At 53.6% G+C, this 67,486-nt stretch overlaps 6 protein-coding genes and 1 long non-coding RNA gene across 8 annotated transcripts; 4 read left to right on the top strand and 3 right to left on the bottom strand.

The window, feature by feature from the left end:
- Positions 1-1,618: 1,618 nt before the first annotated feature.
- LOC102564506 (vitelline membrane outer layer protein 1 homolog) lies at positions 1,619-2,757 on the bottom strand. Its single transcript, XM_006266909.2, has 3 exons — positions 2,572-2,757; positions 2,206-2,321; positions 1,619-1,925 (listed from the first exon to the last, which is right to left on the bottom strand). The coding sequence occupies exons 1-3, from the start codon at positions 2,755-2,757 to the stop codon at positions 1,619-1,621; spliced, it is 609 nt and encodes a 202-aa protein (XP_006266971.1).
- A 15,389-nt stretch (positions 2,758-18,146) lies between these two features.
- NUDT8 (nudix hydrolase 8) lies at positions 18,147-21,462 on the top strand. Of its 2 annotated transcripts, XM_059722399.1 has the most exons (5): positions 18,174-18,191; positions 18,341-18,612; positions 18,761-18,893; positions 19,191-19,268; positions 20,567-21,462. In XM_059722399.1, the coding sequence occupies exons 2-5, from the start codon at positions 18,347-18,349 to the stop codon at positions 20,786-20,788; spliced, it is 699 nt and encodes a 232-aa protein (XP_059578382.1). In that variant the 5' UTR covers positions 18,174-18,191; positions 18,341-18,346; the 3' UTR covers positions 20,789-21,462. The 2 variants fall into 2 exon arrangements, with proteins under 2 accessions (XP_019349688.2, XP_059578382.1); XM_019494143.2 differs by having other exon boundaries at positions 18,147-18,612.
- A 5,213-nt stretch (positions 21,463-26,675) lies between these two features.
- On the bottom strand, positions 26,676-30,085 carry NDUFV1 (NADH:ubiquinone oxidoreductase core subunit V1). Its single transcript, XM_006276885.4, has 10 exons — positions 29,951-30,085; positions 29,789-29,871; positions 29,533-29,703; positions 28,863-29,046; positions 28,565-28,754; positions 27,946-28,158; positions 27,602-27,768; positions 27,441-27,522; positions 27,209-27,354; positions 26,676-27,026 (listed from the first exon to the last, which is right to left on the bottom strand). The coding sequence occupies exons 1-10, from the start codon at positions 30,029-30,031 to the stop codon at positions 26,946-26,948; spliced, it is 1,398 nt and encodes a 465-aa protein (XP_006276947.3). The 5' UTR covers positions 30,032-30,085; the 3' UTR covers positions 26,676-26,945.
- A 1,971-nt stretch (positions 30,086-32,056) lies between these two features.
- On the bottom strand, positions 32,057-35,417 carry GSTP1 (glutathione S-transferase pi 1). Its single transcript, XM_006276880.4, has 7 exons — positions 35,355-35,417; positions 35,120-35,158; positions 33,742-33,848; positions 33,221-33,308; positions 32,844-32,947; positions 32,432-32,539; positions 32,057-32,291 (listed from the first exon to the last, which is right to left on the bottom strand). Coding segments are annotated over exons 1-7 (636 nt in total). The 5' UTR covers positions 35,356-35,417; the 3' UTR covers positions 32,057-32,102.
- LOC109284765 (uncharacterized) lies at positions 33,842-47,080 on the top strand. The gene is made up of 3 exons (XR_002092337.2): positions 33,842-33,951; positions 35,589-35,875; positions 45,455-47,080. It is a non-coding gene; the product is annotated as an uncharacterized LOC109284765 (long non-coding RNA).
- A 3,966-nt stretch (positions 47,081-51,046) lies between these two features.
- LOC102561586 (calcium-binding protein 2) lies at positions 51,047-56,684 on the top strand. The gene is made up of 6 exons (XM_006276881.3): positions 51,047-51,169; positions 53,469-53,499; positions 53,876-54,010; positions 54,403-54,512; positions 55,151-55,298; positions 55,508-56,684. The coding sequence occupies exons 1-6, from the start codon at positions 51,128-51,130 to the stop codon at positions 55,531-55,533; spliced, it is 492 nt and encodes a 163-aa protein (XP_006276943.1). The 5' UTR covers positions 51,047-51,127; the 3' UTR covers positions 55,534-56,684.
- A 4,437-nt stretch (positions 56,685-61,121) lies between these two features.
- CDK2AP2 (cyclin dependent kinase 2 associated protein 2) lies at positions 61,122-66,523 on the top strand. The gene is made up of 4 exons (XM_019494142.2): positions 61,122-61,613; positions 65,128-65,228; positions 65,344-65,476; positions 66,132-66,523. The coding sequence occupies exons 1-4, from the start codon at positions 61,499-61,501 to the stop codon at positions 66,197-66,199; spliced, it is 417 nt and encodes a 138-aa protein (XP_019349687.1). The 5' UTR covers positions 61,122-61,498; the 3' UTR covers positions 66,200-66,523.
- Positions 66,524-67,486: the final 963 nt, after the last annotated feature.

Below are 67,486 nucleotides of genomic sequence, written 5' to 3'. Positions count from 1 at the left end.
TCTTTGGCATCTTTTCTAGACTTAAATGCAATGTATGGAGGCTGAAGTAAAATTTGAGCTGAATTGGCTGGCACTGCCTGCAGGAGTTGCCCCAGTGCAGCCCCTCAGCAGCTGCTCAGAGATCACAGACAGAGGCTATGTCCCTGCTGCAGAGAAAGGCAACTTCCCCCCTCCCCCCACCCTTCATCCCATGTCTGTACCAATCTGATCAGGGGAAAATTCATTCCTGACCTTAACGCAGCATCAGTTTGATCCTGACCTGGAGAGGCAAGACCGTAGCCAGGACCCTCCAGAGCTGAGTCTCACATTCTCAACCAGCGGCTCACCAAACTATTCTTGAATACCTCTGATGCCTAGAAAATGGTATTTAGGGGTTTACTTTTGGGAATTGGCTTGTAGGTAAAGTAGATATGCATTAGAACAATAGTCCAGGGCAATAGCGCAGGTTAATTGATTTCTAAAAACCTGTTTCTGAAAGTTCCCTCAAGGCCCACTTTGCCTGACAGGCAAGCAGCAAGCAGACACACAGGCTGGGAAATTAAAGATGTGTTCCATTGCAATTGCACTGGAAATACTTCCGGTCCACTTCTGGTTCTGCCGGGAAGTGCGCAAGGTAATTACCATGCTCCAGAAGACTTGATTTTTTACAGCGTGTCAGAGCAGCTTCCCTGCACATGTATAGGAGTCCTATGGGATTCCCTGATTGAAGGAGGGCCTACCACCCCAGGAAGACATGACCTTTGGCGCCACACCTTTCCCTTGTCCCAGGTTTCTTTATTCCAAGACACTGGTTTGCCTGATCATCCACTGCTCCCAGTGGATCTTGGAAGGCAGCTACAGTGCATTTTAACAAGATTACATTTTTTCAGGATTCCCAATTCATTCAGGACCCCAGAGCTCTGTAAAGGGCGTTCTTTACCCAGTCCTTCCCCTCCCCTGGATTTTGCCACTCTAGGTGCTCACTGTTTTGGAACACTTTATTTTTTCCAGCTCTGTTCCACAGCACAGCCACCCCATCTAGTTTGCTGCCCCCTCAAGATTCAAAAGCTGTTCCACTCCAGTGCAGTCTGCTATGCAGGGGCTTTATTGGAAGCTCAAACCAGAGAGAAATGAAGCTTCCTCAGGGGTGTTGCTAGTAGAGAAGGATATACATAGTGATCTAACAGGCAGATCTGTGTTAGGAGTTTGGGGATGATTCTGGGAGGTGAGACCAGATTTTGGGGAATAGTCAATGAAGTTCCCAGAGATACCCTATCCCATGGTGAGTGATCAAGGAATAGCTGGATCCTTGGGTGGGGATCATTAGGGATATATGTGAGGTGGAATCCATAGGATTAGGGCTCTGGGGACAGACTGGACGTCTAGAAGGAGGGTAGGTGCTCTGTGAAAGTAGATCTAGAGGTTGGGGGTTCTGCAAGTGAGGACTTTGGAGGGCCCCCTAGCATCTGTGGGTGAATACTCTGGAGTTCAGGGCTCTCAACATGTGGACCCTATGGAAAGCTCCATGCTAGCCGATCTAGAATTAGGGTCTCTTGGGCTGGGGCTCTGGAGACAGACCAGAGCTCTGTAGGACAGATCTGGGTATAGGTGTCTGAGGTTGGGAGCTGAAAGTGGTGCTTCAGTGGTTGCAGCAGAAGAAGCGTACATCATTGAGGGCTGTGTCATCTTTTCCCATTCCCCGGGGGGCCTCCTGCCGTGTTTGGATGCCACATATACCTTTAGTGCATGACTGACTCCAGACACCCCACTCCCCCCAGTCTGGCCCTGGTGGCTCTAGGGTCTCCCCACCAGAGCAGGTAAAACGGGCATTGGTGGCTGCCAAGTTATCATGAAGAAAGCCATGTTGTGGGGGCTGGACCCTCAGTGAAAAGCGCACCAGGTAGCCATAATGGGGACACCACTTGGGCTGAGACCAGATACCCCACCTGCAGAAAGAAAGAAAGAAAGAAAGAAAGAAAGAAAGAAAGAAAGAAAGAAAGAAAGAAAGTGAGTCATGGAGATCAATGCTCAGGGCCTGTCAAGTGAAGGGGTGGGGGGTGGGCAACGGAGGTCTAGATGCTAGCCAGAAGGGGTAGATGTGCCCTTCAGGGATTCTGTGGTGCCCAGGGAGGATAGAGAAATGAAGTGCAGAGCCCTGAGGAAGCAGGGGGTTGGGGCTATCACACAGAGAGAATGGGATGGAGGTAGCAGAGTGGGGTCACTCACTTGCCACTCTGGGACTCCACTGTGTACATGCTGTCCTGGGCTTTTCCCTGGAAGCAGTGCAGTCGGATCCCATTCAGTGCTGTGTCATCCCTGTGGGACCCCTGGGGTGGCTCTACCTGGGAAGGGGTAACAACAAAGTAGAGGGAAGGAAATGAAACTGAATTCCATTTGCAGTCCAGGGGAAAGAGACCTCAGTACCCAGGATGGGTACAGATTTCCTTTAGGAAGGGAGAAAAATGTCCCATTCATTCAAAATGACATCAGAGCAGAAAGCTGTTCTCCAAAGAGGGGAGAACAGGGCTCGAGTGTCCAGGACAGTGCAGGACACTTGCCCATAAGGAATGGAGCCCAGGCATTCAGACTTACCTTAAAGCTGACTCCATTGGCATAAAACCCCTCTGGACACATCTCAGGCCAGGCCCAGTCACCCCAGCGTCCCCCATTGGACACGTCAATTAGGGAAATGTAGGGCCTAGCACCTTCCAGCAGCAGCCCTGCCCTTGCATCCACAGAGAGCAGAACCAGGAGCACTATGCCTAAGTAGTCAGCCATTGCTAACCTTTCTAATGCTGGCCCTGCAGTGCTTTTATATCTCCAAGAAGCCCAAACCCCCTTATCATGAGCATGGAGATCCTGTTTCATAGGGACAGGAGCATTGGCAGAGGGGATATGGCAGGTGGTGGCCTCCCAGCCTGGCTCTGGTTACCCTCCCAGCAAATCTATTGGCACCATTCAGCTAGTTGCCTGAGAAAGGATTAGCACTATAAAGAGAATGCCGAGAACCTGAGACTAATCTTCTCAACAGCAAGGAGAACGGGAACTGGAAAAACCAGGTGCAGGGAACTCTATGCACCACTAATCCTTCTTGCCTGTGGCTGGGCAAATCTCTGTGCCACCACCTCACACCTCATCACATTGTGGGGGTGAGTGCTCCAATATGCACATTTGTGAGGGCCTGTCAGGCTGCATGCGGCAGCGCGGGTATGGTGGGTCAGTGTGCCAGTGCTGCATAAAGGTCAAGGCCTTGCAGGCACAGTGGGTCACTGTCACCGACCACAACCGCTGGTTGGGGACTGCCCGCAAGTCCATGCCCTTTATGCAGCAGCTAGATGACATCCTCGCATCCTGGGACCCTGGCCTGAGCTATGCCATCTATTCAAGCATGGGTGGCCTACCCAAGCTTCCACTGCAGCCTGGCACCCACGGTGATGCATCACTGCTTGAGAGCCTCAGTCCACCAGGAGCCTGTCCTGCCACAGTCCCTGTCCCCAGCCTCATCAAGCAGCTCTGGGAGCCCCACTAGCCCACTAGCCCCACTAGCTCCAGGTGTGTAGCCCCACACAGGAGGTCAAGCTGGCCATGGCACTGCCAGCCCTTAGCAGCTCCAGCTCCTCCCTGGAGGTGGCCTCTGCCCAGGCAGCTCGATGCTGTGCTCCAGGACACCACTGGGAGCCATCCTTGCCACCAGTGAGGACTGACTCCAGTCTCTGGGCACTCCTGCCACGTCCACCTGGTAAATTCTGTACTGGGGGTGGAAGGGAAGCAAGGGGAGGAGGGCCCTCCCCACCTCTGCCCTTGCCCCTGGCCTTGTGCCCCGTCCCTGACCAGCCCAACCATGCTCCCCTGGTCCCAGGCCCCCCCTACTTCCCCCTTCCCCAACACCACACAGGGAGGTGGAAGAGAGTACAACACTTTATTGAGCAGTCTGTGCCCCTGCAGCTAGGCGAGCACAGGCCTCTCACATGTGGAGGAATGCGTCCATGCCAGCAGTGATGTCCTCGGTTGTGGGGAGCAGGGACGTGTAGCGCAGCCACAGGCAGCCCTCCAGGCAGTGACAGAGGTTGCAGGGCAGAGCAAACTTGCCCTCCACACTGTTGAAGCTCAGGGTCCCATGCCACATTCACAGGTGAACCTGAGGCACCATGGCAATCAGCAGCAGGGCATAGTGGGTTGGACACCCCTCCGTCCATGTAAACAGCTCCTCGTGTTGTGCCCGGGATACTCTTAGCAGGGGCATGCTTGAGTGCAGACCTGGTGCAGTGGGAGGCTGGCCCCTGGGTACCTTCCTGGAGAGGACCCCCTGGAAGGAGGGTGGAGGTGCCAACAGCTCTGTTCCCCAGTTGGCTGGGAGCCCCTTGCCCTTGCCCCCTGAGGCTGGGCACTGGGGATTTGGTGGCAGCACAAGAGACAGGCTGGCCTGCAAGAGCAGAAGGGGAAGAGTGGCTCTGGAGCCACGGCAGCACATGCTCCCAGGAGCCAGGCTTGTCCTGGCTTGCAAAGGGGCCTGGGGAGGCAGGCTGCTTGCAGCCAGCACCCAGCAGGGAGTGAGCGGGGATGGGGGGGCTCAGCCAGTGGCTGCCTGTGCCAGGTCCTGCCTGGCCAACTTATCATGGTCCCTGGGCATCCGTGCATGCATGACCCGCAATCCGAGGCCAGGCAGCACACAGCCCCCTGATACTGAGCACAGGATTCGAATTACTCTTTGACTCTTGGGGGAGTCTTAAAAAAAAATCGGGCTGCCCATTATGATGCCCTAACAAAATCAGAGACCCCCTAAATTATGATTTTCAGATCTTACAGGGGGGCTCTTGTCTTTTATGGCGGGGCTCAGCCCCCCCCCTACAGCTCCCCTGTTATTTGAACCCTGATTGAACATGTTATGTCAGAAATGTTGCAAACTCTCACAAACAGCCAATGGCTGGCGGGGCTTGCTCGGGGGAATGGCGGCTGCTGCTCTGCCCCACCACAGAGACTGGGGTGCTGGATGCCTGTCCCTAGGCTCCACCTCCTAGGCACCCTAGCCCACTGCTCCCCACCGCAGAAGGGCAAACGCAGCACCGCATAGGGGTTTGCATAGAAGAGAGTGCTTTATTGGTGGTGGGTGAGGTGGGTGGTTGAGAGGCTCTGTGGTGAAGTGGAGAGGGGGAGACAGGGTCTGGTGTGGGGTGGGGGGGGCTTTGTTGTGGGGGGAAGAGGACAAAAGTGCTTTTCTGAGAACTGTCCACAGTGAATGTGGTGCTGGGGGAGCACTGTGGGGATGGGATCATAGGGTCCAGGCAGGCTACAGTGGGGAATGCAGGAGCAGGTGGTCAGCCAGCACCTCTCACACCTGGTGCCCTGGTCCCCACTAGTGGATAAGCGGCATGCTCGGGGCCTCAGCCAAGGGGTCACTGCTGTTGCTGCCACTGGTGCTCCCAGTGCCAGGCATCCTCTGCCTGCTGTCTCCTTCACCCAGGTTTCAGCAAGCAACTCCCTTCAGGCCTTGCAGATGTTATGTAGCATGCAAGCTGCAACAATGACCCAAGGGATGTTGGCCTTGGTGACTCTGAGGCAGGTGGTGAAGGTGTGCCAGTGTCCCTTCAGGCAGCTGAAGGCACGCTCCATCAGTGTGTGGGTCTGGCCCAGGCACCAAGTGAAGTGTGTCTGGTGGGGGACCAGCTGGCTGGTGTAGGGCTGCATGAGCCAAGAGAGGAGCAGCTAGGCAGGGTCCCCAATGAGGAGGGGCAGGACTGCCACTGTACCCAGCTGGAGGTCTGGCACCCCAGGCATAAAGTGCCTGCTCTCCAGGGCTGGCAAAATAGAGTTGTGGAAAACAGAGGCATCATGTGTGCTGCCCCTCAGCTGATGCTCATGTCAGTGAAGGCACTGCAGTGCTTGACAACAGCCTGGAGCATGACAGAGTGGAAGCCCTGCCAGCTGTGGTAGGGGAGGTCGCTGTGGGGTGGGCAGGTGACAGAGATGTGGGTCTCATCCAGGGCCCCGATGTACTGGGGGAAGCCCATGGCGCAGAACCCCACCAGTCCCTCCAGAGGGTCATGCACCCAGAGCACAGTATGCCTCAACACATCCTGGAGGGTGCCACACACCTCCAGGATGGCCTCCCCAGTAGTGGCCTTTCCCATACCAAAGAGGTGGCCAACATAGTGAGGCTGGCAGGCATGGTCAGCTTGAGCAAGGTGATGGCTAGCTGGGTCTCTGTGGGGATGGGCAGTCATATGGTGGGGGCCTGCTGCTCTAGGTGTGGGTGGAGCTGCTCAAGGAGCTCCTGCAAGGTGACCTGGGTCATGTAAAAGGACTCCAGCCATTACTTATCATGCCAGATGGTCTGGACAACATGCAGCTACCAGTACTGGCTGGCCCAGGAGTTGGCACCGCTGGTGTCCAGGTGCACATCAGCGTCATTCCTGCTGGGGTCTGGGAGGCAGCAGTGTGGCAGTAGGAGGTCTGGGACACTGCAGTGAGCCAGGTCAAGCAGCTGCATTGCTCAGGGGTCTGCCATGGCTGAGGCTGACCTGGGCCAGATGGCAGTCACCGTAGCAGGGCAGCACAGTGAGCATGGTGGCCAGCATGAGCCTGGGGCAGTGCAGTGGACATTGCTGCCAGGGCCTGGGGGTGGAGCGGCCATGGTGCAGTGGGCAGAGGCTCCAGCAACAGAACTGCAGTATGCTGGCACCGCACTCTGCTCCAGGCCAGAAAGGGAGGGGGCCAGGGAGCAGGGCTGCCTTTTAAAGAGGGCCATTGGCCACAGGCGGCTGTGGGTGGAGCCTCCAGCTCCCCTGCCACAGGGGACCAGTGCGGGGGTGGAAGAAGACTGCTGCTATGAGCACCAAATCTGCCTCTGAATGCACACATATGTAGACACCTGCCCAGGGTAGGTTTACTCCTAAATTGGGTCAGCATGGTCCCCGTGCTGTGCTGACCTGCACCTTCTGCTGTCATTTACACTGGTGAAAAGCAGGATTAATTCTAATGCAGCAGCATTTCATGCTTATGTCTCTTCAATCCCCACAGTGCTGATGTCTAGTTCTACTTTTTAGTCCTGTCTCTTCCCAGTTGTTCCCCATGTTGCCTCCTATCAGTGCTCCCTGTGGTATATGAAATGTACCTGTAAAGGGCTGCAGTGGAACATGCCAGTCTTTCCCCCTGATGTCCTGTGGGTGTGGTTTGTTGGTGGTGGGTTGTGGTTAGGGTCGCCATTTTTTATGTCTGGTTTTGTCCAGTTTTATAGGGGACAGTCCAGTTTTCTAGTCCTCTGTCCTCTATTGATATGAAACCAGACACCTTTATGTCCTCTTTTTTTCACCACTCAGCACCCCCCCCTTCTCTCGCCACCAATACCGCTGTGGCTGCCTGCGAGAGCTCCCTGCTCGCTGCCACCACGCCCCCGCCACCAAGACCACTTGTGGAAGCTCACCATGCCACCCCAGCCTTGAGAGGCATGCAATATTCATGGTGGTAGGGACAGTTGCACTAAATGCAACTGTCCTCTATTTTTGAGGTACCTCAATGACCACCCTAGTTGTGGTTCTCCCTGCAAGCTGTGAGTGTGTGTGTTGCTGAACCCTGTTCCTAATGAAGATAAAGCTGTTTACCATCCCACCTGTCTCTGCTGAATGCTGACTTGAGGACAAAACCCCAAGGGCATGGAAATCTGAGTAAGTACCCCATCACGGGAACCCAGTGGCCAAGGGCAAACATTATACTCCCTCCAGCTCTGGTCTGTACTGTTGCCTCTCAGCTTCCATCAGCATCCCAATTCCTGTCTTCCAACCCAACCTGGTACCCAGGGAAATAAAGCAGCATCTGAGTTGCACGGGCTTCCAGTTTTGCTGTTGGTGCAACTCTCATGCAACCACAGCCTCCAGATCAATCAGTCTCTGTCTTGGGCAAGATACGGCTTAGTATAATTTACAGTAGGACTGTCCACCTGGCAACCTGTAAGCCATACGCTGCCCCTGAGGGGTTAAGTTGCACCCTGGGGCTCTGCCTGGTTGCCACTCCCCTTTGCTCCCCTGGTTTTCACAACCTGCCCCCACCCCATGAGGGGCAGGGCAGTGCAGCATAGCACAGCTGGGGAAGCTGAGGGTAAGCCTGGAGCCAAGTAGGTGCGTGGTGCAGGGGGGAGGCCTGCAAAGGCACATGGTACAGGGGTGATGTGTGGGGCACAGTTGCTTGATGCAGCATGATAGGGGAGCTCCTATACACTGCAGCAAAGGGGGAAGGTGTTCACATGGCTTGTGACTCTCCCTAGTACAGTTTATGGGCATGTAGCCCCATCCCGCCTGCACCAAGACATGTTACTGCCACAATACAGACCAGCCTAGTGTGGCCTCCTGTAATATTAGACTATGAAATATCACCCTGGATCCTCTGCTGCAAGTCTGATATCTGATGTTTGATTATAACATCTTTGGGGAAAAAATAAATAAATAAATAACCCCCCCCCCCGCCCCAGTTTTGGTTTGGAGACATCAAGGTATGGAGAATACATTGTTCTTTTAGAGAGTATTCCCTCCCCCTCCTCCTGTCCCCACTTGTTAATTATCCTCATTGTTAAAATTTATGAGGAATATCTAGCTGGAATTAGTCTGGCTTCAGCATCCAGCTCTAAGTTCTTCCTACAACTCTCCTTACTAGGTTAAAAATTCATTTGATATCCAGCATTCCCTTCCATGATGGTAACTCTTAGCTTTGAATTCTCTTTTTGAAAAATGAAACATATGGAGTTCTTTATGTCTCTTGCTGTAAGGCATCTTCTTAAGCTCGCCAGTAATTCTTGTGACACTTTTCTGCATGTTTTCCCATTTAATTGCCTTAAACATTCTTATATTTTTTCTGTTAATGTGCTGAATTATTAACACTATATTAATAAATTCTAAGTGGGATGTCTGCACAGTCTCTTAACCATTTAGCAACTGATTATTAAAGGATTGAATTCAGCATGACGGCATTTGGTTAACTAATCACTGAGTAACCGATATCCAGCCAGCAACACTTGGGTGTGCTAGTTCAGTTTATCAGTATAGTAGATTCCTGTTTTTTACGTAACCTGTTTCACAACCGTGATGCAAATAAGAGGACAAAGTTCATAAGTGGAAGGAGAAAAAGTACTAAATAAGTATTTAAATAAATAAAAGGGGCTTGAAATGGGTAGTGTATTTTCTGTTGCAATACACTACGCGCTGCAGAATTCATGAAAATGATCAGGAGGCCGGTTTAAAAAGAAAAAAAGAGAAAACCCAAGAGGTAGTACTTTTTACACATTGAGTAAGTTTGCTGAACTGAGTGCCATAGAATTTATACAAGCAGATAGTATAACTTGATTCAACAAGGGATTAGACAAAATCCTGGAGGACAGTTCCATTGGGAGCTATTAGATAAGATATTCAGGGATGTATCCCCTGATGGTTAATGTCAGGGAAGGCCAGACAAAGGATGACCTTGCTTATATACTTTCCTAAAGTATCTACCCCTTTTCATTGTCAGACAGGCCTATTCACTGTAGAATGATGATAGGCCTAAGCCAGGGGTATACAAAATATGGCCTGCAGGCCACATCTGGCCCACCAAGGGATTCTATGCAGGTGCAGCTGGTCCCATTGCCCCCAGGCACATGGCAGGGAAGAGATGGTGCAATGACTGGACTCCTCTTCCAGCAGTCCCTGCAGTGGTGGTTCCTTCTTGCTACTTCCACTAGTGTCTCCACTGCTGCTGGACCTGGCCCCACTGCCTGGGCACCCTGGCCCATCTACCCTGCACCCAACACCAGGGGCATCAGATGGAGCAGGTGGGGTCTCCACAGACTGTCTTATAGCTCCTGAGGCAGGCATGCTCAGCTGGGTGGATGGAATGGGGCCACAGAAGGGCAGGGAGCATCATGGGAGTGAGATGGGGCAAGGTGGGGAGGGCCAGGTCTGGGGTTTGGATGATGGGGCAGTAACATGCAGGGAGTGGATCATGGCTCTGCCCTGGGTCCTGGCCCAGTGCTGTCACTACCCCGTGATCCCAGCCCCATCCCTCACCCACCTCCAGACGCTGCTTCTCATCTGCCTGCAGCTCCATCCCATCCACCCAGCTGAGCACGCCCTGTCTGTGAGGGTCCTGGTGGGTCTCCATGGAGATCCCATTCACCCTTTCCATCCGGCATCCCTGACAGTGGGTGTGGGGCAGACAGGCTCAGGTTGGATAGTATCAATTATCCCCCCTCCCCTGCTGCATTGGTTCAGGCCAGCTTCCCCACCCTCCTGGCCCTCAGCAGCTCACCAAAATTCATAAAGTGGTTCTCCAGACAAAATAATGGCCTATGCCTGGTCTAAGTCCACCAGGAATTACAAGCCCCCTTCAGTAGTTAGAGGGAGACCACTGAATGTACAACTAATTCTGTGGGATAAATCATGACAAAAAAGGAACAGGAGTGCAGGATATAAGTTATGAACTAGGGAGGACACCAAACAGAAAACTCCAGCTAGTGCCTACTGCACCTTGAATGCATCTAAGGAGCCAGGGAACACTGCCCAGTGAAACTCTGCTCAGGGATGTGCACAGACAAGGGTAAGCAAGAGCCACAGCAACTCAGGTTTCCCCTGTCACTATCTTTTTCTTGGTCTGGTAGATGGACAGCTTCACCAAGGTCAAGAGGAGGTTGAGCAGGAGGTCCTGGGACTTTGAGAAACCATGGATTGGGTGTGCATAAATTAAAAAGCGAATGGAATAGTGCAAATATATCCTCAAGAATAGGAGGTGGCAAAAGAGGAGCAGCAGTCTAGTACACTCCAGTTTCCCTCTGGCAACAGAAAGCGCACTCATTGGGGGAGTCCATAAAGTTCATCAGATGCACACTTGCAGTTAGGACTTCATGCAGGAGCCAACAACCTTGATCACTGTTGGATCTTGGGACTAAGGTGGAATATAGGTTGGTCCATCAGGGATCTTTGCCTTTAGCAAAGGTTTTGTATGGCAGACCTCAGATAAAAAAGTTGCTAGTCATATTAGAACCCTTGGAGGTAGGCACATGTCATCAGGCACCATGCTGCATGAGTACAGATGCTACAGAGGAGCCTCTGCATGGCCTGAAGATGGAAAACATATAACCATCTGTAGAGACAGATCAGGCCTCCCCCACCCCCACTTTACACAAGGGGAAGCATAGGGCACCTGAAGGGACCCAGCATCATCCTGGCCAGAAGAACCTCAACAACCTGTCTCTAAAGGTTAGCCAGGATACCTGAAGCATGGGCAGGGTATCGAGTTACTTCTACAGCATGAACAGGATTAACTGGTTAGTGAATAGCACCCTCCCATGGAAGGAGGGTGCCATGGCACAAGAGCCTCAGGGCTGGCTGTGATGCCCTAGGGCTCCGTGACCATGCCAGCTCCACCCTGAGGGCACCTTCCAGTCTCACCTGCCACATCTTGCTGGTAAAAATAATAAGTAGGGAAGCTGCCTACGAGTTTGTGTAGCCACAGTTTTGTTGAACCCTATTTAGACCCTATGGGTCCTTGGACCCCTTGCCAGGTCTCACTCCAAATCAGTGCCTCACAGGACACCTTAAGCCTGATGAACTAAGTGAGCGACTCCACATCTCCCCTTTACCATACCCCATGCCTTGCAGGTATTACACAGATGTTGTTCTCTCTGTTGGGATCTCTACCTACTCAGCCTTGGACCCTTTAATCTGGCTAGGCCTTCTAGCTTAGGCCCACTGTGATGGATCTGGCCCTGAGGCACTAGCTCAACTCGGTCTGTTCCTGTTACCAGGCCCTCTGGCCCTTATCTCTTCTGCACCCCTCTGGGGACTAATGAGGCCTGCAAGCCTCCCCTTACAGCCTCATCCCAAACCTCCAGTTCAAACAACAATACAAGCATAAGCCTTGGAGCTATAACATAACAGTAACAAAGGGGGCATGCTCTACCACATTAAGAAGGCAAACTTTTGTCCCCTGAGTATAGCATGCCTCCTAGCTCTGGGAGCCTTGCTAGTCTTGCAGGCAGCAGAATGGGCAACCAAACTCCAGGTAGCTTTCCTGTGCAGGAGCGCCTTCCCAAGACAGTTGCCAGAGAACTAACCCCTACCAGCCCTAGCATTGGGCTTATATGTGCCCAGGACTCTGCTTCCTTCTGATCAGCTGACTGTCTGCAGGTGCCAGCTAATTACTTCATTCGCCTGTTGCTCAAGCAACCCACGGCTGTGGTGCACTGCCTAGCCCACAAAGCCCCTGGCTAGGCTGCATAGATGGAGGGAGAAAAAATTATTTGGGGGGGTGGGGAAGCTGAGCATGTGTGTATACGCACCCCACCCAGCAGGTTAGTCTGTGGGGGAAGGGGGAGGAGAGGGAAGGGCCATGTGGTGGGGGCAGACCATGGCCCCCACCATGTGGAAGGGAGTGGGGCAGAGGCAGGGGCTGGGGTTGGGGTAAATGGGGCCCCAGGGCAGGTCATGGGAAGGTCAGAGCCTGGGTGGCTCATCCAGGGGTGTAGGGGGCTCCTGGTGCTGCACGTACCTCAGGGGAGGCCTGGAGGGTATGCGTCCCCCTGATATGTGTGCAGGGCGGAGATGGCTCTGTGCTCCACTGCCATTACTGCTGCCACTGCCTCCGGAGCCACACGATGCCTTGTGCATCCCACAGCTGGGCAGGCAGGGAACATGGCACAGCCCAGCAGTGGCAGGCACATGGTGTTGCATGGCTTCAGAGGCAGCGGCAGTGGGGCGTAGAGCCCAGCACACAGCGGCAGCCCACATCTGCCCAGTGCACAGATCGGAGGGGGCACTCCCCCCCCCCCCGCCTCTCCTGGGGTGTGCGCAGGGGTGGGTTTTCAGCTCCCTGCTGCCTGGTGGTGTGAGGGGGCTTTCTCTGAGTCAGAGAAACTGAGCTGCACCTGAGCCTTGCATTTGGCAGGTGTGGTTGCTTGCCACATAAAAAAATATGGAGACTAAATTAAAGTGTCACTGTTTGGGTTGGCTTGGGTCCTCTGTGTTAATGACAGTGTTTCTCTAGTCTACATACTCTCCAGTGGTGGTCAGTTTATGAGGTGCAGTGGTACTGAACAGGAAGGATTTAATCTGATATCTTGGTACAGCTTTGACTTAATTATGAGGAGAGGTGTCTGTTTACTTTGAAGGATCATATCTACTTTTGTCCAGCACTGATATATGCCTGTTGTATCAGTCTCAGTATGCAAGAGTGGCTTGTCAGCCATCTGGTGATATATGTCAGTAATCACAATGTGAGGAGTAGGTGAAGGTAAATTGTTGGAATGAAGTCTTAAGGCAAAAGCACCTTTAAGGTGGTACCAACCTGCAAGTCTGGGTGGTCTGTGTGGATTAGGCTCTGTGACTGGGCAGAGGTCTATCAGGAGTAGGGAGACCCTGCTTTTGGGCCTGACCTCAACATGAATTTTGCCCTAGCAGAGAGAAGTGTTAGATCAGGGGTGGGCAAAATATGGCCCACAGGCTGGATCTGGCCTGCCAGGTGACTGGATCTGGCCTGCAGCTGCCCCCGCATTACTCTGCATGGAGATAAGCCCCATCTGCTTGTGCCAGGGCAGCCTGTACCAGCCTCTCACCAGTGACCACAGCCCAACCTTGACCACCATACACAGCTTCTGGCAGGCTGTTCCTGGTGTGGCTGCAGCCGGGTGCTGTTCTGTGCCCCCCACTTCCAGTGGTGGCACGTGCTCCTGATCTTGCCCACACTGCACTGCGTTGGGCTGCACTGTGCCACTCTAGGTGAGCAGCTTCAGCCGGGTGGCTCCTGCCCTAGTGTGTGAGGCCCCAGTTCCAGCTCCTGGTGGCCAGGAGCTGAAGCTGGAGCCCTGCATGCCTGCCACGAGCAGTACAGCATGGAAGGGGCAAGATCAGGAGCTGCCACTGGAGGCAGGGAGTACAGAACAGCACCCAGCTGCAGCCGCACTGGGAAAAGCTGGCTGGAAGCTGCTCCTGCTCCTTCTCCTGTCCCTGCCACCCCATGCCATGCCACATCACTCCAGGCGAGTAGGTGAGCTGTGTGGCTCCTGCCTCAGTGCACAGGGCTCCGGCTTTAGCTCCTGGCCACGTTCCCAGGAGCTGGAGCCAGAGTCCTGTGCAATGGGGCAGGAGCCACCTGCCCACTCAGCATGGTGTGGTGCAGCACAGAACAGTAAGGGCAAGATCAGGTGCAGAAGCCAGCACTGGAGTGGGGGGAGCAAAGCAGCACCCAGCCAGGCTGCGGGCACCAGTGGGAGCACACATGCATAGGCCTCCCTATACCCTTCTCCACATCTACCCTACACCGCCCTCAGAGGGCAGGGGCATGTAGGGAGTGAACCCAGGATCTGGGCTCTGGGCCCTGGTAGGGTGACCACATTTTTAAAATGTAAAGGCAGGATACATGCCCGCCTGCCCCCACCCCCTTCCACCAGCTGCACAGCCGGAAGCGAGCAGGGCAGGGCAGGGGTGGATGTGGGCTGTCTGCTGCAAACTAGGGGCTCCCCACCTTGCTGCCTTTCCCTCAGGAGCTCTGTGTTGGCTGCACACCCCCTGCCTGCCCAGCAGCACTGGGGGCCAGAATTCTACCATGCCACTGCCCCCAGTGCTGCTGGGCGAACAGGGGGCACCTTGCCATGGTGGCATTGGCTCTGGAGGGAAAGGCAGCAGGGTGGGGAGCCCTGAGCCCACAGTGGGCAGCCAACATCTGCCTCCTCCCTGCACACAAATCTGGGGGGGCATATACCCCCCATGCACTGTCTGGGTGGTATATGCAGCGGTAAGAAGCTGGCCCCCCCATGCACCATGCCCCCTGGATGAGCCACTCTGGCTTCATCTCACTGTATGCTCCAGCCCTATACACTACCCTGATTGGGCAGTGCCCCCAGCCTTTGCCCCACTCTGTCCCTCACCTTGGGGTCCTCAATCTGCTCCCTCTCTCTTCCCCATAGACTTGCCTGCAGGGAGCTGCTCTCCATGCTGTCCAGCTGTATTCCCAGCCACGTGCCTGTGTGAGGGCATGCATGTGCATACAGCACCCCCTGCATCCCACTCCCAGAAGTCCCAAGCAGCCCCTTACAGGCTGGAATACTGCCTGCCTGCAAAGGGAAACCCGCTATTTCCCGTAGATCCCTACACAACACTGCACATCCAGGACAAATGCTGTCCTGGAGTCATGCAGCCTGGGACCAAGACTTGAGGTTCCCATTCTGGGACTGTTTCGTCCAATTAGGGAATGTGTGGGTGTGTGCGGGGGGGGGTCACCCTAGGCCCTGGGTTCCAGCCCGGAGCTGTCACTGCCCCGTAACCTGGCCCTGTGATCCCAGCCTTGCCTGCCCTCCCACTGCTGACCATTATTCCTGGCCCCTACACAGCCCCATAGGGAGTTTTGGTGAGTTGTTGCGGTGGGAGGGTGGGGGGTGCTGACCTGGCCTGTGGCAGCTCATCAAAACTCCCCACGTGGCTCTTGGGCCCAAATAATTGCCCATCGCTATGTTAGATGTTCTAATACAGTGCACTCTTTTTGGAAGAAGCATGTTGTTCAGCAATTTATTCCTTGGGGTTTTTTTAATTAAAATTACATTTTCCAACATTGAACAATGTTTTACTTTAAAGAGGATGCCTTCCAACTGGTTTATGAAATGCAAAACATAAGCTGATGCCATGCCAAGAGAATTGTTGCCTAAAGCTTTACTGATTATGAGATATCAAATTTTGGTGCCTTGGAAAAACAACCACCCCAGGCATGACATCTTGTTTAACAGTGGAGGGACCTGACTGTGAAGGAAAGGATCACACACAATACACAGAAAAAAACCAGAAAAAAATCAGTCTAAGCATGTGGGACTCAAGATCCAGACAGAAGACCTTCGTGAAATGCATGAACCTGTCCACTGATTCTGATTTCCTTATTCTGTATTTTCTTTTTTGTTTGTTTTAAAATGTTATATCCTTGAAAATCTGTGTTCTGGAAATATTGTGGTTGATCTGTGGGAACATACTAATCACTTGGTAAGTATCCTGACCTTTTCTGATGTATAGTAATATGGTATCTTTGGTACAAAGAGCCTCAATTGGAGTACTGGGTCCAGTTCTGGGCACCGCACTTTAAGAAGGATGTGGCCTGCCTTGAAAGGGTCCAGAGGAGGGCCACCCGCTTGGTTGGAGGGCAAAAGGACCCTATGAGGAGAAGCTGAGGGACCTGAACCCGCTCAGCCTCAGCAAGCGGAGGATGAGGGGGGACTTGGTGTCTGCCTACAAACTCATTAGGGGAGATCAGCAGCGAATAGAAAGGGCCCTATTCCCCACAGCAGCACCTGGGGTGACGAGGAACAATGGCCAGAAGCTGCTGGAGAATAGGTTCAGGTTAGAGATTAGGAGGCACTGTTTCACTGTTAGGGTGGCTAGGATCTGGAACCAACTTCCTAGGGAAGTGGTCCTCGCTTCTACCTTGGGTAAATTAAAAAAGAAGTTGGACAAACACCTGTCTGGGGTTGTGTGATCCCAGCGTGTGCTCCTGCCAGTGGCGGGGGGTCAGACTAGATCTGTTCAGGTCCCTTCTGACCCCAAACTACTATGAAACTATGAAAGTCCATCCCGTCTCAGAGGAAAGGCAGCAAAAGGGCACAGCAGCCCCCTTGGCTTTCCAGGGAACTGGCAAACCTCCTGCATCTTAAAAGGAAGACCTACAAAGGATGGAGGACTGGAACCACCACCAAGGAGAAATACTCTGCTCTGGTCTGCACCTGCAGAGAGCAAACCAGGAAAGCCAAGGCTGCGACTGAACTTCAGCTAGCTACAAATATCAAGGACAATAAAAAGTCCTTTTTTAGATATGTGGGGAGCTGGAGGAAAAGCAAGGGCAACATTGGACCCCTGCTAAATCAGATGGACAACTGACAACCAATGCCCATGAAAAAGCAAACTTGCTAAATGTGTACTTTGCGTCAGTTTTTCACCAGTTCCATGGGACACCGCTGCCCACTGTGGGTCAGGGAGGCCCGGGTGAGGGGGCCTCCCTCCTCTCCCTCACTGCAGGGGCCTTGATCTGTCCCCCCACACCCCTTTCCTCCCCCCTTCCTTTCCACCACAACAGACTTACCAGCTGCACGCAGTTCTCTATGCTGTATTGGAAATCAGATCAATATTGGCCGATATGCCTCTTTAAAAACTGGCTGTTGGTATCGGCCCCAAAAATCTTTATTGGTGCACCCCTAATTTCATGCATGGTTCCCACTACGTCTTGAAGGAAGCCAGCCCCTAGGGCAGGGGTGGCCAGTGTGTAGCATGCGTACAAGTGGCCCAAGCAGCTTCTGTGTGTGGCATGTGCCAGATTAAGGAGGAGGCAGGCAGCAGAGTGGCAGATAGACCAGGAAGCAGAGCAAGAGATCGGGCATGGAGCAGAAAGCAGAACAACAGATGGACTGGGGGAAGGGGACTGGAGTGGCACTGAGGGATGGGCATTGGCCTCCACTGCCTTAGCGGGGCAGCAAAGCTTGCTGCAAGAGGCAGGGAGAGTTTGTGGACTCTCTCAGCACTCAGCAGGATTAAATCCGGCACAAGTCGCTGCACTTTAACAGCTAAAATCTGTTTCACCTTCTGGATCGGGGTTCCCAAACTGTGATACACGTACCCTTGGAGGTATGCAAGACATCTCTGAAGGGTATGTGGGAGACATTGTGTAATGGCTGAATTAATTTTCGTTAAAATAATAATTGGTACCTAAGGGGTTAAATCTGGAAGCGGGTATGCAGTAAGAAAAAGTTTGGGAACTTCTGCTCTAGATGAATAAAGGCCAGGTGCTGGTCACCACAGGGGATGATCCTGTTTCCCCTGGCTACCCATGTTGTGCCCCATTCTGGGAACAGGCTGGGATTGGCGCATATCTGGCGCTGGGACTCGGTTTTGCCCAAACGTGTCCCATACGCAGCAACGGGTTATTTGCACCCCTCCGCTCAGCGGTGAACGATACGGACAGACGTCCTAGCTGAAGCACTTCCAAGTGGAGCGCCTCATTGTCCCCGCAGCCAGCGCCGACGCAGCCAGGTCAGCCGTGGTCGCAGCCCCACCTCTCTACTGCCTCCCCCCCACCCCGCGGGGGCGGGGCTGCACCTCGGCCCCGCCCTCGTGAGCTGATTGGCTACGTGCCTGTGGGGGTTCCGCGCCGCCATGTTGGCGGGCCCGTGACACGCCGGCAGCTGTAGCCTACGCCATCTTTGTTGCGGGCCGGGAGGCGGCCGCGCGGTGAGGCTCGGCCCACCCCCTACCAGTTCCCCGCGCAGTTCCCCCGGCCCGGTGCCGATGGGTGGCGGGCGGCCTGCCCGTGGGGGCTTGGCGGGGGCGCCCGGCGGAGCGGGGGCTGAGCGGCGCGGTCTCGGCCTATGTCTCCGCAGAGCGCGATGCTGCCCGCGCTGCGCCGCCTGCGCCCGGGGCCGGGCCTGCGCCGCCCGCCAGGCGCCCGCAGCTGCCGAGCCGCCGCCGCTGCCCTGTCGCGGGACAACGAGCAACGGTGCCGCGCGCTGCTGGAGGCCTCCGCCCGCCGCTACCGCCTGGAGGCGGCGACCGCCGCGGTGCTGGTGCCGCTGTGCCGGGCGGGCGGGCAGCCGGCGCTGCTCTACACGCTGCGCTCCCGCAGTCTGCGCGGCCGGCACAAGGGAGACGTCAGGTACCTGCGGCGCTGGCGCGTGGTGCCCCGGCCCAGCCCGCGTGCTCGGGGAGCCGCTGCCCCCCTCCCCGGGTGCCCCAGGCCGGCACTGCCCCTGCTGCTCGGCTGCTGTGCTGCCCTGCTGAGGAGTCTCGTTTGGTTGTTGCAGTTTCCCGGGTGGGAAGCGGGACAGCTCGGATCAGGACATGGTGGCCACAGCGCTGAGGGAGACATTGGAGGAGCTGGGCCTACGTTTGGGAAGTGAGAGCATCTGGGGTATCATGAGACCTCTGCCTGACAGGGTAATGTGAGTTTCCTCTCTGTAGCCTAAGAGGTGGGAGTCCCCAGGGCAGGGTTGTCTCATGGTGGGGGGCATCCCTATCAGCAGGAAAGTGGGGTTCCATGGAGAAGCACTGTAGAGGGAGAGAGGAGCCTCCCTGGGGCAGAGAGGAGGGAGTGGCAAGGTGAGGGGATGGTTGTTCATGGGGATGCCTAGACTTGGCTCATATCTTGGGGCTAGACTCTATGATCCTCTGGGGTCCCTTCCAGCCTGAATGTCCATGAACTCTATGAAATCTTTTTTTCTCTCTCTCTTTCAGTGGGGGTTAGTGGTCATTCCTGTTCTGGCAGACTTGGGTCCCTTGGAGTCTCTCTCTCTGAACCCCAACCCCCAGGAGGTGAGCTGTGTGGGCTATGCTGCTACCCAGTTACCCTTTTTTGTCTCTGCTCCTTGCCTGTTTAATCCTCCATAGGGTGGGGAGACAACAGAGCCCATTCTGCCTTTGGGTCCTTTCTTATCCCTGGAGGTACCACTTAAACACAAGGTGAGCTCAGACCTGGCCTCCAGCTGTGTGTGGATATCCTATAAGGCAGCTGGAGGTGAGCAAGCCAGAGAGCACCATTCGATGATGTGCACAGACTTATGTGGGGTTGTGCAGTGTCCTGGCTAAGCTAGAGCCTAGACTCAAGAAAGAGCACCCATTTCTCTGGGACTTACTCTTCTTGCCCTGTATTGATCACACCTTGTTCCAATCTGATTCTGACCTCAGTGCCCAGTTACTGGATCTCATGTGTTTGCATTAAGGTGCCCTCTGCCATTGGGAGTATCCTCCATGGGCAGTTCTGTGGAGGACAGAACTGAGTTAGCTCTCATCCTTCTTTTGGAGAGGTGAAGCATGGTGTGAACCCTTTTCTGAGGCTTCCACTGAGGCTTCACAGAGGTGGAATTACCTCATGCTCTTGCTCAGTGTTCCTTTCCTAGCACTGCAGTGGGAGGGGGTCCCTTGGGTTACTCTGCCTATGAGGAGGGCTTCCAAGAGCTGGTATATGCTGGATCCAAGGTGAACTATTACAATGGGCCCAGCCATGTTTCAGGGTCCCCCAGACAGTTGACCCATTCCCATTCAAGCCAAACTGTGTTCCCTCCTTATGGTGTTGGCAATGACCTTCCATTTGCCCAGATGGCTGCTAAAGCTCAACATGGTCCCATTGGACTCTGCAGGTGAGAACCCCCCAGAACCACAGCCACCATGAGCAGTCTCCCAAAGGAACACTGTTTTCTTGCAGACAGTTCAGCTTGGAGGTCTGCAAATGCCTCCCTATAAATTTCTATCATAGTGGGCTGCACTATGCTAGGGTTCTGCCTTGGCACAACAGCAAGTGTCTTTAGAAACGAAAGGCAACAGATCCGAGCAGGTGGGCACAAGTGCTTACACACACAGCCTTGCCTATGCTTTGTTCTCATAGCTCCCTGACCTCCAGGCATTAGCTGAGGTAGTTACAGTATGCACAGGCCACAGAGGCATAAAGGGGCTCTGCTGTCTGGTCCATCCCCCCCCCCCACACCCTAGTCCCATTTGTGGAATCATGCCCAGCTGAGGTCACTTTGTGCGGGTCAGTGTTTCCCCTGCATGGTAGGCTAGGGTAATGCAGTGCCAGTCCATATTCCTTGTGATGTTTTTGTTTTTGTCCCTAGGTTGAAGAGGTCTTCACTCTCCCACTGTCTCACTTGCTGGAAGTGCAGAACCAGGGCTATACCCACTTCCGCAACAAAGGACACTATAGCTATACACTGCCAGTCTTCCTCAATGGCTGCCACAAGGTGTGGGGGTTGACAGCCATCATTACTGATTTGACACTGGAGCTGCTAGTGCCTGATGATTACCGCAGAAGGACACACGTGCCAGCCATCCACTGAGCATGTGTTCCACCAGTCCTTTCAGGGATGCAATACCAGGAGTGCAGTGCTCATGTAGAGAGTGAATAAAAGAGTTCAGGCATCATCCTCCACCTTCAGGGGGCAGAGAGCCAGGGAGGTCAAGTAAGGTGATCCCTACAGCACTTTTTCAGCTACCCTGGGAACGTGAATCAAAGCCAGAGGGCAATAGCCTCTTCCCAAAGCATAGACTGCCCTAACCTGTTGTGGGTATTTGTTTTGCTGGTAATCGCTGTATTTGGTATAGGGCCTACAAAAAGACCTTAGAAAATGCAGGAAGAGTTTGGGATTTTTTTAATACCAGACTAGAACATCCTTTGGTGAGGATGGGGTTGGCAAGAAGATACTTTGGAGGGTTGTTTGTAGGGACTGAAGCCATGCTGATCCTGGGGAAATACCCTACCTTCCTGTAAGCCCAGTGCCCTGTTGCTAAGTTACCACACCATGCAATGGGGATCACCCCTCTGTGGTAGAACTTGCCTTTAAGGCAAAGGTGTAAGAACTAGGGGTGCCCACAACTAGTTTCTTAGGGGGGAGGACAGATGGGGTGCTGCTGTCAGAGGCTTAGGGAGCTGCAATACTGCTTGGAATTGGGCAGCCTTCTGGCTGATGTCTTGAGAATATGCAATTTACTTCATTAAATGATAATCCTGGAACATTTGTGTAATGGTGAAATCCAAGCTTAGGAACACAACTTGAGTTTTGTGCCAGTGCCCCTTGGCGAGCAAAACCATTTGTTCTTCCTCATGATGACTTATTCATAGATTCATAGATGTTAGGGTCGGAAGGGACCTCAATAGATCATCAAGTCCGACCCCCTGCATAAGCAGGAAAGAGTGCTGGGTCTAAATGACCCCAGCTAGATACTCGTCTAACCTCCTCTTGAAGACCCCCAGGGTAGGGGAGAGCACCACCTCCCTTGGGAGCCCGTTCCAGACCTTGGCCACTCGAACTGTGAAGAAGTTCTTCCTAATGTCCAGTCTAAATCTGCTCTCTGCTAGCTTGTGGCCATTGTTTCTTGTAACCCCCGGGGGTGCCTTGGTGAATAAATCCTCACCAATTCCCTTCTGTGCCCCCATGATGAACTTATAGGCAGCCACAAGGTCGCCTCTCAACCTTCTCTTGCGGAGGCTGAAAAGGTCCAGTTTCTCTAGTCTCTCCTCGTAGGGCTTGGTCTGCAGGCCCTTGACCATACGAGTTGCCCTTCGCTGTACCCTCTCCAGGTTATCCGCATCCTTCTTGAAGTGTGGCGCCCAGAATTGCACGCAGTACTCCCACTGCGGTCTGACCAACGCCCTATAGAGGGGAAGTATCACCTCCCTGGACCTATTTGTCATGCATCTGCTGATGCACGATAAAGTGCCATTGGCTTTTCTGATGGCTTCGTCACGCTGCCGGCTCATGTTCAACTTGGAGTCCACTAGGACTCCAAGATCCCTTTCCACCTCTGTGCCACCCAGCAGGTCATTCCCTAGGCTGTAGGTGTGCTGGACATTTTTCCTCCCTAGGTGCAGCACTTTACATTTCTCCTTGTTGAACTGCATCCTGTTGTTTTCTGCCCACTTGTCCAGCCTATCCAGGTCTGCCTGCAGCTGTTCCCTGCCCTCCGGCGTGTCCACTTCTCCCCATAGCTTTGTGTCATCTGCAAACTTGGACAGAGTACATTTCACTCCCACGTCCAAGTCGCTGATGAAGACATTAAAGAGTATCGGTCCAAGGACCGAACCCTGCGGGACCTCACTGCCCACACCCTTCCAGGTCGAGACCGACCCATCTACCACGACTCTTTGGGTGCGACCCTCTAGCCAATTCGCCACCCACCGGACTGTGCAGTCATCCACATCACAGCCTCTTAACTTGTTCACCAGTATGGGGTGGGATACCGTATCGAAGGCCTTCCTGAAGTCCAGGTATACGACATCCACCCCTCCTCCTGTGTCCAGGCGTTTCGTAACCTGGTCATAGAAAGAGACTAGGTTGGTCAGGCACGATCTGCCCGCCACAAACCCATGCTGGTTTCCCCTCAGCATAATTTGTCCTGCCGGGCTCTCACAAATGTGAACCTTGATAATTTTTTCAAATACTTTACCAAGGATGGAGGTGAGACTGACCGGCCTATAGTTGCCCGGGTCCTCCTTCCTCCCCTTTTTGAAAATGGGGACCACGTTAGCCCTTTTCCAGTCCTCCGGGACTTGGCCTGTGCGCCACGAGCATTCGAATATTCCCGCCAGTGGCTCTGCAATGACGTCGGCCAGTGCCTTCAGCACCCTCGGATGGAGCCCATCCGGGCCTGCCGACTTAAAGGCATCCAGTTCTTCCAAGTGACTCCGCACCACCTCAGGATCTACGCATGGAAGTCTGGCGCCTTGCTGCTGCCTCTACAACCCTAGCGAGAGACTTGTCGTGCCCCTCGCTTAGGAACACTGAGGCAAAGAACTCGTTGAGGAGTTCAGCCTTGTCCCCTCTATCTGTCACCAATTCTGTCGGAAGGGACCTCAATAGATCATCAAGTCCGACCCCCTGCATAAGCAGGAAAGAGTGCTGGGTCTAGATGACCCCAGCTAGATACTCGTCTAACCTCCTCTTGAAGACCCCCAGGGGGACTTGTCTTGGTCAGGCCAGCACCATGCTAAACTGGACACGACTCCCTAAGGGTCCTGCAGCAGAGCCCAGCACTGCCTTGGAAAAGCCCAACTCTACCCTCACCCAACAGCAGCTGCACATCCTGCTGCATTTGCCACATCTACCACAACCTGACTTCTTGTGGCAGGTTAGGGAAGGAGAGGGCTCTGCATCTTATAATTGTGCAGCAGGGTTGTTTATAGAATTTTAGGAATAGGTTTGACAAGCATTTGTATGGGATGGCTTGGGTAGGGATATACTTGTGGGGGGGGGGGGGTAGGTTAGACTAGACAAACTCCTTAAGTTCCCTCTGGCTCTACTTTTCCGTGATTCCATGAATAGGGACCTACAACAGCCAGTCCCAATCAGGAAGGACATGTTCCAAAGGCTGAGCAACACTCCAGGACCCCCAACTCAAACAAGCCATGGGGAAGGGACTTGATCCCCCTACTCCAGATTAGAATCCAGTCTGGGCACATGGGACGAATCTTCATTCTTCTCTGTCAAAGAATCAGACAAGTAGGGCTGGAAGGGACCTCCAGACGCTATCTAATCCAACCCCCTGCCTGAGGCAGGATCATCCCTATCTAAACCATTTTGTACAATCCATAAGACTACCATCAACCCTGACACAACACAGATCTAACACACTAAACCTACCACAGGTAGAGCAGGGGAACCATGGCATCTAGTGTCCTGCTTCTATGAAATGATGTCAGTATATGTTCAGGAGGTCCTGGGTAGAGGGCTATGCCATCTGCTACAGAGGAAGGCAAAAAAACCCCACAGTTCATACCAATCTGACCAGGGTAAAATTCCTTCCTGGGCAATCAGTCTGACCTTGACCAGAGAGGCATGACTCCAAGAAGGAACCTCTGACTTCAGTTCCCAGCCTTGGCTGTAGCCAACACTCAGTGCCTCTGAAGGAGGCTTAAAACCACCAATACATGTGGTAGACAGGGAGGGGGCAACCAAGAGTCCCCAGAAGTATGGAAAATAGATAGACAGTAGAATAGCTATGCCTAGATCGATCTAAACTTTGCTGCAACTTCAAACCATTGGTCCCTGTCCTGTTCTCTGCAATGAGAGAGAAAATGTTCCCCCCCTTTAAGTATCTGATGACTGCTATCATGTTCTCTCTTAAGCACCTTTTCTGCAAGCTGAATGTGCCTAGCTCCCTCAGCCTTGACTTGCCTTCCAAGCCCTTGATCATCATTGTTGCCCACCTCTGGACCTTCTCTAAAAACTCCACATCTTTTTTAAAATGTGGAGCCCAGAACTGCACAATACTCCAGATGAGGCCTCAATGCTGAATAGGGAGGCACTATCATCTTCCATGTCTAATGCACCTAATACTTTTTGCGCAGCTATTTCATACTGTAGAATCATGTTCAGCCTGTGGTCTACCAAGACTACCGAGTCCTTCATAGTGCTGCCATCCAGGCAGGTGTCCCCTATTTCATATTTGTGTTTCTGATTATTCCTCCTGAGGTGTAGCACCTAGCATTTGTCTGCATTGAACTTCATCCTGTTGGCTCCAGCCAACTCCCCTATTGAGAGTCTTCTGAATTGCACTTGCATCTTCTGGTATATTCACAACCTTTCCCGTTTCATGTCCTCTGCAAACTTGCTCAAGTTTTCTATACCAGCATCCAAATCATTAAGCATGTTGAAAGACACTAGGCCTAGGATAGGGGTGCATCAATAAGAGACTTTGGGGGCTGATCCCAATAGCCAATTTTTAAACAGGCATATCGGCTGATACTGATCCGATTTCCGATACAGCAGTGTGCAACTAGTAAATCTGTTATGGTAGAGGGAGTGGGGCAGGGGCTGCCCAACCAGGGCGGGGCAGCGGACAGAGCTGAGGTTGAGCTGGGGGTGTGGGGAGGGGGGAGCCAGCTCCTGCTGCTGCACGCACCCCAGGAGGGCATGGGGGGAGGGCAAACGTGCTGGCCCCCCTCCCAGCATCATCACCGCCCCTAGTGCAGCCCTGACCAAAACCCCACCAAGTATGTGGTGGGAAGTGCCTGGTGGAGTCCCCCAACCCACAGAGGTCCAGGGGCACACGTTCCCAGTGCCATCCTGGGGTGCACACACCAGTAGGAGCCTCCCCAGGCCCCCTGGATGAGCTGCAGTTCTGTCTGCTGCCCCAACCCTTGTCCCACTCCCTCCCGCACCGTGGGGGCTTTGATCTGCGCCCCCCCCGCCCAAAAAAGTCCCAGGATTACATATACAGTAAAAGCTGTGTTATCCAGCACTTCATTAACCAGCTTGCTGGTTGACCTGGCAAAAGCAAACCTGGAAGTCCCACTTTGGGCCATGGCAAATTTATTGATAAATTAATAAAGTTTACATGTAATTCAATATGAGTGGAAGGGATTCTTCTCTAGGATGTACAGGGGAAGGGCAGCACAGTGCCTGTCCCCTGGCACACTGGATGAGGCAGGAGGAAGGCAAAGATGCCTCTCAGGTAACCAAATAAGTTGGTTATCCGGCATGCCCCATTCCCCATGGATGCTGGATAACAGAGCTTTTGCTGTACAAGGATTCTAGGAGCTGGATCAGGTACCCAGGCTATAGTGCCCAACAGACTCTGTAGCAGGTAAAGTTTGGGACAGCAGCCTGGCTCTGGATGAAAATAACCAAAACAGAATTAATACAGAGAATGCAGTTCCTACTTCCTTCCCTCCCATGAAACGTGAAAGAGGACTCTGGATTACAGAGATCACAAACCCCAGCTGGGCAGGTGCTCACCACTGAGGGAAAGGTCAGCATCCTTAATGGAGTAACAAAGGTTACAGCTGAAGGGTTGGTACCAGGGGAAGGCTGGAGGACAGCCCACTCTCCCTGAAGCAAAATATTATCAGAGGAGGTGGGCAGGCTGGTATCGAGGGCACTGGAAAGGGCAAAACGAGATACCAAGAGATGGGCCAGTGAGAGGCAGAAGTACCAGCAAAGCTGGAGCATGGAGTTTTGTGCCTTGGGGCAAATACTGTGGATTAAGACCCAAATGCTCTACCCCACAAAGCCCAACCAGCCAGTCTCACTGCTAAAGTGGGCATGAAGGGAAACAGGGCCTCTTTCCACCTTCTGAGCAGTACTGAGCTGAATAGAGGGTCCTTGACCTTCATCTGAGTATTAATAAGCCAACAGTGCTGAGGGACAGCAGCTCCTGGCTCTGTCCCAGCTGCTGCCTGTGACATCTGAATCTCATTACCCATCAGGGAGAGAAATTACTAGCCCATGAGCACAACTGTGTTTATTGGGGAGTTCATCCAGCAAGAAGGGCAGAAAGGCAGCAGCCCCTCTCACCCCCAAACACATAGAAAAAACCTCACCAAAAAAAAAAAAAAATATCAGGAAGCAGTCCCCTTCCTACCTGCCAACCTACTAGCAGAGGTGCCCCCCACAGCAACCACAAGATGAAGCACTTAGTCCTTGCCCTCCTACCACAGAAAAAGGTGTGCCTGATCACATGCAGAGGGGAGTGCCACCTCTCCAGACTGACTAGCCCTCATGCCAGTGCCTGTTGAGCCGACTCCTCATACTGCCGCATTCGTTCCTCCAGCTCTGGGCGGAAGTGCCGGATGAGACCCTACAGGAAGTGAAGAAGGTGGAGTCAGCTTGGCTAGGATACATACTCTGAACTCTATTACCAGAGTTGCATCCTTCTCCAAGCCAGCACATGCATCTGATCCCTCACAAACTAATTCCAATCCCCTCCTCACTTGTCCTATCAACCTTGCCCCACCCTCATGCTCAGCCTTACCCACTTACCTGCACAGGCCAAGCTGCTCCATCGCCCAGGGCACAGATGGTGTGACCCTCAATCTGCTTACTGATCTCCCACAGGGCATCAATCTCTGCTGTCTGGGCCTTGCCCTGCACAAACCGCCACATCACCTTGTTCATCCAATCCACACCTGCAAGGAAAGCACAGTAGTCACTACCCCATAGCACCTATTGTAGCTCACATCAATCAGCTCAAGCACACCCAGCTCTCACTCACCCTCCCTACAGGGAGTGCACTGCCCACAGCTCTCATGCTTGTAGAATTCAATGAGGCGGGCAATGGCTCTGACAATGTCTGTCTGGAAGAGAAGGAGACAGTAAATGCTGTACTGCATGGCCCTGTACCACCTGCTATAGCAAGGGAGAAGGGAGCCATACCGATTTATCCATGACAATGACAGCAGCTGTACCAAGCCCAGACTGTGCCTGCACAAGTGCATCAAAGTCCATCAGCACTGTCTCACACACTGACTTGGGGATGAGTGGGGTGGAGGATCCCCCTGGGATCACTGCTAGCAAGTTGTCCCAGCCACCACGCACACCTCCTGGGCAGAGAGAAAGGAGTGAAGTCAGGCATAGCACAGAACTGAGCACAGCATGCGTTCCCCAGGCCAGGTCTGCTAGAACCATAGTACCTGGAGACAGGCTTGCAAGCCAGCCCAGAGGCCCTGCAGCATGGGGTAAGGGCATATGAGTATGGCCTCAAGGCCCAGATATCCCACCTGCATGTTTCTCAATGAGCTCCTTAAGTGGCACTGACATCTCTTCCTCCACTGTGCACGGGTTGTTCACATGCCCCGAGATGTTGAAAAGCTTAGTGCCAGAGTTACGCTCACGCCCAAAACCAGCAAACCAGGCCCCACCACGCCGGCAGATGGTGGGAGCCACGGCCACAGTTTCCACATTGGCTACAGTGGTGGGACAGCCAAACACACCTGGGAAACGGGTAGAGGAGAGAGAGATGAAGGTAAAACAAAGGATGGGCATAGGGGTTCTACCACACTTGTCATAGACATTAGATTTCTCTCTGACTAGAGCTGTGCTTCCAGGGATACAGAAAGCAGGTAATGCCTACATGTGCCAGGGGGGATGGTGTGAAGTACAGCTCTTGTGGAGGCAGGGTAATACCCACGTCTACTGGGTATCACAGTTTGAGGGGTGACTCCCTGGGGATGGAAAGCATACAGGGTTGGTAATACCCACATCACCCAAAGGAAGGCAACTTGAGAATAGCTCCCTGAGGAAGGAGTGGACAGAAAGAACTGTACCAATACCTTTCTAGAAAGGAAGACTGAAGCCCAGCTCTAGAGAAATGGAGTGTGCGTCTGGGAAGGGTCATACCTACGTCAGCTGGGAAGGGTGGCTTGAGGCGTGGCTTTCCCTGCTTGCCCTCAATGGATTCAATCAGAGCAGTCTCCTCCCCACAAATGTAGGCCCCAGCACCTCTCACCACAAACACATCAAAGGCATACCCTGAGCCACATGCATCTTCACCTAGAAGCCCTGCCTCATAGGCCTCACGGATTGCCACCTGCAAGGGGAGATAAGTCAGTACAGCTGATTTCTGGCCCTCCAACAGATACTCACCAATGACATGCCCACATGTCAACCAGCAATGGAGCATGCACATCCTCCTCACCTGAAGGTTGGAGGCCTCATTGTAGAATTCCCCACGGATGTAGATGTAGGCAGCACGGGCCCCCATGGCACGACCTGCTACTAGACAGCCCTCCACCAGCTTGTGTGGGTCATGGCGCATAATCTCACGATCCTTACAAGTGCCTGGTTCACCCTCATCCGCGTTCACCACCAGATATTTGGGTCTGGAACACACACAGGCCACATAGCACCAGTCAACAGCAGGCACCTGCGCTGGGATCTAGGAGCCCCTCTAGGAAGCAGCAATCTCCACAAACAGCTGAGCTAGTTGCATGCCAACCACTAGCTACTACTCCCAGCAGTAAAAGCCCAGAGCCGTTCCTGCTGTGGGAGTCCAGACACTTCCTTTTGGGGACTGGTGCCATACTGGCTCACAAGCCGTACAACAGGACAGCCCCCTTGGACAGGAAGATGGGAGTAAGGCAGCAAGTGCTAGGAAATGCTTGTTAGTTCAAGGACTGGTAGGGAGCATACCCAGACATGCCTCCCATTTCCCACAGGGAAAGGAGGGATTGTAAACAAAGGAGGTTTCCACAACCCAGGGACCATCCTACCCCCTCCTGCCCTCCTCCTGCCACAGAAGACCCAGGCACCACCCTGGCAAAGGGCAGGAGGGCTCCCCCTGCCCTGCGCCGCCCGGCCTCACCCACCTGCCATCCGAGGGCTTGTTCATGAAACTCCATTTGAGGCCGGTGGGGAATCCAGCCCCGCCGCGGCCCCGGAGCCCAGAAGTCTTGATCTCATTCAGGATCCAGTCCACACCTTTCAGCAAGATCTCCTTGGTTTTGTACCAGTCTCCCCGGCTCAGAGCCCCCTGCAGCCTGCGGGAGAAGGAAAGCGAGGCGGAAGGTGCTCGGTCTGGCCCGAGTGGGGCGGGAAGCAGGCAGGGCCGGCGCTGCCGCTCACCTCCACTCGTGGCGGCCGTAAAGGTTGGTGAAGATCCGGTCCTCGTCCCGCAACGACCCGAACTGCGTCTTCTTCGGGGCCGCCTGCGGAGACACACGGAGCGGCCGTCACCATCACCACCCCCGCCCCGTCCCCGCAGGGGGCGCTTGCAACGGGACTTACCGACTGCGGCGCGGCGGCGGCCGAGAACGGGCGGCGGAGCGGGGCGGCCCCGCGAAGCAGGAGGAGCTGGCGCGCGGCCATCAGAGCAGGGGCGCTTGCCCTCCCGGCGCCGTCACCTTCACCTATCGGGGCTGCGCATAAATTACGTCACCGACCCTGCGGCGCGGGCTGATGACGTCGAGCGGAGCGGAGCGGGGCGGGGCTGCACAGCGCAGCTGCGGAAGTGTCGCCGGGTGCCCAGCAACCTGCCTGCTCGTTCCGCTCCTCTCCTGTCCCGCGCAGTGGCTTGTCTTGTTGAAGAGGTCGGACTGCGGGGCTTAGCGAGCCCTGCTGACCTGCGCGTCTGGCTCCTGGGGGCTGTGGTCTCAGGCTGGATTGTAAGCAGTGTCTCCCACTGTTTCTCCTGACTGCAGGGCTCCCCAGCTGGGGGAGTACTTACCTGGCAGGGGAAACACCACGTGTCTGGGTCCAGGAAGGCAGTTTTCTTTAAGCTCCCGGGGATAACTGCTCTCCCGGCGCGGTTCAGGACCCCCAGAGCTGTTGGGGCTTAAAGCCCACACGGTGGAAAGGGGAGGCTCCCCCCTAGCTGGCTCCTGCGGCCATACGGCTGAGGGCAGGCAGCACTTGGAGGCATCTGAACCCCGAGCATCCGGGCTTGGGCCGGCACCTAGGATGCCGCCAAAAGACTCTGGAAATATGTGAAGCCCCTGGTGGGGGTGGAGGGCTCAGGCACAAGCCCAGTCCCTACTGCATCTATCAAGGTTTCCTGCGCAGTGCAGAAGCTGGGGCCCAGTTATTCAAGCAGCATAGGCACGGGGCCCTTCACTTCATCTCATGAACTAATGAACCATGCTGGTGGTTCTCATCCCTCTATGGCATCCAGCTTGGATCCTGCATGCCAGGGAGACAGGCGGTGATGGTAAGGGTGGCCAAAATTTGGAATGGGGCTGGGTAGACATCTGGCTGTGGTCATCTGACCCCAGCACTCTTTCCTGCCTAGGCAGAGGTTGTACTCAATGATCTGTTGAGGTCTCTTCCAACCCTAGCATCTGAATCTATGAAAGTGGAGTAGTCTTTCCTTTAGGGCTGGGCTTGGCCCTGCAAAACAGGTGCATGAGATGTTGGCCCACACTGGGGCCACATGGGTTCCATCAGCTATGGGCCAAGAGTTGGGCAGAGTGAGGAACAAGGAGCTAGCATGCCAGAGGCCTGCCTTTTCCCCTCACTTAAACATATGTGGACAGTGATGCTAGTCCCAGGGTTGAGAGCTGGCAGGCCAGGGCTGGCTTTGGCTTCTTGAAGAAGCCGCTGAGTTGATCCAAGGAATGGGACCTGCCCCCTAGGCAGATGGTTCAGCAGAGCATAGGCAGCCTGCACAGGGCTCCAGCTGCGGGGGATAGTAGCCAGGTGTGCCTCTTTCCCTAGGTCTACTGACCTGCCAGAGCTGCCTTTGCCATGCCTCCTGTTTTAGCCATGCCTGGCATAAGCTAGTGTCTGCCTGGGCCAGCTGAGGCAACTTTCCGCATTGCAGGCCGTGACAGCTGTTTCCATCTTTCCCAAGTACCGAAGTCCTGGAAAATGTGGGCTTGGTGAGCTGCCCCATTAGCTGGCTCCACCTGTGCTCCCAAGTCATTCCTGAGCCCCCAAACCAGTAGCTTGCTGGGGCAGAAGAGTGTCTTGGGGTAGGGCCTTTGCTTATTAGGAGATACCCCACCCAGCATCATAGCAACAGCCAAGGCTGCAAGTGACAATATTGTTATCAGCTAGTGACAGCACAACCAAGCTGCAGACCAGGATTTTTGGGTTTCTCTGCTACTGCAGGAGTTTGGGCATGTACCACTTTGGTTAAGCTGCTACTGAACTACCAAAGTACCCATAGGAGAGACGGTGTCCCTTGGGTTGGGCGAGGAAAGGATAAACCTAGCAACAACACCGTCATCGAGGCTCCCTTTCTGAAAAACACTGAGCAAGCATAGATTCCTTCTGCCAGACACAGCTCCAGGCACAGACCAGTTTGCCAGTCGGAAGCACCCACCCCTGTGGCTCAACCAATGTGTCCCCAAACACCCTCTGCCCCAGCCCCATAAAAACACAGCAACCCCAGTCTTTCCTGGCAGCAGCATTATTGTGGATCTGTGGTTTAGCGGGGGCATCACTGCTTGTCCCTGCCATTGATGGACCGGTTGCGATGGGCAGGTGAGTCAAGGAAGGCACGTAGGTGGGTCCGGGCGCTTACTCGCTCCACGTAGGCAGACAGAAGTGGGAAGGCATTGAGGCAGCCAGGTGCCAGCAACAGGTGAGCATGCAGCAGCTCTACCAGATCGTAGTCTGCAAAGGAAATCTGCAGGGAGGGCAGGGTCAGTACATAGGGCATCTCCTTAGGAGGAGCTGAGAGCAAAGAGACCAGTGAACAGATGCCCCAATATCTCTGATGGGGGTAGTAGGGAAGAACCTCATCTCCCCCCTCTTCCCTGAACTTACTTGGTCCCCCACAATGAAGGTCTGTCCTCCATGATTCTGGGACAGCAGCGTTTCAAAGGGGCGCAACTCCGTTGGCAGTGCCTCCACATAGGCTGCTTTGCCATCATCCTGGAGAACAGGGAGGGAGGAGGGTGTGGGGGAGGAGATGAGTCAGAGTCAGGGCCATCCCCAACCTGGGACCCCAAATCCACACCACAGGAACCCTACACATCTCCAGTGGCAGCATTCCATGATGCAGCCAGTCCCCCCGATCCCTCAGGCTCTGTTCCCTGATCCCCACATTACACCAGGGCCCCCTCTGCTCCCACCAATATACCCACGTGAAGGCTACCCACTGGGCCAGCCCACCAACCCCCCATCTAGCTTGCCCCCCTCTCCCCATCCAGGGTGTCTGCCCCGCCCCCTTGCTCACATAGTTTTGGAAGATCAGATGAATATATTTGCGGCGCAGGTCCTCCACACCGTCATTTGCCACGTCCAGCAGCGTTGCCTCCTTCAAGTCCTTCCCATACAGCCCTGCACAGGGCACTGATGTCAGCTTCAGGTGACTCTGCCCATGTGCCCCACAGCCTGATTCCCCCACCTCCAAGCCAATGCCCACCCTCCTTGCACTCTGTGCCTTCCAAATTGCCCCCACTGCCCACTCCATCTCTGCTGCTCCAATCTGCACTCCCCTAAACTGCTTCCACTCTCCCCAGACTCAGAGCCCTCCCAAAATACTGCTCGCTCCCTCAGACCCATCCCCCACACTGAGCTCTAACCCTGCCCCAATAGCCCTCCTTGGCCTACCAAATGTCCTGGCCAGGTGCCTCAGGATGGCATTAGACTGGTAGAGGGTCAAGTCTCCATCCTGGAACTTGGGCAACTGCCCAAACAGCTATAAAGGGAGAGAAGGCAGAGGTGGAAGGGGGTAGCCCCCAATGTAGAGGTGATGTGGGGTTTCTTGACCCACCAAGCACTGAACATCAGGATACATACAGAGCTAGGTACCTTCCCAAAGGCAATCCTAGGGTGAAACAGACGGGGGCAAATCAAGGGGGATAAGGTGCCATAGCACACAGCATGCTTGTCAGGGCCAAGGGAGGACTTCTGCAGCTCTCCACATCCTGACCCACAATGATAGCGGGCCAGGCCATTGGGCACATGAGCAGGCTGCCCACATGGGACCACCCCAGGGGAGGGGGCTAGAGGGAGTGCTGTGTTCACCCATGGCTGAGTGGGGGCTCTGCTCTATCCCTTGTTAGACAGCTGTGCTGAGGGACAACGGGATTATGCATGTATGCATGTCTGGGGGCGGCAAAGTCACTTACACAGGATTTCTTAAGCTCTCCCTTCTGCCACAGCTCTTGGGTCACCACATCCTCCTTCCACTGCTGTCCCTGGTCAGACAGTAGCATCCGTATGACCTCAGCACGCCCTAGGGACAGACAGACATCACCTCATTCTGATGCCCCACACACAGCCTTCCTAGGCAGAAAAACGTACCATGAGCAAGCACAGGCTGCTCCCTCTGTGGGCAGGTAAGGTTAGGGGTCAAAAGTGGGGGATCCTGGCAGGGCTGGGTTGACCCAGGTTTGGGATGATAGGTGCTGGGGATCTGGACTAGGGGAACACCAGCAGGGCTTGGGGGAGCCCAGCGAGGTACAAGCTCAGGAGTGGGTAATTATTTAGGCTGAAAAGACCACTTAGTGAGTTTTGTTGAGCTGTTACATGCCAGGTCAGCACCCTATTCCACCCCTCAGCCTGCAACAGCTCACCAAAACTCCCTAAGTAGTAGATTACTAAACCAGTCTTGGATCCTGGACAGTGTGGGTGGACAGGGTCTCCATGGAGACTGGCTTGAGACCCCTGCGGGCAAAGTGTGCTTGGCCAGGCAGATGGGACAGGGGCACATGTGGTTGGGGAGCGTCATCCGGGAGCAGGATGGGTGGGCCAGGCTCAGATTCTGGGGTGGTCTCAACATGGGGCTGGGGCCCAGGGCAGAACTGCAATCCGCTCCCCACATGGCTCTGCACCGTCTCTGCCCCAGGATCCTAGCCCTGGCCCTGCCTGCTCTCAGATGCTGCCACTCCCCATCCACCTGTGGCTCCATCCCATTCACCTGCCTGGCATGTCCTGCCTGCAGGGTCCTGGGCTGGTTTCCATGGAGACCCTGGTTACCTGCCTGTTCTGTCTTGTGCCCCTGGAAGTGGGTGCAGGGCTGACTGGTCTGAGTGCCCGGGAAGTGGGGCTGGGTCCAGCAGCGATGACCCTGGCCGCAGTAGCTGGAAGGAACTGCTGTTGCTGCTGGGGAGGGGAGTCCGGCTGCTGCACTGCCCCTGCTTTGCTGTGTGCCTGGGGGCAGCAGAACCAGCTGCACATCCAGAGCTGCAACCATCCCCCGTGCGTGGGCTAGGCAGGGCTGAGGGACCTGCTGCAGGCCAGATAAAATCCCTTGGAGGGCTTGATCTGCTCCACGGGCTGTATTTTGATCACCCCTGGGATAGCAGGATCTGTAAGTCATTGTTGAAGGACACTGGCAGGGCTATGGGGGAGAGGAGTCCACAGTTTGGAAATCCGTGGCTGTGGGTCAGGAGCAAGAGGCACCAGCAGATCTGAGTCAGGGGAATTATTTGGCGGTAGCCAGACTGCTCCAACACTTCCAGCATCCCCCAGGGGTCAGCCCCACCCGCCACTCCCCACACTCACCACGCAGAGGAAAGTAGGTGATGGTGAAAGGGCCTGGCACTAGAAAAGAACAGAGCCACATTAAAGCAAGGGTCAAGCAACAGCCAGAGGGCCCCAGGGCCCACACCCCAACTGCATAGCTGCAATCCCAGGACCCAGGAATCTAGGCCCAAGCGCAACCCCAGTCTATCCTCATCTGTCATCCCACCAGGCAAAGGTCCATGCTGGCGCAGACACCTGGTTTCCCTGCACTCACTTTCTCTGTGTCTTTGCAAAACAGAATCAAAGCGGCTGATGCTGGGATTATATGGAATTGAGAAAGTGCTGAGTCACTCTGGAGTCAGCACCTCCAGCTCCCCTCCCCATTCTTAAAGGGGCAGACATTACCTATTAGGGCAGAGGGACCCCTACTTCTCACCCCATTCTTAAAGAAAAGATACTGCCACTCCCCCAACACCTGGAAGAAATACTAACCCTTCTTTCTTTAAAGAGACAGGCACCATCCTTCAAGAGGTATGAGCACTGATGGAGGATATCAATTTCAGTGGTATCAGTAGGAAGAAAAATACAGTCGAATGTACAATATCAAGTATCTTCTGTGGAGGACTTCTTGCTCCAGAAAGAAAGTGGAGGATATGACCATCTCTTTTGGACCTTGTTCTGACCAACAGGGAACAATTCATAGAATGATAGCACCGTAGAAAAGTAGGTGTAGAAGAGGCCTCAGGATGTCATCTAATTTTACCTGCTGCTCAGGATCTCAACCATATCGGCCAGGTGTGTGTCTAACCTACTCTTAAAACTGCATGAACAACTTTGTCACATAACTATGAGACATATTGCCCCCAAACACAAAAAACAACCTGATTTGCTACAAGTAAAGCAGAAGAATGAGGGCACTGTCAATGTCCTGCTGTTGCAAGGGTAGGAAGTAGTTGTTAAAATACACCTGAGAAATCCAAGGCAGAGGGCCATGCCCCCTGCTACAAAGGAAGGCAGCACCACTTTCCCCTCCCCCATCTATGCTGGTCTGACCTTGGGGTAAAATTCCTTCCTAATCCCAAAAGTAGCAATTGGTGCCCTGTGTGTAGCAAGATCTAGCCTGGAACCTCCAGATTTTTAGTCCCAGTAGGAGTATGGGCATACATCATGCAAAATTCCCAGTCTTGACTGTAACGACCACCCAAAGGGTCTGAGGAAAGCAAAAAACAACCCCCCCCCGCCTGGACACATGTAGCAACAGGAAGGGAAGCTTTTTTTCTTGACTCCATGTAGCAGTGAACAAAGCTTAAAAGCATGGGAAAAGCCAAACACCCTTCCTTGGCTGAGAATGTGAAGGTGATCAAAAACTTGTGAAGAAGCGACTATGATATAATAGAATTCATGATTGTAAGAAAGGGAGAATATGAGATCAGGAGAATTAAGACAATAGATTTCAAAAGGGCAGATTTAAACTGACTCAGAGAAATAGCATTGCCATAGATAGATGGAAAGGAGTCCAGGGGGTCTAGCAGCTTCTAAAGTACATGGTATTGGAAGTTCAACAAGGAGCTGTTCCAACAAGGTGGTATGATGAGAAGAACAGCAGGAGACCCATGTGGACACACAAGGTGCTTCTTAGCTACCTCAAAATCAAAAGAGAAGCATCCAGTCACTGGAAGGAAAGGTAAGTCATTAAGGATGTATGCCAAGCAGCCACAGGAATTTGCAGGGACAAAATCAGGAAAGCAAAGGTGAAACATGAGATACTGCTGGCAAAGAATGTTAAAAGCAACACAAGGTCTCTATGAATATGTCAGACAGAAAAAAGAGACCAAGGAAACTTTGGGTCCCCTGCTCAGTAGTAAGGATGTTCTATTAGTGGGAGACAAAAAGAATGTAGAGCTCCTCAATGACTACTTTGCCTCAGACTTCATAGGTAAACAGTAACAAGACAGCTACCAAAATTGATTTTGACAAAGAAAAGTACTGCAGATCACAACAGGTAAAGAGCACGTCAGAGAGTTTTTAACAACTATGAATCAATGTAACTCAGCAGGATCTGATGAATTTATCCCATGGTTCTAAGGGAAAAGATTGTAGACATCCTAGAGCCACTGGCAATAATACTTGCAGTCATGGATGATAGGCAAGGTCCCAGAGAACTGGAAAAGGGCTAATTTAATGCCCATTTAATATATTTGGACCACATGCCTTTATCATGGATAAAATGGAGAAGTGTGGGCTGGATAGACTTATGGTTAGGGGAATACATAATTGACTGAATAACCACAAGCAGGGTAACTATAAGTGAATTGTTGTCAGACTGGCAGGAGATTCTACAGGGGTCTGTTCTGGGTCTGGTGCCATTTCACATTTTTATTAATTATTTGGATGCTGCAATAGAAAGCTTTCTGATCTTACACTTGCAGATGATACAGAACTAGGATAGCCTGAAAGTATTTTGGTGGGCAGAAATATTAAAAATTATCTGGATAGATTGGAGAATTGGGTACTAGGCAACAGAATGAAATTCAATGAAGACAAATATAAGGTGTTAGGCCGAGGGAAGAAAAAAACCCCAAATGTATAAATGCAGATGGTTGGTTTAAGCAGCAGTGTTGCTGAGAGGGATTAGAGAGTTTTAGTGGATTACAGAGTCAGCATAAGCCAACAATGTAGAATGACAGACTCATAGAAAAGTAAAGCTGGAAGGGATCTCAGGAGGTTATCTAGCCCAACACATTTCCTGAGACAGGATCATCCCTATCCAAACCATCCCATATGAATCCTTATCTAACTTATTATTAAAACTACAAAATCATGCCTGTTGCACAACCTAACCTGCCACTAGTAAAGCAGGGGGACACTGGTGATCACTATCCCGCTGCTGCGAGAGTTGTTAAAATACACAAGAGAGATCCAAGGCAGAGGGCCATGCCCCTCACTACAGAGGAAGGCAAAACCCCCACAGGCCACACCAATCTGACCAAGGGGTAAAATTCCTTCCTGACCCAAATGTAGTTGATCAGTCTGATCCTGAGCAGAGGAGCAAGACCGTTTAGCTAGCAACCTCCAGGGTTTAGTCCCAGCAGGCACATTGGCACCCAGTCAATCCCTAGCCCTGGCTGCAGCCAACACCCAATACTTCTGAGAAAGGAAAAAAACAAAACAAAAAAACCTTTTGACAGATGCAGCAACAGGAAGGGAAAAAATTCCTTTGTGGCCCCTTGTGGCAACCAGTGAAGTCCAGAAACCTGGGAATTATAACAAGTACAGCATAGACATATGTTTCCATGCTCCTAGATCATCCTGGCCAATATTTATCCAGCCTTTTCTTGAACACTTCCAATGATGGAGATTCCACAGCTTCCCTACCACAGCCTCCCTGTAGTAACGATGAATAAGTTGGAGTGATGTGATGCAGTCATTAAAAAGAAGCAAATGCAATTTGATGTGGCCTTCACAGAAATATAGTATGGCAGAAGGCAGAGAAGGCAGAGTAGGGTGGTACCTTAAAGACTGATATAAAGACTGACTCTCTTCAGTGATGGTTGGGCCTCAACTAGAGTACTGTGTGTGATTCTGGGCTCTGCAATTTAAGAAGGATAGAGAGAAACTGGAGTGGATCCAGAAGGAAGCAACAAAGAAGATACAGGGGTTGAAATGCATGCTGTGCAAGGAAAGATTGAGAGCGAAATATGTCTGTAGAAAAGGTGAGTGAGAAGGAAAAGTTGTGGAATCGCATCTTTGAAAGTTTTCAAGAGCAAGTTGGACAGACACTTGGCTGGGATGGTTTAGGCAGAGATGATCCTGCCTTGAGCAGTAGTCTGGACTAGATAACCTTGTGAGGTCCTTTCTAGCCCCACTTTCCTGTGATCCATTGCAATCCTAGGCCTGGAAGTGGCAGAGGGGCTCATCCATCTTTGGCTGCTTCTGCAGCCACATATAGGGCTGTGTGGGTAGCACTAAATGCTGGGCTGCAGGAATATCAGCTTTATTGTTGGGAGGATACAAAACAATAGATTGGGATGGTGGGGCTATAGAAGCTGGAAGTGCCATGGCACCAGGCAGCCCCAGAGCACCTGCAATGGGGCCAACTAACCTCTCACAATAATGTGGGGTCAGCAAGGAAAGCCAGCAGGATGGATGTTCAGGCCATATCCAGATCCTGCCCTGGGCCCTAGGTTGGCTTCCTCAAGAGTATGTCTCAGTTCCAGTACTTCAAGCTGGACCCTCATGTCAGCATCTGGGGCTTCCCCAGCTCCCCAGCAGCTCTGGAAGAGCTCATATCTGGGAAAAACCTTTCTGCCAGGGTGTAGTGCTCCTACAGGCACCTGAAGAGCCCCAGAGCACTATCCTCTCTCTCTCTCTCTCTCTCTATATATGCATATGTGTAGGAAACAGAACTTGGAGAAGGGTGTCGAGTCACAGAGAGTAACAAGTGTGGCAGACATCCCCCAGTATCTCACCACCTCTTAGACAACCCCTGCCCCCCACACCACCTGTTAGACACACACACACACACACACACGTACGTGTGCAGCTTTCACAGACACCACCCCCCTCCCCCAATCTCCTTACAGGGGTAATGCTGCCAAGGACTGTGGGATATTTCCAGTGGCAGCATGGTGGGGTACACTTCCTCTGCACCTCATTCCTAGCTTGCTGAGGCAGTGGTGCCAGTACGAATCAGCAGCTGCCGAAGCTGAACACTAATTTTTTTCTAAACAGAGCAGCAGCGTTTGTCTGCCTGTCAACTCAGCAAGAAGGACAAATGTTGCTGCAGGGTAGGAGAAAAGACAGGGCTCTTTTAGTGTTCCAGCCTTCCTGGCCTCTGCCTCCCAGCCTGCTATGCTAACCCAAGTAGAGACATGCTTAGCAGCCTCCTCCCCTACATGGGCTCCACTGCCCTCACTCAGATGCCCCAAATGCCAAGCGTCCCCATTGCTGTGCATAGCTCCTATGGAGTACTGCTCATATAGCTCAGGGGCAGTCTCCCACTTGCCCCAGCAGCAGTCACAAGCACAGCCCTCCTGTCACCCAAATGAGTGCTGGTCTGTTCCACTGGTCAATCTAGCCAAAAGCCAGAAATCCTGCAGTTCAGGGCTTCACTGTTGCCTCTATCACAGTCCACTGGCATCCAGACTGGCCTGCATGCTTGTTGGTGTCTAGACAAATATTTCTTCAGCAACCGACGAGGAGGTGGCTGCAGGCCTAGCAGGTGCTGTGCTGGGGCAGTCAAGTGCCACGTGGAGCTACCTGATGCAACCAAAGATGAGGTGCTTTGTCTGCAGCAGGTTCTCCACTCAGTGCATCCCCATCAGCCACAGGGCAGGTCTGTGTGAGAGGCCAACTGCAGGTCCAGCTCAGAGGGTGGGGATGGCCTTCATCCCCCTGCTCAACCGGCTGAGTGCCCTGTGTCCAGACTGAACCTTGCAGCTGCAGGGGCAAGAAGTCTTTGCTCCCCTCGCCCAAGCCAGTGCCAACCCTCCCGCTTGTGGCCTACTGGGACCACAAGGATGAGTAAACAGCTCAGCAGAACATGCGTCAGCACCAGCCCTGCACTGGGGCCTGACTCATGATCTGGGACCTAAGGCTGCTCTCGGGAAGGCCTGGGGACTTGGTCTTGGAGCCTTGGTCCTGTTCTCATAGCACTAAACAAGGTGGTCCCAGGGGACTCAGCCAGAGACATGGAGCAGCACAGTTCCCCCAGGGCCTGACTGCTGAGTCACTGCCCAGCCCACTGCGATGCCAGGGTGCTCTGGGCCAGCTGGCACAGTCTCTTTCTGAAGCCTAACTCTTTGCAGCAGACCAGAGCAGGGACCCTCTCTCTCTACCAGCAGCTTCAAGGCTCAAGCAGGTTCAGTTGCTCTTCCACACAGGATGGCTGCAGGCTGAGGCCAGCTCTGCTCTGCAAAGTTCTGTTTGTGAAGGGTGTGACCCAGTTAGCCCCTTGCCCAGACAACTGTGTAGGGCCAGCACCCTACTTCCCTTGAAAGATCCAGCTATGCTGACACCAGCCTGCTTTGTTGGATTGGGTTAGGCTGGTGGTGAGGCAGTGTGGCTGTGCCAGTACAGGACTCTGATCACCACTGCATGGTGGCCATAATGCTACAGATGGGGAAGAAGAGTCAAAAGCACAAATACCAGTACAACATAAGTGTGTTAGACTGACAGGGTGACAGCACTATGGAGAAGGACCTAAGAGCATTGGGACAAAGAGGAGTGCTGTGACACACAGGTCAAAGCTAAAAGATCAAAGGAGCAGAGGACTCTCTTTTGCAGATGAGTAATGTTTGGGTGCCTAGAGAGACTGGGGCAGGTATATACCGACTGCAGCCTGTATAGACCACACCTGTAGGCATGCTCTAAACCAGGGGTCAGCAACCCCTGGCACGCCTGCCGAGCATGGCACGCAAAGCCATTTTGCTCGGTGCACCACTGCCAGCCTGGGTTCTAAGCAGCTGCTGCCAGCCACGGAGCCCAGACTGCTCCCAGCAGGTGGCTGGGAGGCTGCAAGCCCTGCTGCAAGACCGGGCTCCGTGGGCTGGCTGCAGTCGGGAGTCTGCAAACAGCTGCTCTGGGCTCCAGCATGTTGGCACTCCAGCACCTTCCAAGGTAGACGTGGTTTTTTCGGCAATCCGTCCAATTAACGCTGCCTATCTCTGCTCTAGACCCAGATGCATGCCGATGATGACACCCTAAGCAGCATCACTGGTGCATCCCCAGGTTGGAGCCTGCTCACTGGTACAAATGGGTAGGATGTGGGTGGGATGGCCTGGTCCCAGTAGTGTAATGAGGGGTAGATGTGGGGCAGCAGCCCTGAGCACCCTTTTAGGGGGTCACAAGACTGCTGCTGTCACAGTCAGCCCAAACCCTGCCACCATTGCCACCACAATGGAAGAACAATTTCTGGCTCCTGTGGCCCTCAGCTGGGGTGTGTTGACCAGGTCCTTCCTCTTTCTGAGCTCAACAGCTAGGCCCAGCTCATTGGGGTCTCCTTGTAACATGCCTGCTGATCACATGCAGGAAATCTTTGGTTTTCACTCCACTAACCACATTTCAAGAATGAGGGGGCCACTTCAGAAATGTCTTCTCTCCCCTTCAGGCTGCATTTACATCCACCTGCACCATGGCCCCTTGCACAGCAGTGCTTGTTCATCCACGTCTTGGTATATGTCACCAGCCCTTTAAACATACAGAACCAAAGATGTAATATCTGAAGAATGCACCTGGGGCAGCCCCCTCTCCCCTTCCCCTGTCCTTTTGGCTTCAGCATGAGGCAGTGTGGAGGAGCATGTGTTATGGAATGCAAGGGGTTCTGGGAATCCTAGTTTTATAGAGTGGCAGTGAAGTTTGCTGCTGCTAGAGGGAGGGGTGGCTTTCATTCACATTTTTGTTACCAAAGCCCATGTCAAAAGAACAAAGAAAAAAATGCTGATTTTGGTGGCAAAACATGGGGTCAGTTTTTCCCCCCAGTAGCAGCAAACTCCACTGCTCCTTTACAGAACTATGATTCCCAGAAAACCTTACTCTACATGACACACACTGCTGTGCCAGCTGCTTCCTGCAGCCCTCTGTACAGGTGGAGTGTGTTGCAGGAGGTGCAGCACCCCCTCCCTATCTTTCAGGTACTCTTTCCCTTAGGCAGTGCCCGGGGCCCATTCTGTGTTTGCTTACCTCATGTTACACTACTATTCAGAACTTGCTTCTATATGCTTCAGGGGTCACCCCAGATGAAGTAGAATGGCCTGCCTGGACTGCTCCAAGCTCTCACAGCCAGCCTTATTTAGTTGGCCATGCTCCTTGGGCCCCAGCCGAGGAGTGAGACCAGGAGCTGACCAGGAAAGTGATCCTGGTTGAAGCAGAGCCCATTCTCCCTTGGACAGAGATGGTGCTCAGACCACCTCTCGGCAGTGGTGATCACCATGGATCTGCTTCTTGCAGAGCTGGTCTCCCAGGGTACCACCCACTGACACCGCCTCTTTACCCTCTTGATTTTAGGGTTGCTCCTGGGCCCGGGGCACAGATTGCTCAGTGTTCTCTGTCTCTCAGCTACTGTCCCTCCTTCCAAGGCTCCCAGTTTCTGGTTCCCACCCTTGGCTTGGAGAACTGGACCTTGATGGTAAATACCACAGCTCCAGCAGCTAGGCACTGAAACCCAGCTTCCAGATTGGTCACATCCCCATTACCACAACAGCTGCTGCAGATGTGGGCCACTTGGGTAACCTTGCAGCCAGTGCTCCCTGTTAAACGAGACCCTCCTCCCATGCTGGCCTCTTAGGACATGTGTAGAGGGCTATGGGTGTTAATGTGGTGCACCTGAAAATTTTAACGTGGCTTTTTAGTGCGGTGCATTTGTGTTTGCACGACACGGCGCTTGTGTTTGCATGGCACGTTGTTTAAGAACCAGTTAAGTCTCGTGTGTCATTTCCTGCAGATTTCAGTAGGGGGAGTCAAATACCAGTTTACCCCCTGTAATGTCTTTTCTAATGTATTACAGCAGGAGGCTCCCCAGTCCCTGCCTCTGGACTCTCATTGGACTCTCACTGGGGGTCTTCCCTGGGCACAGTCATGGTCACCCCAAAATCGTTGTCACTTGCACCTGCCTATGCTCCGTCAGTCTGGTCTCTCTCCGTCAGTATGCGATCCCAAAGACCCCATCCCAAAGACAAGACACATGAATCCTCACCTCCTATTCCTTTCCCTTCCCATCCCACTATGTTACAAATATATGTTTTTTTCTTTTATTTATTATAACTGCTATAACTGCTATTATATCATAAAATGTTCAGGGTTTAGCATAGCGGGTGGGTGGGTGTTTGTTGCCACCCAGTTGATTGGCAATTGCTGTTGATGGTGGTGGTGAGCTCTTCAGGCTTTTTTCGCCCGTTTTTTTGGGACTACATTTCCCAGCATTCCTGAGCTCATTGATCTTCATACAGTTTCCAGTGGGGGCTCCCATTGGAACCCTCCCCTTCCCTGCCCAGGTACATCATCAATCTGTGTAGTGCCACATGCAGCTTTTGGAGGTGTGTTGTGAATTGTTTTTGAAATGTTTATGTAATCTTTTTAAAAATGTGGGTTGCTGTTTGGCTTGGTCCCACACCTGCCTAGCCTGCCAAGAGGTACAGTTAATCTTCTCACCCATGGTGGGGGAGGAAAGGGGGGGGGCGCAGATTCAGATGTAGGTGATGGTGTGTAATACCTCCCCCAAACCACTGACAGTCTGGAAGCAGCAAACCCCTAGCCCAGTCCAGATTTCCTCCCACTCCCCCTGACCGTCCTCCCCTCTGTCTCCCGTCCTTAACACTGCACACCCCTGTGTACAGACACAGATTTAAAGTGTAAATTAATTTATTTTAACATAACCAAGAGAAAGAACAAAGCACTCCAAGGTGTTGTTGCCAGCAATATATCTTGCCAGACAATAGACAATCACACACAAAGGCTGCCCGACCAGCCTCTCCTTGAGGATTTCTCCTCGGTCCCTGTGCTGCTGGCTAGACACATCTCTGTTGTCTGGCCACTGCCTGTCATGCTTCTTCTTCCTACAACTCCTTGCAAACCTCTCCACGGCTCTTACAGATATTGTGCAGCAAGTAGGCTGTTGCTACAAAGGCCATGATATTTTCTTGCTCCATCTTGAGCCGGCACATAAGTGCCCTTCATCGTCCTTTCAGTCGGCCAAATGCACATTCCATGGCCATCCTGCAACTGCTCAGACGGTAGTTAAAAACCAGCTTCTGTGGGTTGGTAACGTTCCCTCTGTAAGGCTTCATGAGCTTTAGGGGATAGGCAGTGTCCACTAATATAATCGCAGATCACTGTGTCCTCCATGCTGGGTACGTAGTGTCCTTTTTCCATGAGGCCAAGCAGACACACGTGTATCATGAGCGCTGCCAGCCCACCTGGTGTAAATGTTCATGAAGCAGCCCCGGTGGTCCACCAGGGCTTGCAGGATCATGGAATGATATCCTTTCCTGTTTGTGAAAGCTACCTCCCCCCCCACTCCCCCACCTGCCAGGGCACAGCACTGGGATGTGAGTGCTGTCTAAAGCCCCCATGCAGTTTGGGAACCCCTTGGCATTGAAGCCATCTATGACTTGCTGTGGATTCGCCAGGCGGATAATTCTGTTTGAAGCAATCTTCTTTAGCAGGTGACATACCTCATGAGTTGCCAACCTGGCTGTGCAGGCAACCCCGCTGAACTGGTTTGCAATGCAGCGGAGGCTGGATGGGCTGGCCAGATTCATGATGGCCATTGCAACCCTCTTGTCTGGTGGGATGGCCCGATGCATGTTAGTGTCCTGCCTTGTGATATGGGGCCCCAACATTGAGACAATATGATGGAATATCTCCCTTTTCATTCAGGACATCTCCTGCCACTGCTGGTTGTTCCAAGTCATCAGGGTGATTTGCTCTCATCAGTCCAAGCTGCTGTCGTGGGCCCACACCATGCGGATGCTGGTCCTCCTCAGGTTTCTCAACAGTGCCCAGCCATCCTCCACTTCTTCACTTCCCTCTGGGTATTCTACATCCTCTGGGTATCTGGATCTTCTTTTTATCGCTATTATTCTTGCTGTTAAAGCAGTAACACACCTTGCCATTGAATAGTCTGTCATCATTCTTATACATATCAAGTGGTGCAGCCGAGATGCCCAGGTAAGCAGCATTTGCAGAAGCAGTACTGCCTTCTCCTCCTGCTCACCCATGTCCTCCATATTCTCCATGTTGGAGGACTCTTCACTGCATTGTTCTCCATTGTCATGCATTTCATCTTCAGTCTCCACTTTGCCTCTTTCCGTCAGCAGCAGCGGCTTCTCACCTGTCTGCACCAAATGTGGGGCAGGGACTGTAGGGAGTTGTGTGGCCTGGAGCTGTGCCTCTCCTGTCCACATGCTCTGTGCTTCCCCCTCCCTCCAGGGTGCTGGCTGCTCTCTGTTCCCCTGCCACTTCCCCTGACTGACCTGATTTCTATGGTTGCTGCTGCTGTAGCAGAAAGCCCCCTTTTCCTCCTGCCTGCATTTGCTCTCCCCTCTTTGGATATGTTTCTCTTTTTCTACCTTTTCTTCCTTCTTCTCTCTTTCACTTTAAGATTTTAAAATTTGTATGTGTGCATTTTGTATCTCCCCTTGTAGTTTGGTATTTTTATCTATTTGTGTGCCATGGCATTTGTAGTTTATATTTTATACTCTTCACCTTTCAACTTTCAACTGAATAGGTTTAGTTTCATAAGTAAATTATACATTGTAACAATGTTAACAAGAGCAGGAATCAAATTGCCCTTCCCTGTATTAGGCTGGCCTCTGAAAGAGCGAGTGAATCAGTGATTGAATGTGTAACATAGTAGCAGGCAGCAAGTATCACCTGGAAGCTGCAGATCAACCAAGGGAAGAACTCAATAGAAGACAATGTAACAACCGGGAAATATCTAAACGTCACTGATCAAGGGCTAGAAGCCCTGGCCTGAGTTAATCAACGCCAGAGACCAACTTTTGGGCTGAATATCTCCAGTTCGACCACTCCCAAAGCCCTATTCTAAATTCATCAACGGACTCCCAAACCTGCACGTACATGCGGACGACCCCTGGGGCTGACAGATGCTGTCCAGTAGCCACCGAGGGGGGAGAAGTCCCACGAGGGTCAATGACCCCTGGATTGGGCAAACCTGAAAACTGGGGAGTCACCAAAGTCTGCCAGGGACAGATAAAAGGCAGTGAAAAGTGCCCCTCAGTGGCGCCCTCTTGATCTCCAACTTAACCAGCACCCAACCTGTCCAGCCAGAAGGACCAGCCAGCGACCCCCTTCTGGAAGATAACACCACGGTGAAAGAAGCCTCAACAACAGACTCCAGCGCTTGTAGGATAGGTATACCTGACTCTGTAGCCTACTACTGTGTGTGTTCATGTGTGTGTGTGTGTGTGTGTGTGTGGGGACCAGCCCCAAGGTTTATGATTACAGTGTTTCAATCTGCCTAATAAACTAGAATTTTAAGGATCCTGAGTTGGACATTTGTAGCCAACACAGCTGCACAGTCCTGCCGCTGCTAGCTGCACCCTCCTACAGCTGTCACTAACTTCCAGTGTATGCTCTGCCTATAAGTTCTGCTGATGCTATTAGGTCCCCCCACCCCTTGTTGGCCCTGGCCTGTGTTCTCTACCAGGGTGCATCCTTAGATTCCTCAGTACCGGGGTTCTGGGTTGCCCCTCATTGGCTCCAGTGGCATGTGGACCCTGGCAGATACTGTACCTGCTGTGGGAGATGCTCTTGTGGTGCAATGGGCCCTGTCCTAAAGCTGGGGAGCCTTTCTTGACTACTGAGATCCAGCCAGGAGACCTTGAATCAAAGGCAGCTAGGTCTGGCTTGTACCCATGTAGGCCCCAGCCACCCCCACCAAGACCCTCATAGGACAGACAAGGCAGACTGAGACACTCCAGTCACTTTCCTGCCTTGCCTGTGAGTATAGAGAACGTGGCAATGGTAGCTAATTAGCCTAGTGTTTCTCCTTTCCAGCTGGAGCAGCACTGTCATAAGAGAAGCTCTCCATCCTGCTGTGTGCTGCACAGACCCTTGCCTGGACTACTGGGTTCAGCATAGTAATGCAGTAACTATGCTGCTCATCACTGTTGGATAGCATCTGTTGGGGAGGTGGCTTGTGTGATGGCAGGATGGCAGGGCCAGCCACTTGCTGTCATACTTAGCTCTGGACAACTGCAAACCTGCATGGTCAGCAGGTACGTCCTGAGAGTACCCTCATGCTGATAGACTGTCAGGGTGTGACCCCTAGATTTCTCCTGGACTCCCAGCAACAGGTTGCAATTCCAGGATTGGCATAGACAAACTGCAGGCAGGACATAGGAACAGCCTCAGACAAACGAATGGACAGGGTGTTCTGCCACAGCCATGGCCCTTGCTCTGAGGACAGCTCTGTTTACAGCCTTGGGGAATCAGCAGCCTCTGGCTTGAATAAACCATGAGACTATGTGGGGTGGGCATAGTGCCCAGGCCAAGCAGGAGGTGTACAGAGCAGTGGGGCAGACAGCAAGGTTCAGTCTGCTTAGTGGTAAACTGCATGCTTTGAGTGCCTCCTGCTAACCCAGCAGCATCTGCCCCAGCATCATTAGACTGGGAAGGAGAGGACCACAGGAGAGAATGAGTGATCATAGAAAAAAGCAGACTTAGGTGGGAAAGGTTGGTGGGGAGGAGAAGGGGGACGGGGCAGGGCTGGACCAGTGCCTACTATCTCAGGTTTCTCCGTATTGGATAAGCAGAATTGGGTTACTGATGCACAAAAGGCCTGAAATCAGAGCCCCCTTTAGCCACATGCTGGCAGGAACACCCTCCTCCCTGCTCACCCACACCCTGCCATCACACGACACCCTTCCCCCAGCTAGGGACATCTCCTTGGGGACATCCCACAGTCTACAACTTACAGCCAGAGACCCTGTACCAGAGCAGAGCAGAGCAGGAAAATGAGCCTTCACTGTAGCCAGTGCTCCTGCCTCATTACCGCATATTGCCCCTTGCTGGAAGACTCCAGGGCTGGAGTAGTCAGGAGCTCCCCCACAACCAGCAATGCACCTGCTCTAGGGTCCTCCTCAACTTCCTTTGCTGGGTCTAGAATTAGGGGGAGCTCTTCCCACAGCCAGCACTTCTGCCCTGTCCCCCACAGGGCCTCCTGCTGGAAGAAGCTGGGGCAGGTATGGCTGCAATGCATTTCTTGGCTCATCCTTTAGCCAGACCATGCGCTCTCCAGTTTCGGGCTGTGCAGGGTTGTTTTACCTGATTACATTATCACGGTCTTGTGTCTGACCCCTCAGCTCCAGTTTCCCCCATCCCCTGCAATCACACTCCCAGCAATGAGGGAACCTGATTCGGAGGGGGAGGGAGGTGGTGCTGCCCTGGAAAAGAGTCATCAGAGAACCGGAGCAGGCTGCAGAGGAGCCACTCCAGCCCAGCCGTGCACAGAGATAGGGGAACACAGCAGCAGAAGACACAAGGGAGCCAAGCTAGAGGAGAAGTGAAGAGGAGCAGTATAGAAAGGAAGGCAACAAGGGGACGTGGCAGGAGGATTGTGGGGAGAGTTGGAGGGCCCAGTGGAAGAAGGAGGAAAAAGAGACGTGAGGGAGGGCTGCAGGGGCTGGAGAGAGCAGAAGGAAGAGGAAGAAGTGGGCAATAGCACTAAGGGGACAAAGGGTCTGCAGGAGGTGAAGGTGTGAGGAAGTGTGGTGTGGCTGGAGTGGCAGAAGGAGGTGGGCTGCCTCCCAGCTGCCCCACGGCATGTTCATTTTCTTCCGTGAGACGCAGCGACTGAGCAGCGAGGCTCCCGAGCTGTGGCCCCCTCATTTGCCTCGCTCAGGCGGCTCCCGCCTGCCATCAGATAACAAGAAGGCCTGGCGCAGGAGGGGCATCCGCAGCCGCAAGGATGAGCAGTGGTGCCTGGAGCAGTTGAGGCCAGTGGGGCCCAAGGCTGGTGTCTGCGCTGCCTCAGCAGGAGAAACCCTGCCCTGTTGGGCCCTGCGTGGAACCTGTAGCCGAAAGAACAAGGCAGAGCCATCAGGCAAGGCCGGGGCAGGCTCTGGAGAGAGAGCCCTGAGCACAGAGGACATGGTGCTGCTGCTCAGCTCCGTCTTTGGGCAGGTGACTGGACACACGGGGGCAAGCAGGTGGTGGGGACGGCAAGGTCACGGCACCTGGACTGATGGGAGGAGCAGGGCAGGGAGTAGCAGATGGTGTCACGGAGGGAGGGAGGGGCACTTCCAGCCAGCGGCAGAGCCTGGCTGCAGTATGACTGGTGAAGGTTTCCAAGGCTGGGCTGAACCAAACCTATCTGGGCTGGATAGGCTGCAGCAATGTCAGCAGGTACACATCTGGGGCTCAGAGTGAGTGAGGTCTTTCCCACCCCTGTAAGTGCCACACATAGGGATTATGCAGGCCCCGGGGTGTCCAGCATAACCCCTATGGCTCATGCAGTGCAGGATCCCAGAGCCACAGAGGCCCCCACAAGCTCCCCCAGAATGAGGAGACTTTGGGATGGACACCAGACCTTGAGCATGCATATAGCAGGGGGGAAAAGCACTGTGGGCCCTACACCCTCTCATGTACCTGTGGCTGCTCAGCAGGCCCTGGGTACAGAAAAACAGTGATGGAGTATTTCCCTGTTGTGCTGGAGGAACTGGAGCTCCTTCCATGACCAGCACTTCTGTTCCCTTTCCCCACACCCCCTGTTAGGAAAGTCCAGGGTCGGAGTCACCAGGATGTCCATTTATAGCGGCCCTGTCCTTAAAGCCTCCCGCACCTTGTCCCGACCCCCCCTCCCCGCTTTCTTCAGAGTCTTACCAGCTGCAGTCTCACATTTTCTGGGTAGAGGCCAGCCTTGCTTTGGCCCTTCTTCCCCGAGTATGGGATAATCTGCCTGTGCTCAGGACATGGGTAGCATCGGGAGAGATTTGTACATTCCTTGTGATTGTTGCAGGAGATTAGGGATGTGTGGCAGCTGGGCAGGCTGAGGGAGCAGCACCCCAGAGCAGGCGCCTGCCTCGCTCAGGCAAGCTGGTGTGAGGGCAGGAGGGTGGGGAGCAGGAGGCCAAGGAGGGAACAGGACAGTGTGAATGTTCTGGCTATGCCAGGGCAGGGCATGTCAGGTGATTTGGGGAGCTGCCAGGTGTCTCCCCATGTCTGGAGCAGCCTGAGTGGAGAGTAATCTTAGGGATTATGTGTTTGTGAGCATGTGTGTGTGTATGTGTGTGTGTGTGTGTGTGTGTGTGAGAGAGAGAGAGAGAGAGAGAGAGAGAGAGAGAGAGCATGCTTGTGTGTGTTTGTCCTACCCCCCTCCCTGCGCCCTGCATATCCAGAGATATTCAATAAAAACCTCAAATCCCCAGGCAGCCACAAGCCAGTGTTACTATAAAAAACCCATCCCCGGCTGGCCGGCCCCGGTGAGAACACCAGCCCCAGGGACTGCAGCAGGCCAGGGCCAGCGCCAGCCCCAGCCCTACGCTGCCTGTACAGGCATGCCCTCTGGCACGGCGGGGCCCACACATCATGGGCAACTGCACCAAGACCCCTGAGAGGAGACTCTCTAAGGTAAGGCCAGGATGGAGCCATCCCAGGCCAGCACTCATGGGGCCACTGTCCAAGTACCAGCCCAGCTTCTCCCATGGCCAGGGGAAAGACAATCTCTGTGCAGTGCCACAGGGCTTGTTCTTTCTGGCAGCTGGTTATAGGGAAGGTAGGACTGGGGCAGAGTCCTGAGGACCCATTTCCTGGGGCTGGTGTTGGAGTTTTGCTGTGATCAGTGACAGGCCAGTGAGCCTCTTTACTTACTGGGAGTAGACTATGGGGTGGGGGAGTTGTGATATGATCGTCTTCCCAGGGAGCCTGTCAATGCCTAGAGTCTATCTGGGGCAGCTCATACCAAAGTCTTCCCTGCTAGAGCCAAGGCCCAGCCCCTTATGTCCATGATCTACTCACAAGGCACTCTAACTCCACGGGGAAGGGATGTTCAAGGATCCCAGGCCCTCTTACAGGTCTGTGCTTGGCTTGGGGCCTACTGCCCCCATTTGTTGCTCCTGGACTACTGCCATCCTGAACATGTCCCACAGCAGCTCACTGATTTCTAACTTCCCCCACCTATGGCCCAAGCTCCACGTCTGCCCCAGGGAACTCCTTCCTGCATTGTACAAGTGAGTGGGAGGTGGGTGCAGGATCATGGTATGCTGAAGGGGTAGGGCAAGGCTGAATTAATGTGTTAGGGCTGGATCCAGCAGTGTGTGTGTGTTGGTTCCAGGTGTATTTCTGGGTGCATGTGATCCCATGCACATACATCACTGCCAGATATGTGTTAGCACTGTGCGTGTTGGCGCAATGTGTATCTTGCTGCTGGACATGGGGCTGGGCACTGCTGGTGTCTTGATGCTTTGTGGTGGGTTGGTGCCAGTCATGTGGGTGGTGGGTCACAGTTGTTGGGTGCTGGGTGTGTTGACATGGTAGTGCTCATTCACTGTTTGGTCTTGGGCCTCTTGCCTCTTTCAGTCTACATGCAACTCTCAGTACAGCCCCCTCCACCCCCATCTCTTGGGTCTCAGGCTGCAATTTGCTGCTTGCTGCTAATTGCCAGCTCTGTCCTGCCCTAGGACAGTAAGCAGCGCTCAGGTGCCCCAGCACCCGGCCTCTACGACCCTGAGGACTTGATTGATGCTGCACAGTCCCCGCCACTGCAGAGCTACTCGGTCCTGCATGGGCTGGTGGGGCCAGCTTGCATCTTCCTGCGGCAGAGCATCGCCATCACCCAACTTGTACGTACAGCTGCCCACCTGCCACCTTTCTGACCCACCACCAAGAACATACCTGCACTACCCGTGGACTTGCCTCACCCAACACATCTGTATGCCTGTGCACCTGCCCACATTGCTTTGCCTACTACTGTCTCCTTGACTCATTGTCCAGCATGTACATATGACTATGCACCTGTCTGCATCATTGTGCCTGCTTGCCCCCACTGAACTCCCTCAGTGCCACTGCTCTGCTTCACCACTCAACTTAGCCTGCTGCTTCTCTGATCACACCCCACAGTTTATGTCTGCCTGTATGCCTTCCTGCACCGCTGTGCTCATTTACCATGTCCCACAGCCCACCATCCCATTCATATGTATACCTATACAGCTGCCTTCCTTGCTAGCCCAACAGCTGCCTCTGCAACCCAATCACCCTATCTACATGCATCCCTGTGAATCCCCACTGTCTGCTCAAATCCATCTCCCACCTACCTGACCCTACCATCAAAATCATATGTATGCCTCTAGAGCCTACCACCTTTCCACATCCTGCACTGTCACTGTCCCATTATTTGGCTTGTATGCACACCTGCATACTTATGCACACCTGGTTCCCCCAGCCTCATAGGCATCATTACTTGCCTATGCTGTTACCTTGTGTCCTGAACTGCCCTTGTGTTGCCAGCCCCTCCAGCTAATGTCTCTTGACTGCCGTCCTGCCTGCCCTGCCACACCCAGATCCCAGCATCATACACTGCTGCCCTACCTTTGGGCACCATGCTGCCACCACGTCCCACCTGCCATCATCATGCTGTTGGAGAGCCCCATAGACTTCCCACAATTCCTTCCATACAGCATTGATCTTCTGCCATCCTGCGTTTTCATCCCTGCAGCACAACCTCCCATTCCCATAGCTACTCCATCCCTGACAACTACCAAAAGCAACAGCCTTGCACCTAGTGTAATGTGGCTTTATAGCAGGGCCACAGCATGGCCTGGGGTTCATAAAGTGAGGCTGTGGAGCTGGTTCATCAGAACATGTGGCTGGGGGGAAGAAAGGGATCATAGAACCTGCCACTTCCTGACTGCTTCTATTTCTTCTCCCTTAGGACCGAGATCTGCGGCCAGAGGAGATTGAAGGTAAAGGAGAAGACAGGACCATGGGGGACATGTCTGGGGAAAAATGTTGCACAGAGAACAGGGTGCAGGACCTTTCCTCTCCAGGCGGTTCTGTCCCCAGTCAAGGTTTAAGGGGTAATGTGTGGCTAAGGGAGTGGGGACAGGGCAGGGACCTTTCCATTTCAGCAGCCCCAACTTATTACCAGCTCCCAGGGCTCCATGCTTCTTCCCTGGTGGGTGGGTGCAGATAGGCCATGAGACAGTTTCAGGGGACTTGATTTGAAGCCCTGTGTCCCTGTCAGAGACTGAGCAGGAGTCCTGACAGTGGGCACCGGGCTTCCTCCTGGCTGAGGGGCAGGCCCATGTCCAGGGCTGTCAGCACCTTCCTTTCCCGCAGAGTTGAAGCAGGCCTTCCGGGAATTCGACAAAGACCGTGATGGCTTCATCAGCTACAAGGACCTGGGCGAGTGCATGCGCACCATGGGCTACATGCCCACTGAGATGGAGCTCATCGAGCTGTCCCAGCAGATCTGTACGTGCCCCTGCCAAGCCCACCAAGCATTTCTGCTCCCAGAATGCACCCACTGCTCAGCACCATCCAACTGGAGCTGTGCCTGATGCCCCAGGACCATGCTCCCTTCTAAGCTAATGAGACCCACCCTACCCTGGGGTGAGTCCTATGGGGTCTGATCCAGCCCTGCCCGGGCCCGGTCCCAGTCCCCGTTGGGTCTCTCAGAGCCTTGCCCTGGCCCATTGGTGCCCATTAACCTCACACAGCCCAGCACTGGGGCATATGGATTTTGTGCTGGTGGTAACCTTCCTGCTCAGAGTCCATTCCCCACATCCCATGGGGCTAATGCTTCCTGCACCCCACCCAAGGGCCTACCTCCTTTGAAACCCCAGTAATGTTTTCCTGCCTGGCAGCTGGGGGGAAGGTGGATTTTGATGACTTTGTGGAGCTGATGGGTCCAAAGATGCTGGCGGAGACAGCTGACATGATTGGGATCAAGGAGCTGCGCGATGCCTTCCGTGAGGTGAGGTCCTGGCCCAGTACCAAGGTGAGGGGCAGGGCTCCCAGCAGCACCACTTGTCCTTGGAGTGGCTTGGTGAAGGCCCCAGCTGGGCCTGTTGGGAAGGCATGGGGGCTACAAGACATGTGGGGAGGGTGTGGGCATTGAGACCAGGCAATAGAGCTAGGGGCAGGCGGTCGTGGCAGAGGAATAACTGGTGGATGCCTTTGGAGCAAGGGACAGACCAGCAGAGAGGTAAGGGTGAATGGGACAGCTGTGGAGAAGCAAGTGACTTCAGTGGGGTTGTAGGCAGTCACAATGTGGGGCTAGCATGAGGGGCCAGGGGACCAGGACGTAGGTAGCAGGGCTTGGGTCGGGTGGGTAAGGGTGTAGATGGCTGGGGACAGATGGCTGGTGTGGGTGGTGGCTCTGTCAGCAGCACCAATGGTGTTCGAGAACTGGGCCCAGCATTGGGTCATTGGTGTAGCCAGTTGGGGAAGGAGGATGGAGCAGTGGAGGGTAGTGGCTGGTGGTGGGGCAAGAACTGAGAGGCAGGCAGCAAGGTTGGCATAGAAGCAGTAGCCAGTGGGGAAGACAGCCCCGAATGATAGAGGCAAGCAGCAGGGCAGTGCTGGGGCTGGCTAGCAGTGCTCTCCCCACAGTTCGATACCAATGGAGATGGGCAGATCAGCATGGCAGAGCTTCGGGAGGCCATGCGCAAGCTGCTGGGGCAGCAGCTGAACTACCGTGAGGTGGATGAGATCCTCAAGGACGTGGATCTCAATGGTGATGGCCTGGTCGACTTTGAAGGTAGGGGAACCTCCCAGCCCATCCACTTCACCTGATTCTCTGGGAGGAATTGAGGTCCAGTGGGTCAGAGCAGGGGGGCTAGGTGCCTGAATTCTCAGGTTCTTGGTCCTTCTGGGGAAGGGGAGTAGGGTCCATTGGGTTCGAGCAGGGGAGGCTGGGGGTAGAGACTCCTGAGTTCTTTTCTGATGGTGTCCCTGACTCTCTGGCAGAGTTTGTGCGGATGATGTCACGCTGAGGGCAGAGCACCAGCACAGGACACTGGATTCTGCTGTGCCTTACAGAGGGGAAGTGGGCTACAGGAAGTGAGCTGCCTAGCTCAAGCTGCTGCTTGGGAGGAGTCCAAGGAAACACTTACCACACAGCACAAGAGCAGCACACTCCTCCAATGCTAGCGCCTCCTCCTCTGAGCCAACTTACCATTCTTCACAGCACCCTTGAAGCCTGGCAGAGCCCCCAGGATGCAGATATGGCCAGGCCTCAGGTTGACTCTGAACACCTACACCTGGACACTGATTTTGAACCCTGCCTCTGCCCTCTGCTCCCAACACCTCCATTTCTAATCTTAATGGTCCCTGCCTCCTTGCCTACATGGAGCTGGACTAGAGCTGCCTTAACACAAGTGCAGTCCCACTCTGAATTCCAGATCTCTCACCTGATGGTAATACAGAGACCCTGTGCCCTGACCCAATACTGCCCTTACTGCTGCACTTTGACCCAAACCCTGGTTTCACCACCTGACTACTACACCCCAGTCTTAACAATCCCCTGATCTCTATGCTCGACCCTAACAGTCCCCTGGTCCCTTTGCCCTGACCCAAATACAGCCATCACTCTATGACTCCAGGTAACCCCATACCCGATTCTTATGCTGAGCCCTGACCTGAATGCTACCCTCACACATCAGCCCTAACACTGTCCCCTACCCCTATGTCCTAATGGCTCCATACCTGACACTATTGCTAAACTGCTGTGCCCCGACCTAAATACTGCCTTTTGTACCCTAACCCTAATGCTCCCTTAATCTCTTAACTGCTGGTCCCAGATGGCTCCACACCTGGCCTGAATGTTGAACTCCTGCATTCTGACATGAATGATGACCTCACACCCTGACCGATACACCCAGACAGCCCTGTCCCTGCATAACTGGTATTTTGGTCCAACACTTCTGCCAATTTTCTAGATTGTTTACCAGCAACTTTTGCTGAGACTGACTGTGCATGTGTGTGTGAACCTGCCTGGGCCCCCATGACCTTCCTTGTGTGGAAGGTGGCACCTTTTTGCACACTGCACCAAGCACAGGTCTGGCACAGGCGGTCAGAGGTGTTCTTGTATCCCCAGTGGAAGCTTAACTCTCCAGGTAATGGCAGCTTAGCCACCCTGAGAACATGGAAGGAATAAAGTGCTGTTGTTCTTCACATCTGTGTGGTGAGTGGAGAAGGGACACTTCTCCCAGAACTGGTGTGACTGGCTACTCTACTGTGCAGCAAGAGGCCTGGATTTTTTGTTGGGAGAGGCTAGGGTCAAGTGGGATCCACATTGTGTGTGGGGTGTGTCTGGGTCAGATATGGGGGGAGGTCCATGTTGTGTGTGGAAATGAGAGAGTCAAGAACTGAGGGTAGGGTGACCATTTCTAAATTAGAAGGCAGGACACATGCCTGCCTTCCACCTCCCTCCCACCCCAAGCACAGACGGAGCAGAGCTGAGCCTAGCCCGATGGGGGTGAGGGGGTGGGGGGTGGCTACACACCCCCTCCATGTCTTTTTCCCTGGGACTGCACACAGCAGAGGGGAGCTGCTCCCTGCCCCGCCACTGAATGAACCACCCATGACTCTATCCCAATCTCTGGCTGGGTCCTGCAGCTGCATGTTCCTACCTTGGGCCCCATGCACCACCCCGGCTGGGTAGCATCCCCAGCCCCAGCCTCAGCTGCTAACCCTGCCCCACTCCCTCCCTCACCATGGGGACCTCAATCTGCCTCCCCACCCCAGACTTATCTGTAGGCAGCTGGGGGAGCTGCTCTCCCCTGCTGCCTGGGGCTGTGTTGCTGGCCACATGCGTGAGTGCACACATGCATGTGGCTCCTCCCATGTCTTGCTTCCCTTAGCCCCAAGCAGCCCCTTGCAGGCTGAAAGGGGAAACCTGCTGTTTCCCACAGTTTTCCACAGCAAATGGAAAACCTGGCTCCCTGCATGCTACTGGGAAACCCAGGACAAATGCTGTCCAGGAGTCAAGCAGCCTGGGACAAGGATTTGACCTTTAAATTTTGGGACTGTCCTGCCCAATTAGGAACGGGTGGTCACCTTAGTTGAGGGACCATATTGTGTGTGGAGCACTAGGGTTGGGAGTGAGTGGAATCCCTGTTTTGTGATCTGGGGAGATGGGACTGGAGATGAGGACAGGTCTATTTTGTGTGTAGGCAGGAAAGGGGGCAGACTAAGCCAAGGTGTACTCTGCACTGGGTCAATCAGTATTAGTTTGTTAATGAAATTTATTGATAACACACTCCTGCTATTTGTGCCAAGGTCATTAAAGAAAATAATTTCAGTCTCAAGACCGATCCTGGAGGCACTCCCTTCTGTTATTCAGCCCAATATTTCCCCTTTCAATGCTACCAGCTGTCATCTTCCCTTTAATCAGGTCCTTACTCACCCAACAGTTCTTGTATAGTATTCATTGCTTTCAGTTTAGCTAATAATTTCCTAGGTGACATTCTTTCAAATGCTTCTCTGAAGTCCAGACAAATGAGCTCTACTACATGTTCTTGGTCTAGAAAGACTGCTATCTTAGTGAAGATGCAGGATGGAATGTTTAAACTTTTGTAAACTCGTATTGTAATTTTTCCCATTTTCCATATAACTAATTTTTAGTCTTCAAAATTAATTCAAAATGCAACGATTAAAATTAATTAAAACATCTTCATATTATTAAGGCCAGACTAACAGATGTGCTGATGAAACTGTAAAGGTGTCTTGCTCAAAGTGTGAATTTGAGCCCTGCTGTGGAGTTGTGCCAAAAGCTGCCAACAGTTGACTTAGCTATAAATAGATACCAGGTTTCTGTGGCTGGGAAATTAAAAGGAGCTGGCAGTGATACTAGCCACATCATTCCCTTGTGTGCTGCTGACTGGAAACTGGCTTGTTTTAACCATGCTAACACAACTAGCCCTTTGACTTGGGCAGAATCTCAACCTAAACAGGCCTCTAGTTGCCCAGGTCACTCCTTTCTCAATAAATACAGGCACTATTTATTTTCTAGCCATAGGATACAATTCTTGATTTGATAGATTAATTACAAATCCTTGCTCCCAGACCTGTGATTGTGGGTGTTGAGTCTTTCAGAATTCCAGGATGCAGACTGCCAAGCCCCCACCCCTACATGGGCACATTGAGCTCTTAGTATTCTGTTTCCCATTCAGCCGTGGTCATTTCCATTTCCATACCCTCTCACCCTGCCTTTGGCTCCACTGTCAGCCTAACTTTCCTTACTGCAAAATGAGAAGTGGGTGCATCTACATGTGCTATAAATGCACTTACTGCACATTAAAAAAGGAGTAGTAAATTGCACCTGGGGAAAAGTCTTACATGTGTGCTGGCAAATTTGCTCCCAACTGGAGCAGGTGAGACAAGGGATGTCCCTGTGCCCCCTCCCCCCTGCCCTGCTCTGCCTTGTTGCAGCAGCCAGGGGGAGCTCCAGGCTCCCCGAGGTGCCAGCTCCCGGCTGGCAAAGGGCAGGGAGCTGGTCCCAATCACCACGTGTAGGGGAAAAGCTGTCCTAGCAGCTGGGACTGCTGAATCCCAGCCACGTGGGGATTGGACCCAAGTGGCTGGGAGAGGGGTGCTGCCTGGCAGCCATATGGGAATCAGGAGGGTCCTGATCCCCACATGACTGGGAGAGGACCCTTCCCATCCCCACATGGCTGTCTCTGCCAGGTGAGGATGTTTCTTCTGGCCATGTGGGGACACCTCTCTCGGTCATGTAGCTATTGGGATCCTGAGTCCCACTTGGCTGGGATGCAGCAGTCCTGGCTGCCAGGACAGCTCTCCCAGCCATGTGGTGATCAGGACAGTCCCTGTCCCTATGTGGCAGGGAGACAGTTGCCCCTGCAGCCAGCACAGCTCCTGCCACATGGGGCTTAGCCTGGCAGCAGTGGGCCCCCTGGTGCCTGGACTGGCCCAGAGCAAATGCTCCTGGCCAGCATCTGCACATGCACTACTGCACAGTGGCTAATGTACACTTGATCTACTACTACATGTATTTTCAGGTAGTAGATAACTGCACATTAGCCTATAATGCAGTAGCTTGGCATATGGATAAATAGTGACACTTTACTACGCAGTAAATTAGTCTATTGTGCAGTAAAGCATCTCCTGTAGACACACCCAGTATTTACTCAGTTTGTGGCCCACATTGCACCCCTCACTGCATACTAGCCACCCCGCTTCTGTCCTTGTTCTCTATTTCTTTTGTTATTTTTCTTAAATGTTGCAATGTCTAACACGTCTTAATGTTTAGCAATTCTCACTTTATTCTTAAATTTCTTAGCTTTCTGGGCTGTTCTGACCATTTATCCCACTTTTTGCAGACTCTGCTTATTCCAAATATCCTTCCTGAGGTGATATCCCTCCTCCCCACTGAATACAAGGTCCAGATAGATGTTTGCATCTTTGAGTTTCTGCACTTGAATTCAATTCCCGGGGCTCCTTAGGCTGGTTGACTTCAAGTGTGCCCTTCTGAAGCAGCCTAGATACAGACTTATTTTATTTTAATTCTTTGTGAATTAGACTGAATCATCTCATGATGATTTGACCTACACTCCCCCTACGCGTCACCAATGCTTCCAAGAGAAATGCCACTGGGAAGCTAAAGACCACAAGGCCTAGGGAGGCTGCAGCACCCACTGTAATGCCCTCTCCTGGAGCCAGCGGTGCTTTCCCTACCTTCCCCCTCACATGAACAGGGAACTCTAGGGATGCAGAAAGAGGTGCAGCTGCCAGCTGTAACTCAAAACGACTTTTGGTTCTGAGTTACAAGCTTACCCCAGACGAAACAGAAGTTCACTGTTGGTTGGGGGGGGATCTAGCTGGAGGCCAGGTTCCCACAGCAATGGCGAAGCTCTGTGCCAGCGTTCACCTTTTCGAGAATGAGAGAGGCGAAAGGCCATGGAGGGAGCTCTTCTTCGGGCTCCCTGGCTGGTGCCAAAGGGTAGAGGTGAATTGGAGCCTCTCCCCGAACCTAGGGGGCCTCCAATACACCTGTCCCACTGGTGTACTCCCTCTGCCCCCTTTCCCCCTCCCGTCCTGAAAACAGCGACAGGCTGGGAGCTCCCAGACACAAGTTACAGAAGACGCTAGTTTGAAAGGTCTTTATCTGATCCCTCCTGCAACAGGGGGTCAGGTTTTCACCAGGCAGGCCGTTTTTGAAGCTGTCTGCAGCCGCGTGCTTGTGTTTGGTCACAGCTAGAAGCTGCTTTCTGTGGCCTGATCAGGCAAAAATGGTCACTTCTCTTGCACCACAGAAAGCAGGCAGCCTCCCGGGGTCCTTTTCCTGCCCAGCGCCCCGGAGCGCCGGCGGGGCGGGCTGCAAGAGCTGCACACGGGCTGGACGCGGAGGAGGCGCAAACACGAAGTGCTGCAGGAGGACACGAAGGCCCTACGCACCGTGCGACACACGACACGAGCCGCCCCGCCCGGCCAGGCCAGGCCAGGCCGCGCCGCAGAGCGTCCCGCTGGTTTCCTTGGAGACGGCGGCGATCGGGAGGCGGGGCGACGTGATGAGGTCACAGAGCGCGGGGGGCGGAGCGCGCAGGCGCAGCGGCGGCGTCACTGCGAGCGGCCAGCCGGGGTCGGAGGCGAGCAGAGCGCGGGTCTGGCTGGCAGCCACGCGCCGCAGCACCGGCCCCACCCAGCGCGAGAGCGCGCCCCGAGCCGGCCAGCGCGGGAGCGCGCCTCCTGAGAGCCGGGCCTGCCTGAGCGCGACCGCGCGCACACACCCCACGCGAGGGCACTGCCGACCCCGCAGCGCCGGGACCCAGCGAGGAGAGCGGGGCAGCGGCAGCCAATCGGGAGCGAGGGGTGAACGGCGCCGGCCAATCGGCGCGAAGCGCCTCGCCGGCCGCCCAATCAGCGTCGCGCGCCGCGGCGGGGGCCGCCGCCAATCCGCGCCACGAGCCGGGAGCCCCGCGCGGCCGTCGCCCGTCGGGGATGTCCTACAAGCCCATCGCGCCCGCCCCCGCCAGCAGCTCCGGAACCGCCGGCGCCAGCAGCAGCAGCAGCAGCGCCAGCCCCGCCGCCCCCGGGCCCGGGGCCCCGCCCGCCGGTGAGGGACTTTCCGCCTCGCGCAGCCCCCGGGCGGGACTGGCCGGGTGGGGGGAGGGGGGTGAAACCTTCGCGAGCCGGAAGTGGCCTCTGGGTCCTAGTGCGAGACGGTGGCTTTGGGGCGGGTCCCGCCTAACCCTGCGGGGGAAACTGGCTCCTGAGACCACACATGGGAACCTGTCTGACCCGCGGCAGGGGGGCAAGCCCCTCCCCCAGGAGCGTCGGGGCTTAGCCCCAGCAGGAGCCCTGGGACGGCCCAGTTTGGTCCACAGCAGTTCTGGGGGAGGTGAGCGAGGTCCCCCCACAGGTGTAGCAGCAGGAGTGGGGAATCCTGCCCAGCCCAGCCCAGCCGCTTGGGAAATACCAGGTGCCTTGCACTGTGCCCAGCAGTTTTGGCCAGCATGTACAATGCCACCCATTGCAGCCTCTCCCTGGGTGGCCTGACCTGCTCTGTCCCTGCCGTAAGCTTGTCCTGACTGGTTTAGCCTTATGTAACTCAGCCAGTCAAGGAGCTCTGCTTCGTTCTGCTGCTGAGCATAGCCTGCTCTAGGCTGTACTGTTCCTCTAGTTATCTCCAGCCAGCGGTGTATGTCGGGGAGCTTCTGGGCTTCTAGCTGGTGCTCTAAAAGCACCCTTGGGCGTAGCTAGATCATCCCTGTCCAATGATTGTCTCACCTGTTCTTGAACCCCTCCTGTGAAGGAGAGTTCACAGCTTCCCTAGGCAGTCTGGTTCATTGCCTCACTGGTCTAACAGAGAAGAAGTTGGAGTGATGTGATGTAGTCGCCAAACAAGAAAATGCAGTTTGAAACAGGGCACACCTTCATGCCAAAGGCAGGAAAGAAATGCCATCACTCAATGTTGTCTGGGGCGAGGGGCTCCCTTACCAGGGGTAAAGGATAGCTGATGGTGGGTGACTTGACCTGCTGCTAATTGGCCAGCAGCTGAAGCTGTTGCCTTGTGGGCCTTGGTCACCAGGTACTGCTGTGGCCCATAGGACATGTGCATAAGCTTGTGTCCCCCAGGAGCAAGCAGTGCTGCTCCTCTGCCATGAATTGAGAAGGAAAGCTTCGTCAGACCAACATGGTGTCTTGGTTTCTTTCAGCATCCGTGCACTGTTTGTGCCTGGCTAGGCGTATGTAATAGGGGCTCCTGATCCTTATTAGTTGAGTGGAGTGAATGCAGTGCCACAGAGGGCAGGCTGTGGGGGCAGCTTGCAAAGAAGCTGGCTGCAGAGCTTTAACCCTTTATGGAAAAGCAACCTGCACATGCAGGCCATGGAGATGGGCTCCAAAAAATAAGTTTACTAATTAGTGAAGAGGATGCCCTATGCCTGGTTCTGAGAGTTAGAGGTCAGGTGACCCAAAGGGAATGGAGCCTAGGGCAATATAAGACTGGCTTTTAGGTTGGAGGGGGCTTTCTGGCCCAGACCTTGAAGAGAGAAGGATCTCTGCAGAGGGTCTCATAGATGAGTTGTTTTTGTTTCTCTTTCAGTTTATATTAGCTGTGAGGCATGGGGTGGCTAGAGGGGAAGAGTGGAGGCTACAAGCGAGCATCTTAGGGAGTGTATTGTTGAGTGTTTTGGTTTGGAGAAGGTAGTAGCCTTGTGAAGCCATGGCAAGTACCTAGAGAGGCCCTGTGAGTTTAGTTCATTGGAGCTGGGTGGAGACTGCAGGCCCAAGAGAGGGATATAGGTTAAGGGTAGAAACTGGCTTGAGACTGAGGACTGGTAAGTATTAAACAGAGGGAGACAAAGGGTTGGACTGATTGGCAGCCTGATGATGAGGAGAGCAGAATGAAGTGCTCTAAGGCCTGGTCTTGTGTTGCAAGGGCAGCTTTCCATATTTGTATTTATTTTCCAGCCAATGAGGATAGGACGATATCCTGTTCCTCAGTCTAGTTCCCCAGGATAAGTAGGGCTGTCTTCAGAGGCAGGGCAGCTTTTGGATTGGGCCTGAGAATATTGAGAGGTATCCTCCTTGCACCAAGGTGCAACAGTAGAAGGCCAAGACTCACTGCAACCCTAGTGTCCCAAAGGACTCTGGGAGACATTTTGTAGGGAGCTGTCAAGTGAGATTGAGTTAGTGGGGCAGAGGTGACATGCATTGCTGTAGGAAGGCTGGGGCAGCCTGAAGCTGGGCAGGCCAAGGATGGAGAAAGTGAGTTCAGCTCATGTGGTGGTGTGGGCTAGGCACAGGGAGGGCTGTGCCACAATCTCAAGCCATGGCCCATCCTGGGCTGAACTATACAACAGGGCAGAAAAAAGATGTCCCACTCGGTGAGTTTCTCTGACTCACTTCCCGTGTGAGTCAGCAGTCTGGGAGGAAGGTGGGTGCAGGCTGGGATGGCGGTGTTGAGAAACAGCTGTAGCAAGCTGAAGGGGTACTGTGTTGGGTGGACAGGTCCAGGAGGAGCACCTAATATTAGGGCTGATTTCTGAGTTGGGCAGTGGATCTAAGATCAGGCTGTGAGGAGGAGGCTCTTGAAAGGAGGTGGCTCTTCTGCAAGGCAGGATATTGCCTTTATGACATTTTTCTGCAGGAAGCTGACAGAAAACCACAAATTCCTGTGGGTGAGGTCAGCAGGGCCCTTGGTTACATGTGAACTTGGCACAGCTGAGCTATTATTGCCAGTGAAGGGCTCCAGTATGTGGCAGAGCTCAAGTGGGGCTGTTCCCCTCCTCCCCCCAGCCCCCAATCTCTCAAACCCCAACTGTTAGGCTGATTGTCATTTCCTCCCACCCTCCCTAAGAGCCCCATCTGCTTCCAGCTCTGTGCTCAGGCATCTTCACCTTAAGAAGGAGGTGCAGACTGAGACTGGAGGGTAACTCTGGGAAGGAGGAAGTGGGAGCGCTTCTGCAGAAAGGAGAAGGGCCGTTATGTAAAAGGTAGCTCTGAACCTCAAGGAGGAAGGAGCTCTGGCCTTCCTCAAGCTGCAGCTGCCTCAAATGGTGTGTTTGAAAGGGAGGCAGTCTCTTCAGGAGCCATCAGCCGTGATCATGGCACTCATAGGAGTCCAGCCAGACAGGCCCTTTTGTGATCTGGGAGGGAAGGTCAGGCTCTGGTCTGTATGAATACAAAATTGTGGTAGGATATAGGCTTCACTTGGCACTCCCAGGAGGCTGATGCCACAGGATTCAAGCAGGGCAGCACCATGTATGGATGTTCTTGCCAGGGAGGGGAGTGTCTTGATCTATGGGGTAGGGACAAAGAAGAGAAGGAAAAGAACAGGCTCTTCATCCTGGCAATAGTGATAGTGATGAGAACCAGCACTTCCAGGCAGTGCAAGGTCTAAAACTGTACCTTGTCTTACAGTCTTCCTCTTTCTCAGTCTTCTGCCCCTGCTTTCTAGCACAACAGTAGGAGAGTGCACTACCTGACAGCCTCACTGGCATTGTGCTAACCTTCAGCAGTGGTGTGAAGGAACCTTTGTGCCAGGCAGGTTGGTTGAAGCATGGGGAGTTGGAGGTATTCTCCTAACACCCAGATTACCATCCCTTTCTGCTTCTCTCTTTCAGCCACGAGTGTCCCATCACCTTCTGGATCTGTCCCTGGAGCCTCTGCCCCGTTCCGGCCTCTCTTCAATGACTTTGGTCCCCCATCCATGGGTTATGTGCAGGTGAGATTCTGCTTCCGCCCTGGATGGCTTTGTTCATGCTCTCCTTTGCCAGCCAGGCATACTGGGCAGAGTAACCTGGGGATGATGGCCTTCTCATTCTGTCTGCTGCTTGCAGGCTATGAAGCCACCAGGTTCCCAGGGCTCCCAGAGTACATACACTGACCTGCTTTCTGTCATCGAAGAGATGGGTAAAGAGATCCGACCCACGTATGCAGGCAGCAAGAGTGCCATGGAGCGGCTGAAACGAGGTGAGGGGTGTGAGTTTTGTGGGACGCTTGGCTTCCCCTGATACATGCACAAGCAAGCTGAGGAGTTGCTAATAGATAAATCAGCAATTCTGCCAAGAGCCTGAGCCTAGCATTCTGAGAGTGGGAAGCTGCTTTGTGCACCTGAACAGCTTTTGCTTTTGCAGTCTAAGACAGCAGTTCCCAAACTATGGGCAGCAACCCCAAATGGGGTTGCAACATCAGTGGATGGGGTTATGGGGGTGGGGAGCTATGGTTGGGAGTGAGGGGTCATGCTGAGGAAATATGGCCTTAAATGGGGTCATGCTGAGGAAAAGTTTGGGAAGCACTGGTTTAAAAACCTCTATGCGCTGTCTGCCAGTGCCTGGAGCACCTGGTGGAGAGAATAGTGCCAGGACAGTGGAAGCAAAACCCCTGGAGCAGGGGATGGGGATGGCTCCAGCCTTTCCATGTTGGGTTAGGGTAAGCCATCAATCAGCTGGCTCAGGTCTCTTGGTGAGGCTGCAGTTTTCCTGCTGAGCCCTGCCACTTGCAGGAATAACAGCACAGAGATGTGATTGGGGTGGGTATGGAGAAAGCAGCTGATGCTGTGATCCTGCTGGTGTGGGCAATCTGGTTGTATGGCTGGTCTAAGACCTCCCTTTGTCTTCTCTTGCAGGCATTATCCATGCTCGGGCACTAGTGAGAGAGTGCCTGGCAGAGACAGAGCGAAATGCACGCACGTAACAACACTGCCCCATGGATCTTTTTGCGTATTGGCATCTGAGAACCTGGTAGCCAGCCTTCCCCTCTCCCCTGAACCTGGCACCCACTGGTTTCTGAGGACCCCAGGCTTCCCTTGCCCCAACAGACACTTCCAATAACTGTCACCTGACACTTGGGGAACCTCTTCTGCTGGAGTGTGCCTCCTGCTATGAGGTGGTCCTGAGAGGCTGGCACTTCACTGTGTGCTGCCAGTGCCTCTGGGGAGAGGAGCTAGCAGAGTTTCTCATGTCTTTATAAAATGTTTCTATTTATAAATAAGTAAAAGGAAAGCTTTGGGATTCTGAACTTCCTTTGACTTCTGTATTTCATCTTTTTCTTTCTTGGTGAGGTGGGGTTCAGTTGTGACTCACAGCTCATTCCTGTGAGCCTTGGCAGAATGGGGGCCAAATGGGAGCCACCTCCAAGCAAGATGCAGAGACTTGTCTCATATGCAGAGTCTGCCCCAGCCCTGCTGCTTACCACAAGCTCTCCTGGTAGTGAGGAAAGCCTTGTGACCTTATTCTCAGACCCATGCTGCAGGGTGGGCTGGCACATTGGGTGCAACCTATGCTATCAGCTCCAGCCCTAAGGACTGGGCATGGAAATGTATTTTGCTTGCTCTTCCCTGGTTGCTTCTTGGTGTTCCAGTCCACAGCTTTCTCTTGCAGCTTTTATCCTATGGGGAGCAGGGTTTGTCCCACGGCACAGTCTGTGACCAGAGCTCCTGGATCCCCTACAGCTGGCCTCCTCTAGTCATTTGGACCATGTGCCCTGCTGACATCATCTACTCTAAACAACCTATCAGCAGCATGGTCCAGCATTTGAGCCTGACTCACAAGGCTGACATCAGGATAGGAATACCAGCCTTCCTCCACTACTTGTAGGGTGATGGGATGTGAGGGGAGAGCATGGAGTTGGAACCAGGTGGCATGATTCTAAGAGGCCATTGTTTATACTGAAGGGGTTAGTCTTGCTCACCTTCTAGTGGCTGGCTTTTCTAAGAGATGTAAAATCATCCTTCTTCCCTATTGAGAAAGACATTGAGTTCCTCTGTACCTGAGAAGATCTCTGCTGAGCAACAGACTTGGGCAGTTCCAGGAGAAGACCCCTCTGCTCCGACACTAATGCTCTTGGAGAGACCAGCTTCACCAGCTCCTCGTCCTTCCTATTGTGAATTTTTTGTGGCTATGAGTGGATGCTGATGAAGCTCAGCAGCACTATTACACTAGTTTCCCATACTGTTAAGTCCAAGAAGCACAGGGCATTGGG

Source organism: Alligator mississippiensis, chromosome 2 (genome assembly GCF_030867095.1).
Source record: "Alligator mississippiensis isolate rAllMis1 chromosome 2, rAllMis1, whole genome shotgun sequence".
Taxonomy (NCBI): domain Eukaryota; kingdom Metazoa; phylum Chordata; order Crocodylia; family Alligatoridae; genus Alligator; species Alligator mississippiensis.
This window is presented reverse-complemented; position numbering and strand designations above follow the sequence as displayed.

Bases quoted from the DNA above. Each gene is read 5' to 3' on its own strand.
- NUDT8 (XM_019494143.2), top strand. From the start codon at position 18,329: ATGTCTCCGCAGAGCGCGATGCTGCCCGCGCTGCGCCGCCTGCGCCCG. The intron at 18,894-19,190 runs GTAATGTGAGTT...TCTCTCTTTCAG, and splicing joins TGAGACCTCTGCCTGACAGG to TGGGGGTTAGTGGTCATTCC. The intron at 19,269-20,566 runs GTGAGCTGTGTG...TTTTGTCCCTAG, and splicing joins TGAACCCCAACCCCCAGGAG to GTTGAAGAGGTCTTCACTCT.
- LOC102561586 (XM_006276881.3), top strand. From the start codon at position 51,128: ATGGGCAACTGCACCAAGACCCCTGAGAGGAGACTCTCTAAG. The intron at 51,170-53,468 runs GTAAGGCCAGGA...CTTCTCCCTTAG, and splicing joins CTGAGAGGAGACTCTCTAAG to GACCGAGATCTGCGGCCAGA. The intron at 54,513-55,150 runs GTGAGGTCCTGG...CTCTCCCCACAG, and splicing joins TGCGCGATGCCTTCCGTGAG to TTCGATACCAATGGAGATGG.
- CDK2AP2 (XM_019494142.2), top strand. From the start codon at position 61,499: ATGTCCTACAAGCCCATCGCGCCCGCCCCCGCCAGCAGCTCCGGAACC. The intron at 65,229-65,343 runs GTGAGATTCTGC...TGCTGCTTGCAG, and splicing joins CATCCATGGGTTATGTGCAG to GCTATGAAGCCACCAGGTTC. The intron at 65,477-66,131 runs GTGAGGGGTGTG...CTTCTCTTGCAG, and splicing joins CATGGAGCGGCTGAAACGAG to GCATTATCCATGCTCGGGCA.
- GSTP1 (XM_006276880.4), bottom strand. The intron at 33,849-35,119 runs GTGAGTGTGGGG...GTCTGTCCCTAG, and splicing joins CACCTACTTTCCTCTGCGTG to GGCGTGCTGAGGTCATACGG. The intron at 33,309-33,741 runs GTAAGTGACTTT...CTCCCTTTATAG, and splicing joins GAGAGCTTAAGAAATCCTGT to CTGTTTGGGCAGTTGCCCAA.
- NDUFV1 (XM_006276885.4), bottom strand. From the start codon at position 30,031: ATGGCCGCGCGCCAGCTCCTCCTGCTTCGCGGGGCCGCCCCGCTCCGC. The intron at 27,523-27,601 runs GTATGGCTCCCT...CTTCTCTTCCAG, and splicing joins TCATTGTCATGGATAAATCG to ACAGACATTGTCAGAGCCAT. The intron at 27,027-27,208 runs GTAAGTGGGTAA...CACTTCCTGTAG, and splicing joins GAGCAGCTTGGCCTGTGCAG to GGTCTCATCCGGCACTTCCG.
- LOC102564506 (XM_006266909.2), bottom strand. From the start codon at position 2,757: ATGGCTGACTACTTAGGCATAGTGCTCCTGGTTCTGCTCTCTGTGGAT. The intron at 2,322-2,571 runs GTAAGTCTGAAT...ACCCCTTCCCAG, and splicing joins CCAATGGAGTCAGCTTTAAG to GTAGAGCCACCCCAGGGGTC. The intron at 1,926-2,205 runs GTGAGTGACCCC...TTCTTTCTGCAG, and splicing joins GTGGAGTCCCAGAGTGGCAA to GTGGGGTATCTGGTCTCAGC.